At 34.7% G+C, this 72,089-nt stretch overlaps 2 protein-coding genes across 4 annotated transcripts; one reads left to right on the top strand and one right to left on the bottom strand.

The window, feature by feature from the left end:
- Positions 1 to 14,243: 14,243 nt before the first annotated feature.
- LOC115451194 (armadillo segment polarity protein) lies at positions 14,244 to 27,239 on the bottom strand. 2 transcript variants are annotated; one of them, XM_030179545.2, is made up of 16 exons: positions 27,090 to 27,239; positions 26,747 to 26,813; positions 24,733 to 24,857; positions 23,956 to 24,061; positions 23,519 to 23,729; positions 22,554 to 23,136; positions 22,190 to 22,336; positions 21,677 to 21,799; positions 20,418 to 20,588; positions 19,455 to 19,625; positions 18,907 to 19,131; positions 18,519 to 18,633; positions 18,025 to 18,179; positions 17,519 to 17,585; positions 17,060 to 17,092; positions 16,088 to 16,318 (listed from the first exon to the last, which is right to left on the bottom strand). In XM_030179545.2, exons 2-15 carry the CDS (start codon positions 26,781 to 26,783, stop codon positions 17,088 to 17,090), a joined length of 2,241 nt encoding a protein of 746 aa, XP_030035405.1. In that variant the 5' UTR covers positions 26,784 to 26,813; positions 27,090 to 27,239; the 3' UTR covers positions 16,088 to 16,318; positions 17,060 to 17,087. The 2 variants fall into 2 exon arrangements, with proteins under 2 accessions (XP_030035329.1, XP_030035405.1); XM_030179469.2 differs by lacking the exon at positions 17,060 to 17,092 and having other exon boundaries at positions 14,244 to 16,318.
- Positions 27,240 to 28,983: 1,744 nt separating this feature from the next.
- On the top strand, positions 28,984 to 46,989 carry LOC115455923. Of its 2 annotated transcripts, none has more exons than XM_030184735.2 (8): positions 28,984 to 29,412; positions 31,388 to 31,543; positions 31,941 to 32,064; positions 33,861 to 33,964; positions 38,809 to 38,958; positions 41,118 to 41,198; positions 44,305 to 44,463; positions 46,592 to 46,989. In XM_030184735.2, the coding sequence occupies exons 1-8, from the start codon at positions 29,068 to 29,070 to the stop codon at positions 46,937 to 46,939; spliced, it is 1,467 nt and encodes a 488-aa protein (XP_030040595.1). In that variant the 5' UTR covers positions 28,984 to 29,067; the 3' UTR covers positions 46,940 to 46,989. The 2 variants fall into 2 exon arrangements, with proteins under 2 accessions (XP_030040595.1, XP_030040601.1); XM_030184741.2 differs by lacking the exon at positions 28,984 to 29,412 and adding an exon at positions 29,588 to 30,014.
- The last annotated feature ends 25,100 nt before the right edge of the window (positions 46,990 to 72,089 follow it).

The raw sequence follows: 72,089 nt of genomic DNA, 5'->3' as shown, positions 1-72,089 counted from the left end.
AACAGCTTATAATCGGGTACACATTATATACAAAAATGCTTCAAGTTTTTTATCGTACTTATAATCCAAAATTTGTGTTCCGGAATTAATATTAAATATTAATGAGACGACAATTAAAATATAAATTTTGCTGGTGATGAGATATATTTTATATCCGCTTAGATAGCGACCACCGTACACAAGATGTGTAAAACCCATCATAATGGTGCACATAAGTGTGTCGCGTTCTGAGATCAGCCTGTGTATATCCGGTTCCAACTGACTAGCATAATTGTGTCGACTGTCGAGAGATAATCATTTCTCGTCAGTCGACACTATTGGATCCCACTCCACTTACCATGACGTGCAATGGACTCACTTTGCCTTGCACGTCTAAAAAAAACATACCACTTGGTGAATTACATAACATTCAACTATCTAATTAGTAACGAATCAAACGTATCAAAACAATCTAAATAAAACCGAAATAAAAAACTTCAATAATACTCCCAAGAAAAACAAAGCACTCCAACGTAATTTCGTTCCACGGCAGGCGTACAAAACAAGGATATTTTACGCGATAAATCATATTACCACTTATCAAGAAGTAAATACGCACAAAAGGAATCATAATAAATCCGCTCTCGAATAAATGAACTAATCAGAGAGGGCAGAAAGGAGAATTTCCCTCGCCGATAAAAACAACACTTTTCTGTTCGTAAAAAAAATCTCATTTTCGTTTATTGCAGTAAGGCTAATTTGAATTGAGTGCTATGCAGTTATGATTTAAGAGAGTGGATAATTTTAAGTAGCCGGTTGGGATCGACGTATAATAAACAAGGTTTTTTTTTGTTTCGTCTCGAATGTATTGGTTTGTTTGGCTGTTAATACCTATAATATTTGAATTTATATCGATATGTTAATATTACTTGAGTACATTTTTATATCAATTTACAAAATCGAATTATACTCGGAATAAAACCTGATGTCTAAAGATTTTCCGCAACGATACGCTGGGAATGCAATGCGATCTGGCATACTGCTGAAAGGCAGTTTCAGGATGGCTTTCAACTAAAGTGAAGAAAGTAAGCAGGATGGAGTTGGAATATTATTAACAAGTTGAGCCCTATGTAATATTTTGATTGATATTACCTATGACTTCTTCGGTGGTGTAGTTGTGGGTGCAGCTGAAATGTTGAGGTCTTGGGTTCGATCCCCGAGTTGGGCAAACTGTAGGGTTTTCTACTCAATATTAGGCCAGAGTGTAAGGCGTGAGTACGTGTGTGTATTTATTATGTTGTTATCACAGTTATATAAATAATAACCACATTTTAAAAAAATATATTATAGTATACTGAGATTCATCAGCTTTTAATGTTTCTTTTGCTTCAAGTACGATTATGAACAACGAAGAAACATTGCGAATCATCAAAAGACGGCCACACACACCGCGGACAATATCTTAGAGTGAGATACTTGTCACTTGTCCATTTTCAACACAATAGGGATGACATACATTGTATTTATCATAATAGCACTACATTTTATAAGGACAACGTTAAATCGAGGTGTAAAGTGCAAACAGAAGTAGTTGTTTTTAGTTTTGAAACAGATAAAACGACAATTATCACAATTATGGACAATAATTACAATTATCTATTGGAAAGGCTCGTCTTTATTCACACTCATGGCGTTTATCCTCGAAGGGTTAGACAGAGCACAGAGACACTTTTCTGCCGTGTGTATTCTGTCTCATAATATAATAGGGTGCGAATCTATCGCCATACTGGGCATATTTGAAACTCCAGATTAATACTGAGCAAAAAAAACAATATCACTTTGCCCGAATGGGGGGTCAAACCCCAGACTTCAGCACTGCAGTCGTAGCGTAATACCATGAGTAATTAAATACTATCTACTAATAATATAATTACAAAAGTTTACAAAAATGTTTAGAAGATTAGATGCATTGACATATATTATATATAGAGACGAACGACCATATAAACTATTTGTTCAAAATCTGAACTAAAATGGCAACTAAAACGTCACTATTATAACCTATTTGTGCACTTGAACAACAAATAATGTTACTTATTTGACTAATATTTTATTAAAATCTATGTTTAATCTTAGACTCGAGTTCTTATATCATGAGCGCCACTCCGTACACAACCACAAGCTGTCAATATAGATCATACTAAAGTTAGTTTGAATGGATTGCAGTTCAATTCAGTTGAACGCAGTGAATGTTCGGAACGCCAAATCTAGTACGTTGTTACATATATATCGATGGTTAGATGTTTGTTAATAAACACCAAAAGCGTTGAAAGATTTTGGATCGAATTTAGTACCGAGATAAGAGTAACATATGGTACCTTTTTATGCAATAAAACTACACAGTAGGTCCTTTATATTGAAAATGGTTCACACAAACTAAGCTAATTTTATACCTAGTAATTAATACATATAATATAAGTAAACAAGGCGGAAACGAGGCAAGCCCCACGCACCTCAGGGCGACATCTCCGATTCTTGTTCGTGCCTTAATTTATGCGTACTAAGATAAGGCGTAATAAATAGGCAGCAGGAATAACGTTTTAAAATAATCACCCTTAAATTGTTCTTTGAACGGAACAAGAATGATGTAGAGACTCGTACTCTTACAAAAATATTTTTATCAGTCTGTGTTGGCAGCACATTACTTTATATATAAACAAAAGTAGATCGAATTAAATCTATACTATTATATAAAGCTGAAGAGTTTGTTTGTTTGTTTGTTTGTTTGAACGCGCTAATCTCAGGAACTACCGGTCCAAACTGAAAAATTCTTTTTGCGTTGGATAGCCCTATGTTCGTGGAGTGCTATAGGCTATATATCATCACGCTATACCCAATAGGAGCGGAGCAGTAATGCCTAATCTCAGGAACTACCGGTCCGAACTGAAAAATTATTTTTGCGTTGGATAGCCCTTTGTTCGTGGAGTGCTATAGGCTATATATCATCACGCTATACCCAATAGGAGCGGAGCAGTAATGGCTAATCTCAGGAACTACCGGTCCAAACTGAAAAATTCTTTTTGCGTTGGATAGCCTTTTGTTCGTGGAGTGCTATAGGCTATATATCATCACGCTATACCCAATAGGAGCAGAGCAGTAATGGCTAATCTCAGGAACTACCGGTTCGAACTAAAAATTCATTTTGTATTGGATAGCCCTTTGTTCGTGAAGTGCTATAGGCTATATATCATCACGCTATGACTAATAGGAGCAGAGCAGTAATTGATAATCTAAGAAACTAGGATTTTGAACTGAATAATTCTTTTGTGTTGGACAGCCCTTTGTTCCTGGAATGCTATAGGCTATATATATCGTCACGCTATGACCAATAGGAGCGGAGCAGTAATGAAACATGATGCAAAAACGGGGACAATTTATTAGTTTTGAGAGCTTCTGTTGCGTGCGCTGCGTAAACGGTTAAAGTTATGCAACAATAATGTATGACGGGATTGTTCCTCTTAAAAGTTCTACAAAAATATATCATAAAACAAAGTCCCCACTGCATCGGTCTTCCCGAACGTGTTAAACTCAAAAACTACCCAACGTATTAGAATAAAATTTGGTATGGAGACAGTTTGAGACCCTGGGAAGAACATAGGCTCCCGGGAAAATATATAGCGTGACTTTTATAACGGAAAACCTTAGCCCGAAAAACTTTATAACGCGGGCGGAGCCGCGGGCAAAAGCTAGTGTAATATAATAATAATAAAAATACTAGACTTGTATTATATACTGCTCACTGCTGATCACGGTTCTCTTCTACTACTGAGACAGTTTAGGCCTTGGTCCATCACGCTGGCATAGTGCGGTTTGGCAGACTTCACATACCTTGAAAATTCTTATTAAGAATTCTCAAGTGTGTTGGCTTATTTATGATTGTAAAAAGTAGGAAGCTATTGTAACGTTACCTTTTCGGATGATGAACACTTTAGTCCGCTCCGTGACCACGAAGGCTGCAGTCTTCGAAACGTCGGAAGAAAATAATAATATAAATAAAATAAAATAAAATCCGTAAATGTATTTATTTCAATACCTAACATGAGTGTAAACATAAAATATTATTAAACAAACCAACAAGTATAGTCATTAGTCGAACCAAAAAAAAATATTGTAAAACAAAGCAATGAAACAATTAAATCTCCATATATTTTCCTGTGACGATTTTCTCAGTTTTAAGAAAAGAGTGGCTCCCGCCGCAGTCGCCCGAGGCAGTGAGCCGTTCTGTTATGTTTCTCTTGAAAATTATTTATAACTCTGAAATGTTATACAATATAGAAATATAAATGTTACGTAAAAATACAAGTATATTTTATGGAAGTAATATTAAAGGTATTCTGTAAAATAGGCTTTTTAAGTATATATAATAGCTGTTATAAATTTCGAAAAGATCAAGACCTACAAAGGAAAACAGAAATATATTTAGCTCAACGATTCTACGAATTTCGATTGAATTGGGTATAAATTTGCTTGATTTGACTTTCACGTAGCCGCGTACACGAGTAATACGTATACATTTAAATAGACGCTGAAATCACAAACTTTTGCAACTTAACGATGGGCGACGCACACATCAAGAGTCGGAAGAATTCAAAACAACTCGATAAACAAGTGATCTAATTAAATCAAAAACAAACAAACTTTTTGAAAGTTTAAACTAATCAAAGAAAAAGGACATCAATATAGACGCGCGGAATGGGGCAACTTTCTTCAATCTTTCGCAAGCGAGGAATTTAATTAACGGAGTAGGGTGAGCGTGCCCAGGCTGGACACCGGACCGGTTCCTAATTGCGGGCTGTCAGCAACAGCCACGGTCACCCTACTCGCCTCTACAGTACCAATGTCAAAACATTTTACACAAGTTTAAACTGCGCTGTTATTCCAACTTAAATTGACTAATTAAAATATAAATGTTATCACCACATATATTGGATTTACTCGCACGCGATTTTTTTATAATTTACATAACCGTTGAATAAGGCTTACAAAGTTGGATAAAATGAATTCCGAAATACCTTTTACTATTACGCTGCAAAATGTATAGTGTACGGGAACTATTATGAGTCAGCATGTAAAGTATTCGTATATAAGTCCACTCATAAAGCGGCCGAGATAATCACTGGGGGAGCATAAAACCGAAGGATAGCGGGCCGCGGTGGCTTTTAAAAAGTAGTAAAAACTCTCAGACATTAATCCGGTAACAGTTGGCAGGTGAGACCGGATCGATAGCGTTTTCGTCTTATATTAAAATAATTATGAAACTTTTTCGCGCTCGTTCTACACAAATTATTTACTTTTTGGACTTGGATGGGAGATTAGGAATTTAGGCTAATTGTAATGTTTAAAAATTGTATAATAATTTATAACGAACAAAATCTAAGCTAACAATCAGTTGGATATCTTTTTTTTACCAACAATGAAACTAGATTGTATCATAAAATTATTATGTTGGCTTAAAGCTTATGTAGGAAATTTTACGATTTGTACTCGACATGTGGCATATCAACTCGCCAAAACACTGGCTTATGGCTAGTACCATTTATATCTCTACCTAAATTCGTATGCGAAACAGACATGAAGGCATGACAATATTATTTATTGGTTTTAAACTTGGTTTCTCGCGGTTTCGCCAGCGTTTTCCCAGCATACAACTTACCTATATCCTTCCAAGGGTCTCTAACTATCTCCATACCTAATTTTATAGAAATCATTTCAGTACTTTTTGAGTATATCATGTTCAAAGAGACAGACGCTGCGGGGGACTGTTTTAAATATGTAAAGGTGATATCTATCATAGACAGACATTGTAATGAGCAGAATCTTATTCTATCAATTTTGGGCATTACTATTTCTAATTTAATCCAAATTGTATCCGACGCGACTTTTTTATTATTCATCGCCTTATCAGACTGAGCGTTAAACCTCCGTCGTTTAAAATTATCTACAGCCCTAAAAGCAAGGTTTATTAAAGAGTCGTAAACTGCAGGGGTTAGGGATATCTAGACGCGGTGCAATGTTGGTAGAACTTTTATCTGTCAACATTTTTAATTATGATTGATATGTTTTGGAATATCTAGGCTGTGGATTGTTCTGGATTTACAAATAGCAACATTCAATATTTGTCCGGCATTGGGTTCCATAGCGGCTAGACGGTGTTGATAGGCGATTGATTTTAAAAATGTCTGCATTTGCTTAAAAAAGTTAAATATGTTTCGCTGATCTCATATTGGGTTGGGATGAAGTGGATATTCTAACCATTGTTTATTTTATTGAAAGTCCTATTGTTACAGGTAAAGTGACTTCCATATCCCTACTTCTACATACATCTTACAGTTCAAATATCAAACAAGAACGTCATTACATCACTCGATATTCAAAGAAAATATATACCGGCCTGTTTAACCTAAACTGCAAATCTGTACTACAATGATTAAGAATCTATTACACTTAATCATCCCCATGTTGGAGACGACTGGATTAGTGCGAAATACATGATAATCCCAGATAAACACTATATCCGTTTAGCGGGCGAGAAGTCGGTTGCTATATAATTATAATTAGTATAAAACAATACATTAGATGGTGACGCGTTTCAAGTGTAACTAAAAGCACGATAAATGCAATTAACTATTTTTAATAACCGATCTCAATCTCAATCTTTAATCTGATTTCCATAATGAACCAATTAAAATTAGGCATTTGTAACCATGTCAAACAAGACTTCGTTCTGATTGGTCCTTTCTTGAGATAGATTAAAAAAAAGCGATTGGAATTAGCGTTTATTGAAAATGGTATATAATGCTATTAGTACGCATTTTAAATATAATAATTAAGTAGTTACTGAAGAAGTACATTATACATAGTTGAAAAGGAACACTAAATTAATCCCATTTGTCGACGTATAATCTGACGGATAATACTATTCTAAAGATAAGAAGATTAATCTACGAGTAAGGTTTAATTTTCATTTCACAATCTATTAATTCTCTTCCATTTATTGAAATTGCTTTTCACTTGGTTTCTATTCTAATCTCGCGTTTAAGGCGGTGGGTACAATGGCCATCGTAGTTCCCGTCTACAGAAAAACTTGTGTGAAATAATATTTTTTTGTCGACAAACTCTTCGATAAGTTATTCCATTTTCATATTGAACCAAACACTTAATCTTATTTTTATCTAACTTTTTATCTTACTAATATTATAAATACGATAGTTTGTAAAAATGTTTGGATTTTTGTTAGAAGTATCTAAACGCAAAAACAACTGAGCAGATTTGGATGAAAATTGACACACGAATAGACCATTTCCTGGGTTAACACATAACCGACTTTTTATTTGCTGCCGTGCGTAATAATAGCTTATTTTCGATTGATTTTTAAAAAAGATGTCGCTGGTATTGTGCTTATGTCAGTGAAATATTCTCATTACCGACTAATAGCTTCTGATATCTTAATTAAGACAATAAATTATCAACCTTAACGCCTTTTAAATTAAAGTTAATAATACTATTGCGTATACTGACTTGCGGCTAACTTGCAAATAGACGAGTGGTTTATATTAAGCTGAAAAAATGTGTATTCTCCTCCTAAGTTTAGCAGAAACATAATGGTTAAGCACTATCGATTGTCTTTCCCTTAAGCTATGTTTCGAATGAACTTAAAGGATTTCAATTTCCTTTGTAATTAGAACTTTTCTAATATTGCTACAGTTTGTGAGTTCAAGCACCTAGAGGAATTTCTTAACAAGCCTCATAATTAGGCAGTTCGTTGAACTCCAACATAACGTACATATTGTAAGGTAGCATTAAACTTGTAAAACAATGCGTGGATCAATTGGAAACGGTTTGCATGGCCCGGGAATGTCTATAATACGAAGAATCTTGGAAGCGAGGAGATTTTTGTAAGTAAAAAAATCCCACAGATTAAAAATCAACATAAAAGTTCTCATTTTATGTAGGTTTTCATTAAGACAGTTTGTGCTTAATGTGAAATAATCGTTTATTTTAAAGGCTAAACAAACATAGCGTAGCTTTACTAATTACAAAAAGATATTATAGAGTACATAAAAATTTATGATATCTATAATTTATTATATTTTTAGTAAGTATATTTATAGGTCCTTCGTTCAGCTACAATATTAGGAACATATTTGTTGAAGTGTGTTATCAAGATGTTTGCATAAAACATTAAAATCGACTCATAATATATGTATTGTGGCATAAGGAAATCCTGGTTATGTATTCTTACAATATAATTGCTTATAACAATACCTTTTGTTCCGAAGAAAAGAAAATTCCTTACTGTTCAATTGTTTAAAAGAATTGCTAAGAATTCAATCAGCCGTTTTATTGTTGGAATAATGAAAAAAGTTCCAGCGAATCCGGTAAACGCGCAACGGCAATAAACTTGTACTAGTTATGCAATAAAGCAAAATATAGCCTACGACTATCTAATAAATATGATTTTAGATTGGATTAGGTCGTTTTAACTTTAATTAAACAGTTGATTAGTTTAAAAGATATTAAAACAGTTAAAGCTAAGTAACTACCTAAGTAGTCTACTTAGATAGATACTTGAATAGATTGTTAAAATAATAATTTCCTATGTTTACACCAATGTAAGACTTTGAAATGAAATTATTTTATTTTTTATATTTTTTTTTTATATTATGATTTTAAGATAATGTGAGCTCATTCTGCGTAGATCGGACCGTCAACAGCTAAAAACATGTTGTTTAATTGTGAAATGGATGCAGATGTTGTAACTTTTCGGATGAACAATACCTCAGTCCGTGCCATGACCATGAAAACTGTAAAGTCTTCAAAACGTCGGGAGAAAATAATAATATAAAAAAACGCGATGAAATTTGAAAACAGTTTTATTTCAATAGATTGTTATAACTTGTCATTTAGTACTTTTTATAGCGCACACGCATACACACACGCCTTGAAACATCGCCGAAGGGGCAGGCAGAGTCGCAACTAGTGCATCCACTTTTCGCCATGTGTATTCTGTCTCATGATTTCATAAGAGCACAAATACTAGACTCCATGTTCAAAGTGTACAGAAAAACCCAATATCACTATTCCCGATCTGAGATTTGAACCCGACGTCTTAGATTAGAAGTCGTATCGGGCACGCAATACAACTACGCCACCGAAGCACTCTCTCTCTCTCTCTCTCTCTCTCTCTCACTCTATAATAGCAGTTTTCAGTATCAGATAGCTAAACTAGCAAGCGGTAACGTAATAGGAAATAAACACTGCGGCTTATAGACCATCACAATTCTAAAGCAATTGAAGATTGATTTTTGGAAAGGGATTTTGTTTATCTCTGACAATCTAAATATAATAAGTCACGCAAAAAAGCTGTTATAGAACGTCGGATAACAGTAAGACAATGTAGTTTCCCCAGTCGAGTTGGAACATTAATGTTGTAAACAAAATTTACTATAGTTTTTATTTTTTCCAGTTAGTTAATATGTTATTATTAATATGAAACCAAGCGTGTTCGCAAAATGATAAATGTGTTTTTGAATTAAATTCCTTTAGAGATAGAGAACTAATTTTCTTTAAGTTACGCAAACTTGATTATTAAGACCAAAGCAGACAACATTATTTTATTACTTTCTCGAATATTTTCATTCACAAAACATAGAAATTGAAATAAGAATTCGTAGCTACATGTTACTACAAAATATGAGTATTTAAAACAATGCTGGTACTTGATAATTTTCGAGTTGTAAGTCGAAAACTAACAATGAATGTTAGAATATAAATCACATTTCAGTTCACGAACAGTAATTATCGTCAACAGTTCACTCCTAACTAATTACGGGTTATGAGTTGTGTATAGTTGGGTATAAATCCTCCTTTATACAGAGTGATATATTTGTGAACGTAAATATTGATTATTAAGTCAAATTCAAAAGGTCAAGTCCCCATAGGACACGTTATATACTGACTTTCGACCTGTTAATTATATTTAAATTTACGCGTAATATGCTCGCTTTGGAACAAACTTTGCATAAAAAAAATTAAGAAAGAAATCCATACCTTAGTGTAAAACAGTATTAGGCCTGCGCGACGCACATTTTTTTTTAAATATTTACTTATAGACTAGATGAACATCTCCATGGTAACAGTAACTGAAATAAACAAGTCTAAACATAAAATAACGTTAAGCAACAAAAGAGGGAAACAGAACACGAGCTTTTACTTTATTTGAATAAATGAGATGTGTGAATGAAAAGCGACTTACAAAGATACATACCCGAGATTAGGCAAAGGCGTTACTGAGTACTACCACGTGGAATCATAAGTAGGTTTTTACTTTCAAAACGCTCACGTAAAGACGAATACGTTTCGAAGAAAATGTATAAATGACGAAGTTTTAAGTTTTGTGCCGGTCTAATTTAATAAAATAGAGTAATTGAGTTAGCAAATTTTATCTCTTTTAGGTGCGAATTTCTCTTAAAAAGGACTTTAGACTCAATTGCAGTTTTTTTTAGCGACGAGTAATAGTGTACCGAGGTGTATTGCGAATAAAACAAATTTTAACATCATTCTATAAGATTCAAAATTGAAGATCATTCCTGAAATAAAAATCATTATAAAAGCTCCCGATGTCGCAGATATTTGGGAACAACCTGTAGAGTATGGCCGTCTTGTCGATCAAACATCAACCCTAATTACTGTCGATGGTCACATGGGAAAAGACCGAAAACCATTTAGCCGCTATCAAACATGAATGAGTAAATTTCTTGATTGCCGGGTACGTACTGTGATTTGGGGACTTCCATGTGGATTCACCTTTACTGTGTTGTGTCGCTTTGTGCTGGTAGGTTTATCGATATTTTGTTGAGGAAAATCAAGTTAATAACAAATTAATACAAATCGTATTCTGAAACATAACATGTTATTTATCAATGACTGAAAAAATAATGTTTCATCTTCACACATTCATATAAGGTTTAATTTTTGTTACGACGGAATCTTACAAAATAAGATTATTAATTAGTTGCCTCTTTGGTGTAATAACAATTCGCAAGGTATATGAGCGGTGAGTTTTGCTAATACATCTTGCAATGTGCAAGTTTCCGGGACTGAATTCTTTATAGGAGTATGACGTCATACAAGGCGCCGATTGTAAATATGAAGCCAATCCTTTCTGCAACATATACTCGAAAACATGTGTTGTACTGACCTCTTAATGTGAGATAAAGGCAGGAGACGGCAATTACAGAACTACAACTAACAAGTCATCACATTCGCAGTTCTAAGATTACAAGCCAACTATTTACCTATAACCAGCCGATGCGACGTCAAAGTTAGCGCAAGATTAGTGCCGCATGCCTCCGTCTAAGTCCTAATTGTGCATAATAACGGTCGGGACAAAGGTGGGGAACTTGCGTCGCGGTCTGCGGTCCCACCTAGCTTCGCTAACAATTTGCGGCCTTGCAGACTTGTGTCGTCTTTCGCTGTGAGGGCGTTTTGGAATGTGTGGTTTGGGAGGGGAATAGGGTTGTAAATATCGTGGGCATTTGTATTTTTGCTAACTGTCGCGATGATGTAATTTTATTGCGGTATGCTGCAATGGTAATGTAGTCAGGTGCGATGTCATCAGGTAATGTTGGAGCTTTCTGCTTGGTGTCAGCTCGGAGTCTGGAATTTATGCCCTATATAGCGATCGGTGCGCCCCCTTTCAGTTCTTTGGATGGCACAGTAATGACGTAAAGTGGATGCAATTATTGAGAGTCTGCCCACAAAAACCTCTTGTCCTTAAAATGCGTGTAAAAGTGAGTGTGTGGGGAAATATTCTAGGCAGCCATACACATTCGCAGAAAATATAATTAATACAAATGTAATTAATGTAAAAAACAACAATTTTCGATTATGTTTGACAAATTATTTTATATATTTGAATACGATTTTAAATTGGCCAGCTCTCTATAAAAATAGACATACCCAACAAGTGTGTTTTTTCGAAAATTTAAGTATTATTACTAATACTTTTTTTTAAATATGTTTATACATTCTTATGTAAATCATAGCGTTTTTTCATACCTAAACGACGGAATAGTATCCATTACGTACGTAAATAGTGATCTAACTTCTCCAGTAGAATAGTTAGTTAAGATTATTTACCTAGCGAATATATTTTCTAGGTTCAATTTTGTCAGGACCAATAAATCTAATATTGTATAAACCGATAACATCTTTGTTCGTTGCTTGGAGCTGAAAACATTATATTCAAATTCATAACCTCCGAAAGTTAGTAGATACTAAGAATAATATTTCTCTTCAGATAACCCACATAACAAATTACGTACCTAATAGACTAAACTAGCATAAGATAAATGGGTTTATTGAACTCAGTCCCTTGGCTCTAAGCCTGGATACACGGATTAGAAAAAGTCTAGATAATATTATCATTATTACTATACTAATGATTATTAATGAAATGTCGATGGCTCCTAAGTAAACTATCGTATCTGGAAAAAATACGACATTCACATTTTAGGGTTTCGTTATCTAGGTATTGTTTACTACCAAACCAATTTCGTTTAAAACTTAATAAACAAAAAAAAACACTTCATTAACAATTATTTACAAACTTTTTTTTAATGGGTTTTGGTAGGGAGCAGTACCTACATAGCGAAACGTTAAAAAGTGAATATCGCTATTTTTTCAGATACGATAGTTTACGTATTAAGTACTGCCTCGATAGCGTTGTTGTATTGCGTGCGCGTTACATTGCTTTAAGGTTCCGGGTTCGAATCCCGAATTAGGTAATGATTTTTTTTCTTGTTTCATATTCAGCATGGAGTCTAGTTGTGCCCGATATGGCGAAGCTCGCTACCTATCACGTTTAGCGATGGAATACACAGACGGAAAGTGGTTGCTTACCCCTATGAAGGCATGATGTTTGTTTTAGTATTTATTATGGGTATTTTTTAAAGATAAAACAATCAATATTTCTATCGCCAAACAGACTGCTGCCTGGTACTAGTAATACACAATATTCCATGCACACAAGTGTTGTGCCTAATTAATCAAATAATTGCCGCCTTGTCAAGAAACGATTTTTGATTACAATATAAATATTAAGTACACAGTTCTGGAGAAACAGAGAATAATAATAAACACTTAATATTTATTTAAGGTGGTTTATTTTATTTATTTGGGATAAAAAAATACTGTACAATAAATTATATAAAAGTGAAATTACATATTATATATCGGAGATAATTGCACAACTAACTACATTATCTAGTTTGGGCATTTGGAGAGGATGGAAGAGCCGGTAGGGTTCGACCGCACTGAACCTGAATATAAGATATCTGACATTCTCAGTAAAGGACAGGTCAAAAGTACCCGGAACCGGCGAGAATGCATAAAAAGATTGATAAAGTTGGAGGAAGCGCGAGGATGCCAGAATAATGCAAAGTGGCAATCCAGTCTCCGCCTACCCCTATGGGATAGAGGCGTGATATTATGTATATATTTATTTAATAAGACATACACGAACAATTAAGTATACATCTACTCTCTAATGGGCCTGGGGTTCCTGGCAATCGACGGGGCCCTTACACCCCAATAAACCTTTATATAGATGGCTGGTCGTATCGCTTACCATCAGCTGAGTGGTATGTTCGTCTCAGCATTCAATTGCAATAAAAAAATAGTACTTAAATCAATTAATTTTCACTTTCTTTTATTATGCTCCTCCCTCCGTCCTCTCTACACCACCCTAAGGTTGACTGGGAGAGAATGCCCATGGCATTAAGTCCGCCTGTATACCATGTGTAAAGTGTAAAATAAATAAAACAGTTAGATACTAATGTAGGTAAAGGCATACTGCATAAAATCTATTTAAAGCCATTAATTAGCCTTCATGATTATTGAAGGTGGTTTATTCTCGCTATTCGTCGATTCCAGCGAGTTTTATTAAATTTAAGTCTTGGTATTTTTGTTAACAACGAATTCAAAAAGTCTAACGTCAACTAGTGCGACGTAGGGAACTTGTATAAAAAAAAATACAAATAACTTTATTATTAAATTTATACGAAACTTCGAAAAGGTAATTACCCCTCCTACGGTGTTACCCCATTGAACTTTAGTAAATGTTAAGAGTATTAAATACTTCTGTTAAAGAATTATAGTTTATGTTTAGTAGGAAATAAGGTACTTTTGAATAAAAACACAGCTTATTTAAATTTACTTTATTATCCATACACGAATGGACACAAAAGTCGTACCTCAGCAATGTCCTCAATATCGAATCAATACAAAAACATTGGTAAAGTAGATTGAAATATCAAATTGAAAAAAATATATACGAAGTTCCTAGAGGACAATTTACGTAAAATTATTATAAATCCTAACACTAAACGATTACATTATTTTTCTAGAAGATGCATTCTGCTATGTAGATAAGTGCATTCACTACACATGAATATTGAATTAACATAAAACATTATCGCTTATCTGATAAAAACGTTACAAAATTCAGTTAATACAATCACTATTTCATACTAAAATGGTTATACATCAACTGGAAATTAAGTTCAGACAGATTACATACTGTTAATTACATATATTCTTAAGTCAGCTAACACTACGCCAGAATTGAAATCACGCTCTCAGTAACAAATAAACTTATACATACCTAAAATAAACAAGGACACTCCGATGGCTAATTTAAAAATTTCCTCTACCTCGCACTGAGGTTCCGATAAGATAAAATGGCAGTCAAACATTAAAAATAACCTTTAAATACATTCCTCACTCGACCAAACAGTCTTATCCATTATTTAAATAATGATTAAATGTAACAAAAAAAAAATGCGACGTAATTTCCATTTGTAACTTAAACTATAAAACGACTTCAAACGCGTACGAAGGTTAATTTCAATTACATAGAAACTACGATATACGAATTTTAAAGCCTATAAAAAAATCTTATTTAACATAGGTACCCTATACTCCGATTACACGCGTTCTACACGCGAGTAAACACGATATACTCAATGCAGAGCTTCGACACGTTACAAAACCTTTCTAACAAATTTGGAACTTCAAATGAGGCGTGCAACCATCGATACATGGTCAAGGCAAGAAGCTAATGCCCTTATTACATGCGGTTCGTTGTAGCACCAAATTTTGCAATATATCCTCACAAAAATCCCTTTTATGGTAACATCACATATTATATGCGAATTACGTTTCCAAGCTGCTTTTGTTTATCACAGGTGAATGAGAACATTGTGGGTGTCTCATGCCAATAAATCTATCAAAATGGATAATACTTTGCCATATTTGTACCCGTTTGTGTTGTTCACAATGCCATGATTTTTGTAACATACAATTCACTTTGTTATCCGTCTCCGTACTAAATTAAGACTGTGCTTAGCGTAGAACGGAAACATTAAGCCAATTGAAGCCCAAACTTAATTTTTAAATAGTACAATTTAGTTAGGCTTACGTCGCCACCACTCAAAATGACTACACTGGAGGTGTAGTACAATAACTACACGTCTTGCGAGTCATCACTACAAGATAGAACGACAAACAAGATGCTGGCCATCACTACCAAGGACCACTATACAAAATATAAAAAATATTAAGTTATACAAGCTGCATACAATAATGATTCCAATGTGTGTTCACAAAAAGAATAAAATAACGTGACACATTAGTCTTCTATTAGTGGAATCCGCAGCTGCGATTATTCGTACCTACTTTTACGTGAACAAAGCCAACCAAACTAAACGGAGACTTAAAACCAACTTCCACAAGAGGGCGCACGGATGACTTATTCGGGAGAAAATAAGGCGATCTTTATTCACTCCAATCAGACAGTTGCTGTGTTCCATTGCACTGAGATCATTTACGGAAGATTTTAACTAACGACAACAATTGCTAACTTCGGATAAGTAAGAATCAACCAATCAAATAAGTCCGCAAGCAAACTTCATTCTGATTGGTCCATTTTAGCGTTCAATCCGAAATTAGCGATCGTTTACTGAAGTCAATCGTTAGTTACCGCGGCGCGCTGGTTCGTGGTGGTAGCTGGTGGCTGGTAGTTGGTGAATGGTAAGTGGTGCCTACAGGTCGGTGTCGTACCAGGCGGCGACGTTGTTGTTGTCGTGCGGCGGTTCGGGGAAAGCGAGGTCTGCGGATGCTGCGCCGGCGCCGTCCGCGTCGCCGATGTCCATGTCCATGCCGAACCCGGACCCAATCTCCAAGCCTTGCATCGAGTCTATCGGTATTTGGTCATAGCCTGTCGAGTTTGCAATTATTTATTTCATTATCAATCTTTATAAAATGGTTTATCGGTCGATTTGAATAAATGATACCACTTTTAATTTCCGATCCGAAACAAAATAAGTAATTTGTAAGCATGTCAAAAAACCTTTATCCTGGTTGACATATTCTTACAATGGATTGAAAAACCATTGGAATTGTTTATTAAGAACGGCCGTATATCAGTGGCAAGACGTTGTTTTTAGAAATAATGGTGATATGGCAGAAAAATTACTAGACTAATAAAAATCTACCACTCTTAAATCCAAAACAGAAATCTTGACCAACATTCCTAATAATCTGTAGGACATTCCATAAAAATTCTTAGTCTTATTTTGATGAAAAAATAATAATAATATTCACAACTATATAGCAATTAAACAGTATTTCTTTGATTATAGCAATGAATCAAACAAAAACCTGCTATACATTAACAAGCCAGCTGCCAATTTTAATGCGTCGCAGCCATATTAATGTCCATGTTAGCCACAATTTATTTCTTACATCACAAACTTTATCCAGAATATACTAACTGCATGAACCACTCAATTTAAAAAGCTTAAATATCTCACTTAAATATTCACACAATATGTAAAGGTGTGTTACAACTAAATCTATTGTTAGTCACTGTTAATATTATTAATAACCACTAACAAATTAATTATATAAATAAACATATGAAACGCCAATACAACCATAATAAAATAATTCCCATCACCTGTGTTTAGTGATATATAGGTCCCGGGTTAAGCTGCATGTAAAAGAAGAGAGAAATCCATATTTATACAGACATTTAACAAAAATATATAAAATTATAGTGCATTCAGAGTATGTTGTGAGTTGAGAGCTATTTTCTCTTAATAAAGGAAGACATAAAAAATAGTTCACAGGAAAAGTATAAAGTGTGGCAACTTATTTACAAAATTTATTGATAGTGTCAGGATAGGATATATGGAGCGTAAACCTAATTTACATTCAATTTCATGATTTATATAAATATGCCTTACACCCAAGTATGACTTAATTCATATAATCCTACTAAATCGAAATAACCACTAACATATCCATGCTCTAAGGGAATATAGTGCCAATACATCTCGCTAGGTTATGTAGTGTGAATGTGCTACATCTAGCCGGTGTTAGTGGACCAAACTATAAAATCGGTCACATGTCTTACCTTGCTGGTGAAACGACGGTCGTGTGCCGTATAGCCCCTCATATCCCTGCTCTGGGCCGAGCATATCCTAATGAAGTGGGATTTACGGATCAAAATCAAAACACAAAGCAGGGTATATCGTGAAATAAAAATCGCAAAGAAACAAAGCTAAAAATAATATGTTGAAATTTATGTAAATTTTCACAAACAGTGACAGACAGTGCTAATATATTTCGTTATTTTGCATGTGGCACCACTATAGACTGAAAGGGAAGGGCAATCGTGGTCTGCCCTTTTTTGACTGAAAAAATATTTTACAGATATTTGAATGGAATAAAAAGACAACACATTAACATTATGTGCTTTTACAATATATATTTTGATGACAGCATTAAGCTCTAGTGTTGCCACATCGTGAAGAATTCTTACCAAACAGCAATAAAGTTCAAAACATCTCAACTTAATTGAAGCATTAGAACTCATGTTTCAATAACAATTCACATATATAATATTGACGTTCCACGTACCTGTATATCGGATTGAATGGCGAGATCGTTGGACCACATCTGATGGTCGTCGCGGAACAGCGAGTTGGTCAGCTCCATGGACAGCCTCTTCTTGTAGTCTTGCGGCTTATCCTCGGACATGCGGAATAACACCGCCGCTGCGTATGTTGCTACCCCTGATAAATTAACATTTTAATTTTAAGATCGAATTCAAAAACGTCTTTATTTAAATTGTCATAAAATATATTTTAATTATCACGAATGTAACGAAATCTTTTTACAAACTTATTTCTCCAGTTCTTAAATGAGTATTTCGTTACGTACATTTATTTTGAGAAATACTCAAATAGTAGTAATATTATGAGTAGGTTAGTAACAATATTTTTCTTTTTATCTGTGTATTCCATATAAAATCTATTTTTATGTTTCTCACAGTTTAAATATAATTATATTTTATAGATTTATTTTCTTTTACATTTATGGTATAATCTTTAACAGTTTGTATTCAATATTACCTTCATTCCTCGAATGCAACAGTTCAGTGAGTGGAGCAGTGGCTCCTTCAGCCTCTATCATTTCGGCGCCTTCCTTCTCAACCGCCAGCTCACACAGCACACCGGCAGCCACACGCTGTAAATAGTTTGAAAATATTTTTAATTAAATATCATCCTACTCTTATATTTAAGTAAAATATTTGTAAAACTAATATATGCGTATTTTTCTATAGTTATCTAGCCTTTATTTTAATATTTATTTATATTTCTTTATTATTATTTATTTTTTAAAATTGTTATTTTATATGAATTGCTCTTTTTTGCTTTGTGTCTGTGACCACTATACATATATAATTTTTGTAACTTTCTATTATGTCTGTAATTTTGTGAGTAAAATATAAAGAGCAACCTGTATATTCTCAATCTCGTTGAAGAGCAGCTGCACGAAGATGGGTATGACGTTCTGCTGCCGTATGAGCTGCCGGTTGTGCGTCTCGCGCGCGAGGATGTGCAGCGCGCCCACGGCGCCCTCCACGATCTCCTCCATGCGCACGCCGTCCGCGTACGCGCCGCCCGCGCCGCCCGCGCCGCCCGACCCCACCGCGCCCACGCCGCCCGCAGACGACGTGCGTTGCTGCATTGTACATCACATCAACTTGGTTACAACCGACACATACATTATATTTTATTGTATCAGGAAAATTACATCTGAAAAGTATTTAAGTTATTTGAACAACATGACATAATACATGAACAACTGTAAGCAGTCATAATGACTGGATTTACTACGAACAGTATTAAGTATTTAAAAGGACTTTCATCACACACCGTCATTTTGACAGCATACAAATCTAAAATTAGCAAACAGGGGACTTCATTCAACTGTCTCCTTCCACAGTTGACTCACTAAATAGCACAACCACATGAAGTCTGTATTCTGTAAATGAGCATACTCACTCGCTGTGTGTCGTTGAATGCGCGCATGAGCAGGCGCACGAGGTGGTGCACGGCGCCGTGTTCCCGCAGCGGCGCGTAGTTGGCGGGACACAGCGCCAGGTTGCGCACCAGCCCCACCACCGCCTTCACCAGCGGCCAGCGCGATGGTGGCTGCAGCAGCTTCACTATCACCTGCACACAGAAACACCCTCAAACAATGATTTCGAGTATGTGTTTTACTGACGCAGTCCCTATCCGTGAGGTTAAAATGCCTCCTTATCATGATTTTGTCACCCGCATAGCTATGGAAGGAAGTGGACAATTAATATTTCTAACTCCTCCCTATATTTCTATTTGATTAATTTCGTTGCGGGATAATGACATATTAGTTTTCCCTGAGACTCGCCGAGCTTCACTGCTCGGTGTCATATAATGCTTGCCACTGCTGATCCTGGCTTACAGGAGTTGTAGTGGTGGGTGTGAGGGCGGGAAAGTCTCTATCTATAAGAGCTGATGATCTAATGACTAAATTGACGTTAAGAGGACTCGTAACTTCGATATAAAAACGTTGACCGAACCAGTGTAAATACTGAAATACAATCAATTTCAGCTTTGTGTTATTATAATTCAGTTAGTGTTGTACTAGATTTTATATATACCATAGTGAAAAAACTGTGCGAGTTAATTATGACTAACATAGCTCACAATACGAATTTTATCTTTGTCATATACAAAATATGGATGTAGAAAACAAATAATATTGGTGGTGAGATATTTATATCCGCTCACATAACCATCATCAGTCTGTGAATATCCAGTTTCGAACAGACCAACATAATTGTTTCGACCGGCGTGGGATAATTAACCCTCGTCGCACTATCTTGATCCCATTCCACCTATGATTAGGTGCAGTGGCGCCACTTTGTCCTGTCCCTAAAACCAGAATACCATGCTAGACATGTATAGTATGTAATGTGTACCGACCGGCAGCCCGTAGTGCAGCCGCACGGCGTTCTGCGCCATCTCGCTCTCGACGTGGCGCGAGGTGAGGTGGCGCAGCGCGCACACGGCGGGCTCGGTGATCTCCTCGCGGTCGCCGGCCGACACCACGGTGCGCACGAGCGCGTCCACGCCGCCGGCCTGGCACACCACCACCTGCCACACAACACAATTAGGTAATTAATAGGCCTCCACTACCACTGAAAGGAGGCCCGTGCACAACAGTGGGACAGTATATAATACAGGGCTGGATATTATTATTATTATTATAAATTAATAGGTATATTTATTTATTAATCCCAGGATTAAAAGAAATTAGAACGCATTAGGAATGCGATGCTCCGAATGATGATGAATCAAAATATATAAATTACAAACTGACCGGGAAAATAAAAAACTTAAGGCGAACAAAAGAACAATTTTTTTTGTATTGGCAATACTGAAGTTATAACGAAAAGGCAAGCAAGAAATGCGATGCTCCGAAATGCTATTTTATTTGCCTGATTAAGCTGTATCATATCTTTTTCCTACATCATCATAATCAAGTGCATACATTTTTAAAATACCGCTGCAAATGTTACTCACACTACAAAACATTATTTCGACCAAAACAATTAGTATCTTATACAAAAAGATGGCTGAGAATTACCTACCTGGAGTAATTTATGTGCATTGCACCGATCGCATTTAAAAGTTGTCGAATTAAAACCAGCATGAATAAAAAAAAGCCGGCTAGTATTTGTCATTAACCCAATTTATATATGTGTTTATTTATGGCTTGAATAATACTTAAGTATAACAACAATGAAAGCTGAGAGGAGGTACATTTGGTGGTCTTATCACTCAAGGCAATCTTTTACAGAAAACCATTGGATGGAATAAGAGAAAACAACAACGAAAAAGGGCAGTCTCGTACATGTTAGACATACATAAATATACTAGATTTGCCCGCGCCTCCGCCCGCGTGATAAAGTTTTTCCGGGCTAAAGTTTCCCTTTATAAAAGTCACACTTACAAACATTTATTAAAGAACAGAAAATAAGTACCAGACGATTTTCAATGTTGCACAATATTTTTTTTATGTACTGGCCAAATGTCTTTTAACCATTTTTTTTAAAAGCACCTATGTAAACATTACAATTACGACAATTTCGAGACATCGGATTTTGGACACTAATAGCATATCTACCTTTATATTAAAATCATCATTGAGACTAAATTATATAAATGGCAAATACAATAACCTTGTTGCGTTGGTTGTTGCAAGTCAAGTTGGAGAGTATTCCAGCGGCACAGGTGACGATGTTTACGTCAGTGGAGGCGAGTACCTGCACCAAGCTCTGGAGCAGTCCCTCCAGTCCTTCCACCTGAGGATAGTGAACAGAACATGAAACTTAGCACAAATTCCCTGGTCAATGAAAAAGTATAATAATAAATTAAAACAAAGAAGTGTTGAATCTGTGAATGTGAAATAAGTTTTTTTTTTTCTAAACATATTTTTCTTTTTATATTATAATGATTTGCTTGTTATTTTTAAAGGGCATTTAATTGTAATTTCATATAAGAATCTAAGATACATTTTAGCTAAGGAAAAAAACCAATTGTGCAATTCTATAACACATTGTGAAATTTTGTATTTTTAATATTCATTAAATAACAGGCAAAATTATTTATTCCTGGCTAATAGAGTGAAACATATTACACCTTAAAATAATATTTTTTTTATGCACTACTTTATTATGAAACACGTATTTTACCTTAGTAGCAGCATCAGAAAGATTCCTCAACGTCCAGAGGCAGTTCTGCACGAGACGTCCACTCGGGTTGCCGAGGTGCATGGCCAGAGCCTGCATGCCGCCGGCTTCCACGATCGCGGGCTTGTTGCTCGAGCACACGGACAGTACCTTCAAAGAGAAACATATTGAGAAAAGAGCCAAACATGGCCATTGCTTTCATTTCTCTTATATTTCAAGTTATAAAGATCTTAATAAAAATGGGAAATTTATCTGAGTGTAATTAAACATGAGTGAAATAAATAGGCTCCAAAATATAAACAAGTATCTAGCAATGTTATCTTTCTTTATAACCAAAAGTGCGTATTTTTTACAAGTAGGTACTCACTTTCAAAACCCTAGAGGTGGTCCATAGCAACTTCTCGTAATCGTAGGAGCGCATGATGCGGACCAGCTCGATGGGTCCCTGAGATGCCAGGATAATCAGTTTCGATTCCTGGTTACCATACGCCAAAATCTGCAGGCAATCAGTAACAATAGCTAGGAACTTCACATTGTTCCTCTGAAGCAGAGCTACCATTTTCTGCAAGCCTCCAGCAAGACGGACCGCCATTTTGGACCCATCTTGGTGTAACAGAAGGTTGTGAAGAGTGGTGATGGCGTAGAACAGCACCGACTCCACTGGTGAACTCAGAAGCTTCACCAAGGCCGGGATACCGCCACTCTTGAAGATAGCAAGCAAACCTTGGCGATGGTGGGACAAGTTATGCAAGGTTCCAACTGCTCCTTTAGTAGTTTCAAGGTCATTGCTGTTAGAAATCGCGCGGACTAAGGCGGCGACCATCTGAGGGGAGTTCATGATGGCATGGCGCGAAGCCTCCTTCTTGGAGAGCTGGTGGACCATCATGGCAGCTTGGGACACAACTACCTGATCTTCATCATTGAGTAACTTGATCAATTCTGGGATAGCCCTGAAAGTTAAAATCATATAATATTGTTGATGTATAATATTGCTGATCTATGGAACTAAGAAAATACTAATAAAATCGTAATTAGACTTTAAAGTATATGTTTGCGTTCTTACGATAATTAATTAATGTCACGTTACGCGGAAACGAAACGCTTTTAGTCACTCATAACGTATCATTAGAACAGCCGCGACTACTTCAAACCTAACAGAGCTTGACTTTCAAACAGTTTAAAAATGACGAACGACACTGCAGTCCAACCAATAATTATGATCTCACAGTTAATATCCTGTAAAAATTTCTATCCTATCAGTTAAGCAAAAAGATCTACAATCAGTTAGCTTCTTATACCCTATAGCAAAAAAAAAAACAAAAAAAATCTTACCTGGTAGCCAAATCAGCATCATCTTGATAGTTGATCAAATTGACGACAGCATGCTTCAACATCTGCGACGGTTCAGCGAGCCGCTGAACGGCAGTCGGCTGAGCGGGGTCCAGCTGAGTGGACGGGATCTCAATACCCTCCTCCAGGGTCTCTGGGAACATGGCCGCGCGGACACGCTGCGACCGCGTCTGTGACAACTGCTGGTTCATGTCTGTAAATAATGTATTCTTAAAGATATCTGCCACACTGACTAGACAGCCAAATAATAAATATCAAAGTCTGATGTTACATAGCATTACCTTTCACATTGGTAAAATCACAGCTAATGTACAGCGAAAGCCATGATATTTTAAAATAAAAAGAATCTCTCTTGTAGAAAACTAAATAGGATATTTGTTGCAAATGTGTGGGCCCATGAAAATTAAAAATAATCTTACCATCTACTTGCTCCTGAGAGAACCCCTGGGCAAACCCTTGGTCCAGATCAAACATCAGCTGATCTCCTTCCATCTCGTCATCTTCCTTGCCAGTAAGTGATGGCACCTGAACAATAATGTTTGTATTATATTCATGCTGACTATTACACAATTTTCCAAATGGACCACATGATTCCTGACGATGACATATTCCCCCAACTGTAATAAGTTAACTCCTTAGAGTTAGTAATATGAATAGTTTGTTGAAATATGTCTTAAGCTACTGTCCAATCCCATATTTATAGGAATGTATTTGTAAAGTCTTCAAAGTAAAGTTTGATAACCAGAGAAAAAACCTGGCAGTGATGATTTCAGACAACGAAACAATATGGGCAATGGATGCTTTAGGTGTTGAGAAAAAGCCTAGCACAACTACAATCTATTGTGTCTCTAACGTCAGCAAATCTGCATCATAAGGAGTGGTGTAACTAGTGTGATAAAGATGCTAACAATTACTTTGTTGTAAATGTAGAGTGCACAAGTAGAGCTTATTGATAAAGAACCATGACGTAGGTAATGTTAAATTACTATTTTAAAATATCTACATGAATAATAAAATTGTAATTTGCCATGTCTGTATTTATCTATTTTCTAAAAAAAACAACATGAAGAATTAGCAAAAAAAAAACTCATTTTTGTCTGGTTCCTTGGCATATTACAAAATCAATAAAAAAATAAAACAGACGACGAAAAACAATACAGGACGAGCCTTGATATCCATTAAATTTTTTCATTTACCTGAGTAGCAGCTCCGGAGTTGATGCCAGAATCAACCAAGTATGAGTTCTGCTGCCACATGAGGGTCTGTTGCTCCTTACTTGGCGCCATTGGAACATCAGACCCGCCATAGTTGCTATGCGACACTGAAAATGGGAATATTAATATGTATTCACATTCTACTGACTAAAAAAGAGACTAAAGAACTTTCAATCCTGAAATTATTTCTATCAAGGTTGCTTTTTAGCATTTTTATTCCATTTTTTTTTTACATTATTTTTGTTTTTATTTTCACTTGGCTACACATTTTTTTTTACGTAATATATACTTTCTGCTTTTTAATTGACCTTGGCAGAATCGTAAAAAAACTATAGTCATTTACAACACCTTGGAATTTGATATTTATTGAGTTGGTTAAATTTTTTTCTTTTTTTATTTATAGAACCTCAATTATGCTCCCAAAGCGAGGTGTTTACTAGGACTAGTTAAGCGATACTGTATTATCCTCGGCGATAAATAACTGTCTGGTCTATGTTGCGCTTTTATGGCTGAACCTCTGAAGTAATTTGTGTTCAGAATACAGTTGAACAATAAGAAAGGCCATTCTACTTTTATTTTGAAAAGTACATAATGGGAATTTTATCCGAGAAAACACACTATGGTAAATTTAGATGTGCAAGTTCTTGCAGCAATATATTGCGCAAGATCGACATGCATTTCCAGTAGTGGAAATATTGTAATAGGTCTATACATATGTGCAAACTTCTAAATTTTTAGAAGCCATGTTGGGATGATTATAATTTATACATTAAAATTTGCTTGCAAAATTCATCTTCTACAAATTTTCTTGTTATCTTTGCTTCACAAACAGGCAAAAATAAGAAACACAAGTTAATTAATATAGGCAGGAAATAAATTGATTACAAACAAAATTAACCTTCTATTAAACTATGTTACTATCCAAGCAAAATGTTTCAAAATTGATCAATAACTATGTTTATTTGATAAGATTTTGTTGTTATTAAATACATAATTCAATTGGTAAACAAATACAAGGTCTTGAACGCAAAACATGATTGCATCCCATATTTTGAGCTTAAATAATGATTGTTGAGTTATATTACACTATATACTTAACATATAAAAAAAAAACTAAAATTATACATAAAAATGCGAAAGATAGAACATGAAAAAAAAATACTTTTATTTTTTTGACATAAAGCAGCGTTAAATGTGCAACCAGATTAAAAAAAGGTATACAATTTCAACCAATTCATATGTATAACAAGGCTTTCTGTTTAAAATTAAGGATGATAAAAAAAAGCTCCTTAGGTAAGATACTCAAAACGTTCCATATTCATTAGCAAAATTACTTAAATTTGGTTGATTCGCCTTAAAACCCATACATTGATACACTTTTTTAGTGCAACACTGACCGTTTAGAACACACATAAACAAAACATTATAGATGTCGATAAACTTTTATATCAATATTATTATTTGTGTTATCAATTTACAAAATTCACTAATCAAAACCATTTTTTTCTTCACTACATAATATACACTTATATTATTGTACTTTATTTATAAGTGAATATACAATGTTTTTTATGTACTGTAACGAGTAATAAATGAATAAAATTAAATAAGTATAATAAAGACTATAACCAAGAGAAATTAATGTTCCCTTGAAATTAATTATAGAGAGTTTACATAGTATTTAGAAATTAAAGATCTTGTTCATGTCAGAAATAAAAGTTTATTTATTTATTGCAATAAGTTAACACAAACAGCACTACAAAGTTATGCCATCAGGGTCATATACATACCTATTGAAGTATTTAACAATGCAGGTTGTATCAAACAAGTACCCGTTATTTACATAATAAACTTACGAATACCGATATAATTTATCTCAGCTAGCCATTACAGTCAATACCTTTGTCATGAGTCATAACCATTGCAACGAAAAGTAGGATATATCAAAGTATAAAGATATTTGATTGAATAGTTTCAAGAAAAAATATTTACTTACTTGTTCGGCTTTGTGAAGAAGGAATCTGATAGCTCATGTTTCAGAGGATGCGATGAAGCACCCGCGCCTGTGACAAAAAATACCATGAATGTAGTACCTTTAGTCAGTGCATTATCGATCGCTGCCCAAGCGTTAAGAGTAGCTATCATGAGACGCCCATTTCACATAAATATTTCAGTTTGTACTTATTTCGTAAGATCAAAGGGCTTAGGAATCGTGTATAACAAAACGAACAAGTACACCATGGTCTAAATACCAACACCACACCCGACCCCATAAAATGGATTTCGAGTACTTAAAGTTCTAAGTTTTTAATAAACAGTAACACACCCTAGACTCTCACCTTAGCTTGGTAAGCCACACGCAATTCACAGTAACTATTTTATGGCAGTTTTCACAAAAATAAATAAATGCACAAGGAACCCACCCCCGTTACAAAATTGACATGACAATATGGCGGCGGTTCGAAGTAATTCGGTTCGCAATGCTCGTTGTATTGTTGTCCTTTTCACAAAGGTTAAATAATTATATGTCTATCTTGTTCTATCTCCGTTTGTAATACCAACATAAGAAAAAGGGAAAGAATGTGTTATCCACTATACGCAATATGATATTAGGTATCTTGTAAGCAGAAAATATTCGCCTATTTATGACTAACCATGGGCTAATAAAATTAAAAGGTATTCATAACGAATAATAAAATAAACAGAACAAAATTATGTTATAATATAGTACAACATAAAGATACGACTTTTGACTATAACTCAAACCTACTTTCTAAATTCTAGGCCATTATAGATACATAAACATACATCATAATATAGACCTATATTCGATTGATTTCTAGTAAGTACCTGTAACAAAATTCTGCAGAGCAAAATAATGGTAACAGAACATAATAAAAACGGAGTTACATACCTACTTAAGAATAGGTAAGAAGTAGGTACTAAACCTACATATTTTTCAACCTGCCCCTATTCTATACTAACGTAAAATAAGCTTGAAACACTTTTTTCAAACATTTTACAACAAGAATGTACTTAGGTACTTAACATAAATTATTTTAATTAAGTACCTAAGGCTTGTAGGAGATCCAGTCAGGGACAATTTTTTATAGAAAACGTCCCATAAAGAGTCCGATTGTTTGGATTGGATCCCTAGGCCGTCCGGTCCAGATCCCATATGCATTGCAAGTAGACGTAGGACGCCTAGCCCATATAAGGTAAATGTACCATATTACGGTATATTAACACTTCAACGCGTCGCGTTTGAGTTTACATTAAGGCATTTGCTAATTTGAAGCTGATTTTCAGAAAAAGTAGAAAGGCGATAGGATTGAAAACTGTTTTATTCGAAAGACTGTTATTATAAGATGAATTTAGAACATTATTTAACGTTGTAGCCTAAAATTTATATTGTATTGCATGCGCGGTCTGTACCTACGACATCGCTCTGCGTTCTCACGTTCGAATCCCGAGTTCGGCAAAGCCATAGTGTGTTTTCTTTTTTTAATAAGAGCCTTGAGACAGGAGTTTGTACCCGTTATGGCGTTAGCCTCGCCCCCTAACATAATACCATGAGACGAAACACCCAGGTAATTGGAGTAGATGGTTAGAATTTTAGAATTAAGATGCTCGTAAAATTTAGGAACAGTAGTTATAATCTTTGGATTCCTGCAGCAGCAGTACATAGGTAAAACTTAGCAAAATAAATACCTAATAACATAAAAAAATTAATACATATTTTTTGTTAACAATTATTACCGATCAAGGTGTACCGTGAAGTTAGAGGAGTACCTAGGTCTAAGCTTTATAGCGTCGTGGTCCTAATTTCATTCGCTCATTTTGACTTACCTACGTATTTATGTTCGGCCGACCCTCAGTGACCAAGATGTATGTATACAATACTTATGTTTATGTATGATAAACGTGGGTACTTATTTTTTTTATTATTTATTTGGAAAAAAGTTTGTAAGTAGTACATAAGTACACTTACAAATAACATTTTACTAATTATTGATACAATCCAATATAACAAATATTTATGAAGTGTTTGCTTGAACGCTGGTACACAAGGTAAGATTAAACTTGTGTTATATATAAATAAATTAAAGAACCAAGGAGTTCAATCTAATTAGTTACCTACATGGACACCGAAAGAGAATTTATATTAAGGTACCTATCAATTCTAAATAAAGAGTTTTTATTCAAAACGAAAATAATCAACCTCAACCCAAAGAGAATTATAATATATATGGAAACCTCAACCATTGTTTTGCTCGAAATAAATATTTTCTATTACAATAATTTCCATAAAACAAAATGACGACCAGCATCTACAATATATCTACGTACAGCCGTTTCAATTTATCTGAAAGCGAATCGGATATAACAGTGTTCGTGAAGGAATACAAGGAACGCATAAAAAAGCAATTGGCCCGCGAAGAGGAAGGCGGGAAAACTTCATTTGTATCTTTTACCCAGAAAAGGCTCAGTGTAACCGACGCGGCCTGGTTACGCGACAATCGGCATAGATTCTTCAAGGACACAGCGAATGAGACACTGTTTAAGTTGAACTATTTGTCAGAATGTGGATTTATTTGTTGTATGGAGTATTCTCCTGGGGGAGAATATATTGTTGTTGGCCATTCTTCGGGCTTGATCCAGGTAATTGTTTGGGCCTAATGAGCCGTATTTTTATGCTATATTTACCCAGAATTGTGTCGACTTTATCGTCATACCAGTAGAGGTAATAAAATCTGTGCATTGCAATTATACATGAATATATTTTGTTATTAATACAAACTCGAATCGGAGTTGAACCCGAGATCTCCGCACTACCGTTGTACTGAATTACAACTACGCCTTCGAGGCGGTTAATAATGGGAGTATTAATAAATAATTAATTTACTGACTCATTAGTATAAATAAAAAAAATACCCTCTCTTGTGTTCTGTACAAAAATCTAGTTGGTTATGACTATGGGTGACGAAACGGAAATCCTGACCGAATTCGCGGAAAACATAGAATATGCTTACAATAGTGAAGAGATTCGCAAAACATGGTACCCGATGTACTATCGTGGTGTATTGAGAGAACGGAACAAATACGCATGGCTTCAAAATAATCACAATATTTTCTTAAAAGGCACACCGAATAAAACCTTGTATAATAGATGGTATTTCTCAGAATCGGGGTTCATAACTGCGTTGGAGTATTCCCCTAACGGAGCCCATGTTATCGTCGGCCATTCATCTGGCATGATTCAGGTAGATGCGATTTGTATGAATATTAAAGAGGTTCTTGCAATTCTTAGCAATGTTTTGCGTTGTGTTTATTCTCGATGAAATTTCAAATTTGTTAAATATTACTATGCGGAAATTGATAATTAAGTAGGTACAGTAAGCATAACACAATTAGATTGTATCATTAATCATAACTAAAATCAGATTCATACCTAGAAACACACAAGTCCTAATCTAACCTAAAAAATTAACGCAATATACACGAAAACGTATTTATTACATTCTCTCATCCGCAGGCCAACTGACTCAAACTTTTTCTTTGTCTAATTAAATTGTTCGCAATTGTGAAGACGAATTATGTCTGTGTTAAGTCTCTCTGGGGTATATGGAGCAATGGAATCTGCTAATATTCCCCTTACGCGAACATTTCTGCTTCTAAAGCTTGATTGATTCTCTATAACTACGCTATGTATATAATACATGATATTAGGTATCTTCTATCTGGGATATAATTAATATTCGCAGGACAAGCCTGTATGGACATGGGTTAATCATTTTGCGAAACTATGAGAGCTTATAGAATATCTCTACAACCGAATTACTTATCAAGTAGGTAAAATATATAGGTTATCTAGATTTTAATATATTTGAGTTCTTTAATACTAGTTTTGAGTTAGTAAATTTTATAACGAAGGAAGGCGAGAATAAAATAACACAAAAAGTCTGGACGCAAGCACAAGTAATTACTAAGTTAAATTAAGTTACGTAAAGGTCTATAACTCCAAGACCTAATTGTAAGTACCTAGTCATTCGACTCGAAAATTGCTTGATTTTAGCAGGCATTTAGTACAACTTTGCGTCGTTTTTTGAACCTTATTCATCTCTAACTCAATATTTCCGTGAAATATCGTGTCAATTTAAGTTTCTGCTGAAATATATATGAATGCTTTAATGCCTTAATTTGTATATTTATTGTATTCGCGAATGTCGAGTATAAAACGAAGATTGTGCGTTCGATTTCATTTCTAGGATACGCAAATCATAGACTTTTGCTTACATCACCCCACTTCCTGAAATGGTAGGCAAAGTTATCAGGGAACCTACTTTTCGCCTGTGTTCTTTCTAGCAAAGACATGGAATATCACTGTGATCCAATTCGAAATCGAACCCGGGACCTCAAAGCGGTGTCCTGCCGCAATACAACTAGGCCACCGAGGCAGTAATCTGATGGTTCCAGTCCAGGGCAAATCATGTTAGAAAAATCACATAGTGTTGCCCGACCTGGAATTTTAATTTCCTGCTCTACTGCCCACACCAACTAACTGACAACGAAAAAAGATATGAATACTATAAAATCTTGATACTAACAATGTAAAACAACTTAACGTTTATTTCAGATGCGTCACGGAAGTACTGGAACAGTGCTTTGTACGCTTCGCAACATCCAGTTTCCTCCAAAACCAGTATATTCTATCGAATACAGCACGTGTGAAGAAAGAGTTTGCTACGCTTCTTGTATGGATGGTGCTGTGTACAGGATTGAAATACCAAATGTATTTTGTTTTTGTGTTTATTCGTTGGGTTTAAGGTTTTTCCTTTTGCGAAGGTGGGAGTAATTTAATAGGAAAAACTTTATCAACAACAATTTGTTTGTCATCACTTGTGATCGAATTTATAGGTTAAATTGGAGAAATTCGAATTAAGAATAAGATAATTTTTTATAACTCAAAATTTGTAAATTTATTTTCATACTTTGGCTACTTCTTTTTTGATCCAGGATTTTAATACGGGTATATTAAATTTGCTACCATGAAGTTTCATTTATTTTAGCACTGAGTTAACACAGCTCTATCATATTCTGTACGAAGTTCTGCAATATCGTGAGTTATGTAATAATTTTACAATAGAGCAAAGCAAGTTTTATAACATTTGAAACTGTTGAATATACAGATAGACGCGCCATTAGATGACCCGCCGGCGTATTGTATTAAAGCGGACCCGGTGCTGGAGACTCTCAACATGCAGTTCTACGGCAGTCCTGGCATATCCTCGTATTCCACGCCATTTATAACGCGCAAGTATCATAATATAATACTATTAAAGATATTTCGGTGTTTTTAACAAAATCAAGTATGAAGAATTATTTTGATTTGAGTAAAGCTTGGCTGGTGGACCATTGCCCTAAAATAAAATGACCCATTCATTTGTATAACACATATTTAACTCGAAAAGTACGTTTAAATGGGATTTTATTATGAGGAACTTTACGTTGACAGAGTCGCCTACATAAGCTTACTTTTCGGGCAAAATCATAAGTATATTTTGATAAAATTTATTATAAACCACGCTTAGCTTTACGCATAATAGACAGCAAACAACTTAAGCCACTTTTAAAGGTTGAAATTTTATTTGTATATAGGTATATACACATAGTTTGCACTGCAGTACAAGAATTTTTCCACTACGCAGTAATGTGCTCAAGTTGTTTACCGGTTATTATACGTGGGCAGTGCGCTCTCGAAATGCATTGATGTAGAGATCAATCAGTTATAGATCATTTAGTTGCGATTTGAGTTTCATAAATAAATAATTTATCATATCAGCTGCGAAGTAAAAATACCCCTTTTCATACGAAACAAAAAATCGCCTCGCGTTTTGATCCACGTTATAAATATCAATGTAGAGATTGAAATAAGACTACTTTACCGATGTTTTCGCGATAAATTTGTCTAATTTCTATTCCTGGCGTTCCTGAGAAATAAAATTTATATAGAGAAAATATCTGTATTTTTTTTTTAAATTATAATACCAAATATTCGCGTAGACATAAATCATTATCAATGTAGTGCTTATGCTAGTCACTATAACACCATTACGAGCTAAATTCTGGAAAAATCCATGCTACTTTGCCATCAGCATCATCTTAATATATAAAGAATATGTATTTAACTTAGTTTTGTATAGTTATTTATTTTCTCTACAATTTTGAAACAGCCAGAATCTAATTAAGGCCGTCAGACATAGACCTAGAGGACATTTTAATTAGAATAGTAGTTCTAATACAATAAAAATACTAGACAAAGTTAGGGGAATTATAATGTAAAATAAATTATGTTTACGTCTGTCTTGGGAATTTAAATACTATATCGATTGCAAATTGAAATTCCACGTTGGTTACGTGTTATGTATATAGGGCAGTTTCCGTAAATGCCGTTTGTTTAGTAATGTACTCATATTTTTGCTTAGTAGTATTCTTATTTTATCTGCCTTTCGCATCCTAAAAGTATCTACTTTTGTAATGTAGATAAGTATACCATAATAAATAGTACTACGATTATTATGTACATTAAAAGACACTTTTGAATGTATGGTATATAATATATTAAGAGGATCTCATGCTAAATCCCACAATATTAACAAAATTGTTTGATAACTAGATGTTGTTCGCGACTTCGCTCATGTTAAAAGTCTTTTTCGTTCCAACAGTGCCTAAACCATTTGTAGCGATTCATAGCGTCGTATATTCAAAATAAAATGTATTAAGAATCCATTTACTTTGCACGGAAGCAATTAGTATAATAAAAAGCTTATGTCAAGAACATGGTCCACGTATTACCAAATTACATCCAAATCTGTTCAGATGTTTCTGTATTTACTTCTAACAAACATCCAGACAAACAATCATCCAAATATTTTCTCAAACTTTCACATTTAAAAAAAAGTGAGATAATATTTAAAAAGTAACCTAGTTCGCAAGAGTCAAGAAAATCGATTGTAAGTTTATAAGAGCGTTACGTGTCGGTAACACAATTTTTGTAACAATAAACTCGTTCTGAAACTATTTAGGAAAGTTTTTATTTTACATCGCAGAGCGGTCGCCGGCGTTATCTCTGGGATTGTCCTATGATCAAACCAAGATGATAGTTGGATACGGCGACGCTTCCATAAAAGTTTACGATATGGAGACTCAAGAGGTCTGTGTTTTGAAATATCTATTGATTTATGACGTCATAACGTTGTGCTTCCTTTGTCATTTAGTATTTTAGGTTCAATGCTTCTTGCATGTATTTGCATTTATTGTTAGAAATTTGGATTTAATGATTTTGAAGTGTTGTAGAATGTAGATCATAAATACCAGTGGCGATGAGTGAAATTTCCCTAAAAGGAACACGATACAAATTAGAAATATGCATAAATGCGGTCTGGAAATGTTTTAATGATTATAAGATTTTATATAAATTACGAAAGGGTAACCGGTAGGAACCATGTTATATTGACACTCCGCCACTAATAAATACATAGCACAATAAAACTAAACAAATATTCATAAACTAACCAAATGTGTATGAGTTTTTTCAAGGTTCTTAAACTGGTGAGAGTTGACGGATTTAGAACTTACGTCTAATATCCATCATACTATTGCTAAATATGCTATTTTTTATTACATAATTTGTCATTCATTCTCCTTTATAAACGCATAGACAGATATACAAACTACAGGTATACTACTTGCCTATCTGTCGCCCTTTAGAGTTAGTAATAAGTATATCTATAAACTGACTGAAAACCATCAAACGGAATAGGTGATAAAACGTACATAGTAACTTTCTAAAAAGATATATGAGTGCATAATTAGATGTTGAATATGCATGCCGCAATAAAAATAGAAACTACATGTAGTAAAGTGATTTAAACAAGGATCACGAAATTTATGCTCATTGGATACTTTATTCCTTTTTAGACACGTTTGTTTATGTGCCAATAAAATTTATCTTAATGTGAAGGTACTTTGAGTTGGTAATTGTCTGAGTCGATGGTTTTTTTAAGGGACGAATAATGTTAAGTAAATAAACAATTTTATGAGTGTAGTGTGGTTTGGAATGTCTGTTGATTAACTATAACACACACACACACACACACACACATCACGCCGTTATCCTCGAAAGGGTAGGTAGCGGTGCAGCCGGGGCACCCACTTTTCGCCAAGTGTGTTCCGTTTCATGATGTGATATATTTTTTTTATTATTTTGTAGTTTAGTGCGAATACCGGGGCTGCGTGACTGTATTGACTAAAAGTTTGATGTTACTGTTTCGACGAATTCTCTTAGAATAGTAGTTAGGTCTTGCTAAATAAAAAATATTTTATCGATATAATATATTTATCGATATACATTTTTTCCGAAACTTACAATTTTTAGTTTTACATCTACGGTTTGAGTATTGTAAATTTTTATTCGAAAAAAAATGCATTTGATTATGTAACGTATTGTGAAAATTGCCTTACAGTGTATAATAAAGGACTACAACAAACGATGCATTTTATCGACTTTAATAATTCCATATCAATTTCATTGTATGTTATACATTGCCTCGTAGAACTACGCAACAACTGGTTATACCCTCAGGCAAACTCATATTAAATTATCGCTCGCTTGACTTTATTAACAGGTCAAGCTTTCCGCTAACTCGAGAAATACGCTTTGAACTAACTCATCATCCCTAAGGATAGCAAAGGTCAAGTGTCAATATACATTGTGATTTACGTATTCCTGCAAGAATTTATAAAAAAAACTTCATACATATTTAGCGAAAAGATTAAACACTAGAAATTTAATATTGTTACTATTTGGCAAATTGTTTAGTCCTATAGATGCAATTTTATAACTTGTATACGTGAATGCCTAAATCGGCCTTTGAAGACAATCTCTCTCTCCAGTTGGTCCCTCACTATTGACGATCGTGACTCTCAATAATTTTCATTGTGATATTTCTCCACCGGCTTCGGTCTTTTGCCTGATGAAATGCTGTCTTGATGGAAACATTCAACGCACTTGAATTCTGGTCTATCTTTTGGGGTTTCGTCTTCTTGGTCTCTTCCCTTCCAACTTTCCAACCATAAGCTGCTTTTCCAGGTTTTCTGGTTCACATCTGGCGATATGTCCAAAGTACTTTAAGGTTCTGTCTAAACAGGTCGCAGAAACAAAACAACTGTAATATACATCAAAATTGATATCTAGTTTTAGTAAACAAGCTAAGGCCAATCACCTCGGTTGGATCATTTTCAACATCAAATGACCTAGACGATAGCGAATTAAACCATCCCAGACGCCTAATAGCCGTATTACCTTACATATCGTATATAATCCGCAGAAACGTTAACAATCGGCTTTGTAACAGCGAGATTCAAAGTTAAATGTAAATAATTTGAAACCGCATACGACTTATAGGTGTGCGTGGAACGTTCCAAACCTCTAATAAAATGTTACGGCCTAATCTCGGTTTATTGCTGTAATAAATTTAACATTGCTGCATCGGTTTTATGGGATGCCTGTAGTCCTTGATCCTTTCAATGTGGGTTTTTGGTCAAGGCTCCAGATTTCACGAGCTGTGGAACGATTGTATGAATTTGCTTGCGGTTTCATTTGCATTTATTTATTTGATTGATGTAAAATGTAGATTGTTTAGCTTTGCAAGTAAATATTCAAATCGTTAGCGATAACATAAATGTGGGCTTATCGTTTGAAAGGTTTGATTAATCGTGGGTGTAGAATTAACATTGGTATTTTCATTCCACATAAGAGAGCAATCTTGTTGCCATTGGAAAATAAAATGTTTATTCCATATAGAATTATAGTCGTTTTAATGATAAATCTGAATCTTAATCTTTAATCCGATTTCGAGAATAAAACAAACATAATAACTCATTTGTAAGTATGTCAAAATAAACTTTGACCTCATTGGTTCATATTTAAGATAGAAAAAAAAAAAAAACGATTGCGGCGTTTGTTGAAAATGGCGGATAGGCAAGTTGGCGGTTTTATGACTAATAATTCTACCCTAAATTATCATACAAAGATACATTAACCACTAAATATGATGTAGCTTGTTATTGAATTGGTTCAAAAATAAAGACGCAATTCAAATATCCTTTAACATTCTTTCATAAATATGTATTGAATTGTATTACTTTCATAACGTTTTCACCATTACGAATTATTTGGAAGCGGATACCAATATGTATTGACAGGTTGCGTTAGGCCCATCATGTCATTTGTTATCTTGTCAAGTATGAGTTGACAGGAACGCTGGGGGCGTATTGAAATGGGTGATGAGGAAAACACCAACGTGGTGCCGATGATACCATATTTAAATAAGAAACAGCTACATCTTTATGCAAAAATATTGTATGTATATAAACTAATATATAAAGTTGGAAAGTTGCTTTCTTTGAATGTGATAATCGAAGGAACTATGGAACTGATTTTGTTTCTTTTTTACCAATAAGAAGTAACATTACTCTTGAGTGCTGTAGGCTGCTTTTTATCTCGGATAAACTTTGTCACGCGGGCGAAGTCGCAGGCAAAAGCTAGTCTTTTATAATCTTAGCATGTGTTTTTACCTGATATAGTTACCTTTAACACATTAACACTACATATCAATGAAAACGAACGCTAAGGTTGATGCTATACGACTTAAACTCGCAAAAAAGCCATCCTGTGAACCATTCACTTCTAACTATATATGAGCCAAAATATGTCAATTATAAAAATCTGAGACAAAACAGAAAACTCCGTATCACGTGTTTAATATATGAAATTGACGTTAAGATTGGCAGGTAAACATCGCGGTCCCGTTTCATGCTGATGAATGTTGTAGACGGAATATTTATGGTGGAGTGAAGTGGCAATCTCTTACTCTGTCTAGGCAAGTACTCTCAGTAACATACTAAAGGATATTTATATGCCTATATGGGTAATTCCGAATTAGCATGGGGAATAGAATTAGGATGTAAACGTATTGTGGATTTGTTTTCTTGTTTAAACTATTATGTTTAATAGAATTTTCAAAATCGGTTCAGTAGTTCCATAGATTGGCTCCTATAAGAAAAAATCACAAACCTTTTCCTCTTTATAAGATTTGTAATGATTAATGGCTTACGTTTTTGATAATTTTAGCATTCTTACTAATTAGAACTGGAATTAATGCGTAGATAGTGAAATTTATTTAACTAAGGAAAAGTTACATTATCTTAGAATGCTATTTATTACAATAAGGCCTTATACGCAAAGCCGCGAGCTGAAGCTAGTAGGATAACAATTTATTCAATCATATAACATACATCAATTTTATAAATAAGCATACGCCTTTAATTCCGAATATTGAAAGAAGATGCATCAATCCTTAAATTCCTTACGAAGCGTATTTCAGGCACATAAAGATAAGGACCCTCTTGTCTCACCGTCACAAATTTTAGGTAGATAAATTACTCTTTATTGAAAGTTACACAAGTAAAAGAAAAAAAAATCCCCTTAGGTACATACCTATCGACGCTTGGAATGCAATCATGTCTAAGCGACAAATATTGAGTCATGTATATTTGGAATTGGCAGACTTTTCTGCGTCATTTGATCTAGGTTTTGTATTACTAGGACAATTTTTATATTTTAGGATTTTATTTTTATAAAGTAAATAGTTTATTTGTTTCGAATTTTATTATAAAAATCAAAACTTTGAATCGCCTTACTCAAAAGCTTACGGATTGTCGCTTAGATATTATTGCCTTTCAAGCGTCGTTATTAACTGTAGCTAATGTAACAAGTCTTATCGCTAAGAGTGATCTCATCCAGCCAACTATATGTATAGGATAAAATTATTTCATTAAATATTACTACCGATAAATTACGAATCCATTTAGCTAATTCTTCTCAGCTGTAATTATGCACAAAATAACAAACAACATGTGACATCATAATAACAAAGCTTCATTTACAGATATTAAAAACACATTCAAATAAAAGCTATTTCTTGTTTTTTGCAGGCGTGTTTAACGTACAAAGTGCACAAACTTCGTCTACAGTTTATACCGAAAAAGTTACAGCGAATGCACTCTGGGCAAGTGTGCGCGCTCCGGTGTCACAAACAGAGGCCTTATATGTTCGCGAGCGGCGCTTGGGACAATACTTTAAGGGTGAGTATCGGATAATTTAAGGGTTAGTTATTAATTTTGCATGGAGGTTTGTGATAAAAAGTTTCTAAACAAAATGGTTGATACGTACGAATTGAGGATTGAAATTAATTGTGTTTACAAATTTATCAAGTAGAGTAAATGTAATATACTTAACTAAAAAAAAGTAATTGGTGTGACAAGGTAATTAAGGTAAATTATTATATCAAAACACTGCCGATGAACAATCATGATGCCGGCAAACTTAGTTCTACGTATAACAAATAAATTCAACATGAAAAGTTATAAAATTAGTTGCAATATCAGTTTTTACGTTGTAACATATTTTCACGCGAAAACAAAGGCAGTAAAGCCACTTTACCGTGATACGATGAAAACAAGACAGATAAACTTAAGTATATGAATCTCTAATGGGGTGATGGTTGTCTAGCTAATTTTCGTTCCTAACCACACAGCATCTATCAGTCCTTTGCGATCTATTTCAATCATTACGAATTAATTTAGTGTTACACAATTTCTCATCATCCAACAATTTTAATTTAAAATCTCCAAAGAGTTCGCTATAAATATTTGCCACTTTAGTGCTTTGCGGTGTAAGGCAGCTCATATTCTTTTCAGAAATAAACTTTTTAATTTAAAAAGCTAGAATATACAGTGGCATTTTGCTCCGCCCACCTTCGCCAGAGGTAATGTTTTAAAAAACTAAAACAGAACATTTGACAAAACACAGAGCTCTATGTAGTTTAGTCGCCGTCACGCCTATTAACTGAGAATTACTTGTGCATGCTTCGTTTACACAGGGTAGTGTCGTGGGATGGTCGACTTGTGGTTAAAATTATAAAAGAGAAATAGTCTTTTAATTTCAGTAATGTTTTGTAAGCCGTTTTTGTCTCATCAATAACTAAGGGAACTTGATAAGAAAAGGCTTACAATGGCGAGTGAAAAGTTCTCATTTGACTATTTATAATGTATACGAATATGCTTTTCACTATTGAATCTATTATGTTAAAGACAACATTGTATTTTAAAAAGTAATATTCCAAAAAGACTTAAACTTTTACAAAACACATACGTATTAAGAGAATACTAAAAACCTTTATGATAATTGCGGCGAACGACATTATGAAAAGTACAATCACATTCCCAACTCCCGAGAACTCGACGACGCAAACTACATCTCACTGCAGAATTCCATTCCGCTAATACAAAATGTAACTGAGCAGTGCTGTAACAGTGTTATGTGGCCACAAATAACAGTCGTCGACCTATAAATGTCTACATATCCGCTGACAGTGCGAGTACGTGTGGCGAGTAACTAAACTCACTACTTGTAAACACGGTTTGAATAAAACATCGCGGACAACGACCGCGAACAGACACAAAGCATCTCTGTCGAGATTAAAATATTTCGCTCAGCGGTTAAACTGCTCAAATTATTTATTAAGCGCTCCTTTTTACAACGTACCCACAAAGAATACTATCTCGTGTGTAATGGATATTATGAGGTAGCGCGCATTCCCGCATAGTTCTGATGACTGTTCAGTTTGAAGTGCGGGATGCAAAGAGATACTTGTGCTTTAATATTCAAATTACGAATGCCACTTGTTCGTCACAGCTAGTATTAATGTAGAAGTTATAATACGTACCTTTGTATTATATAAAAGAGAAATGCTAGTAAATGAAAACCGCTATGAGACGTCGTGTTCAAGTTAGAGAGATTAGTAATGTACATAGAACTGAGATGAAATATGTAATTAGCTACGTAGTTTTGTCTATGTGAACTAGTGGGTAGATTACTATAAAGCAAGAAAATTCAATCCACCAATATTTGTTCTGCGGTTGTGTCGAACAGAAGTCCTTTGTAATTTTTTATAACTACGCATAAAGACTTTTATCTTAAATATTGTGTTGGGTTCGTATTTCTTAATTAGGTGTCGCTCGCGTCAATAGCATTTCTCGTAACCAAGATTTCTAACTGTAGTGATTCATAGCACCTGTACGAAGTCAGCATCATCAATTTAAAAATCAGATGAACTATAATCTGTTATTTCCCATCGAATCAAATAATCGGGATAAAAAGGGACATTCGTGTGCCAAATTTCAAACACGTTCAGATATTACAGCGTTTACTTTAAAAATCTGATTTTAAAAATCTATTCCAGATTTGGGATACGAGATGCCAAGTCGGTTGTGTGATGACTTTCGAAGGGGTCAACATTTGCAGCGATAGCATTGACCTTAATGTGAGTTATTTGTTAGTTTTAACACTATCATAAATGTCGTTCTTGAACCTTTATTTTAAATATTGAAGAACGTTTCTCACAAGAAAACTGTCACAATTTACATAACGTTAAGATAGAAGTAAAACAATCAGACATCAATACAAAACATTTTAAGTGTTACCCAATAGCTCCTGTTTCACGGTCTCTGAGTAAACGCGTTATTATCGAATAAAATAAAGGGAGGACCTATTACAAATACAAAAGTCAAGCTCCGAATTAAATGGTAAAGAAAAGAATGTATTCAGCATTAACTATCTTATACGTTAACTGCCTCATAACATTTACCAGAACATTGTAAAATAGGGCCTAAAAATATAATATTTAACTTGAATTACTTCTACTACACAATGGATCGATGACTTGAAAATGGCAGCAGATAGTGGATGGATGTGGGTTGCTCAAGACCGGGATGGTTGGCGGTCCTTTGGAGAGGCCTACGTTCAGCAGTGGACGGCGACAGGTTGAATGAAACAAGTCTACATCCTAAAACCCTTACATCAATACGCTCTTGAAACTGGCGCCAACAGATCGATATTCTTCTGGTCTACACCAGATGAATAGCGATGGAAAATTGAAATAGTTAAAAAAACCATGTTGCGCTTTACACAACATTTATAATTTAACATGCCAAGGTCGTATGGCAAGCCATATACAGCAGTTTTTAATTAAAACTCCTGCCTTTGTCGTAGTAGAACTTAGTGTTTCATCTACAACTAAGTCGTGCCTCGTACCTCGTTGCAAAGTTTGATGTTCGTCCATAGTTTGTTCTTTGCCTTTGAAGAATATTATTATTGTGCGGGCACTAAGTGTTTTTAGTTTGAAATATTATAACTCTGTTGGTCTATGCCTTTGTGGTTGGTTAGAATTTTGTGAGATCTATATAAGTACATTGATGATAGCAGTAAATAAAAATCCCGTTTTTATAGCATAATCTGGCAAATAATTAAATGGTTTACATGATGTTTTTGTTATGACTTGATTGTTTTGACTTTCACTCGCAAATCTCGTTCTTCACGTGAAACGTATCATCGAGCTGTAACTAGAAATTTTTGAGTATATTCCCTAGTATGAATTTCACTTATGTTGATTGAAATCACGCTGAAAAGTATAAACAAATAAGTTTACAGCCGCTCAGCGTATCTATGACGTCTATAGCAAGTACCCAAAGTTGCTTTTTATTTTTGTACAATTTTCAACGATGTTAGAACTACATTCCTTAAATTCTTCATTAAATTTATCTCTATATCTTTAATTTTAATTATTATTTACCAAAGATCGGCAACACATATTAGATTTTCTCGGTTTTCTGCGAAATGCCATCTCTTGTCGGTCGTCGTCTTCAGTCAATTGTTGATTACATTAGTCTTAATTTACATTATAATACAAGACACAAATACATAAATTCGTATTGTTAAGTAAATATTGACTAAAACCGCCGAAGCCTTTGTAATTTTCATGCATGCGGTTTGCATAACGTACTAGTAAATTCATTAAATAGATCAAATAAAGCTTCGAAATCAATTACAATGTTAATATCATATTTGTTTTAGTGTATATCGTTGTTTGGTTCTACATAATTACATAAGTTACAGATAAATTAATTATAATAGTCTCCTTAGTCTACAAAAGATAAAGTAAACAAACACGCAATGCCTTCATCTCCGAAGGGGTAGACAGAGGTGCAACCAGAGAGCCCCCATTTATGTTCGCTCCCTTATTTCGATTTGGCGAGCCTATTGCCAATAACGGCCAATTCTGGATTCAGCTTATACTTAATATGAGCTATAGCCCGAGGTTTCTTAGATTTATAGATCAGGCAACGTTTAGTGACGGTTTTTTACCACGATTATCTCGGGATTGACGATAGACAGGTGACTGAACGTAAAAACAACGTAGAAACTAAGCTAAAGCGTTTCCGCAATTCGCTTAGGAAAATGTGTTGCGCTAGATTGGAGGGAAAAACGGACGGATAAATGAGAGCATAGTTGAATTAAAACGTTGCTTTTGAGTAAAAACTTCATTGAAAATTGACATGATATTTGTAACAAGAAATTATTTGCAACAATTTTTAAACTTGAATCGTTTGTATGATGTTATCCTCTCGATTTAATATCGATTTCAAGATATTATCGAGTTTCTGATTGAGTTGAAATTTAGAATGAAAATAATTGATCTCTTTGGTAATGGAAGATAATTTAGACACAAAATCTTTGTAAATGGGTTTATAATTGCCAAATTTTATCACTGCATAATTTCTACATCTATTGGTAAGAATGATTCTTATTTTGTTGTACCTAAAGTTTAATATTGTTAAACGAACTGAGACATATGACAACACAGTCGATTTTCAAAAATATCTTTAAATCCAACCCTAGTCTGTCATCTCTACAACAAATTGTAATTTTATACAATAAAACAACAGTTTATCCCTAACTAAACCGAACTTCATAACCAGTTAACACAATTTAAAAATCTCTTCACCCATTTCCTGTCTATTGTTCACAACTCAAAATGAAATCGATAATCCTTTTAAAAATATAAACTAAGAGAAATACGCGCAAACTTTAGCAATAGCTATTAGCTTCTAGCGTATAAAGCTTCGAAACGAACTTTCCAGTTCAGCAATTTCATTTCAATCCATTCAACATCGGACGCGGATTAAAATCGTGTTTCTATTTTTGACGTTTGATAGACGAGGCTTGATATAAGGTTTGGCAAAGCCCATACTATAGTGCACAGCTGAGGTGGAATTTTGAATTTACATGAAAAGCGACCTACGACAAAGGACAAAGGAGTCAATTTTGCTAATTTAACATGCATGATAGTTTGTTATAATAAGTCATGTGGTGTGCATGTGTCAGGATTTTGATATGAATAAAAAAGGAGAAACAATTTAAACAGGAAATAAATTAAGCTTTTAGTAACGTATTATAGCATGGAAACTAATTGCAATTCTTCAACACTTTTGTAAACTGTACGTCATGCAATGATGCATCCAAAGATCTAGCGGAATAAAAACATCGATTTTTTATTCAGTTGGATAAAAAAAACATTATTATTTTACTAGAGAGACCACTGCATCGCTGGTAGTTGGAAACCCACAGAAGGGCTGACTATGTGGGATTTGGTGGCGCGGAAGAAATTGAACGTCATACGAGTGCAAAACCGACGTCCCGACGTCGACGGGGAATATATATACGCGTGTAGATATTGGAGATCTGATGACGTAAGTGTCTTCCTTTAGACATCTATATAAAGCAGTGTTATTTTAATAATTGACCATACCTAATTCAAAAGTTTAGTAATTATAATATTTACCAGAATTTATGTAACATCAATATTGATACCATACTAAAATCAGTTTGAATGGATTGCAGTTCAATTCAGTTGAACACAGTGAATGTTCGGAACGCCAAATCTAGTACGTAGTACATATATATCGATGCAAAAGGTTAAACATCCATAAAGTATTTAATACAATTAGTCCACTGATCTGTATGGTAATTGTTTAACCAAGAGAAGCATTTCGTTAACGCAACTGCATTCTATTATCACTCCACCGAAGTGCCACGAGCCAGTCGTCTCGAAACAATTGCACGTTTGCTCGCTCGCCGCAGATTGAACTGGTATATAATTTTAACGATACCCTGTCGTGTACAGTTGCAAAATTCGCATATTTGGTTAGAAAACACAATTACCGCAAAGTAAACCTCTATTATTAGAGAGCAATGTTCCGTGGCTGTCAGGGACAAATGTGTTTGCTGCTACGAGTGTGTAACTCGGTTTGACGATTTTGTACTAATTTGCGGTATTAGAATGTTTTTTTTAATACGGTTGGGTGGACCGAGATCGTTATTTTGTTTTAAAAAATGAATCTTATATTTTATTACTTAGAGTTAATTTAAAGTAATTGTTTATATAGTTTTTAGGGTCTCTCGATTTCTTATCTCTTGCTCCTGGTTCTATCTGATATACATCTAATATAAAGCCTCTGCCATTAAGGTAGATACTAGTTTTCTATAACAAAAATAGTTTCAAATCAAATCGCTTCAGTAGTTGTCCTCTACAAACAAACTTACAACTTTTCCCTGATTGCCTCTAATATAAGTGTTTTTAAATAGATACTAAAGTGAGTTTAATGACCGTGGTAGCTCTTCGGAGTATTCAGAATTTGTATGTTTGTTTTTCTCAAATACGACTAAACAGAAAGGTCACAGGTAATTTTCATATTTCGGGTCATGTTGCAATGTTTGAAATGTTTTGGGGTCTTTTATTTATTTTATCTTTAACTAGCTTTTACATGCGGCTTCGACCGCATGAATTTTTTTTTTCGGGATAAATATTGTCCTGGCATAGAAAGTAGGTCGGGAGTCATATGTCTTCTTATTAGTGAAAAAATTTTAAATCGATTTAGCAGTTCTTGAGATTGGCGCGTTTAAACAAACTATCTCCTTAACTTTATAATAATATTTGTATAATATCGTAAAGTTGTAAAATATGCGAAATTAAATTTAAAAAAGTAACGCTCAAATAAAGATATTCAATAACTAATAACGAAATCATAAAATTACACCATTTGTTATAATTGCGAACCACCTTAATTGGGCTGGTGTATGCAACTGCAAAAACTTGGGAAAATCGATACAACACCTACCTCTGTTATTCGTGAAAAACTAAGGTATTATCAAGTAACATTTTAGTCAGAGGCAAATCTTATATCCAATTATATATTTCTTTATTAAACTTTATATACAAAAAGGTATAAAGACGGACTTGATGCCGGAGACATTTTTTATCAATTAACCTTTAAGTGGTGCAGAGAATAAAGAAGGTAGATATTTACCGACACATCTTAGTGACAAATCTACATCGTCAAAGTAACGACAAGCCATTTCCACTATTGTAGAAATCAAATCACAATCCCTCAATTCTCTCAGATGAATGCTTTGAAGTACATAACATGTGCGGATTCACCGTATGTCATTAAGGACGAATATTAACTGAATTATTTATGACGTTCATTTTTCCATATATTTTCGCGCTAATGTAAATGCGCGGTGGGGTTCATTAGGAGTCACATTAACGCTTGATTAACACACAGAGAATCCCGGTGTGTACCTATTTGTGACGGTTTTTCTAGTTGTGACCTACTTTCAATAGTCCAGTGTGATGATGTAAATTACAGTAATACTCTGCAGTTTATATCTCTTTTACTTGTAATATGTAACGATATTTTTTTAGGCTCATTGTGTTACAAAAATTCTAAAGTTCTAAACTATGTAAAGTTTAATTTTCTACTTAATGAAGTCCTTCGTTTGCTCGGTAAACATAATTGTCACAACATTTGCTTTCAGTACAATCGTAAAGGTAAATACGGTATAATTGGAGGCAGCGGGACCAACTGCGTCGAGGTTATCAATCTCCATAACAGGTACATATCGTGCTCTTACCCTGCTCCGGGCACGGTCCTAGCTATCACTAGCCACCAACATCGCATAGCATTCGGTGGTACTGCACCCACCTTCACAATTGTATCCTTCTTCGATCCAAAACATGAGAAGGAAAAGTACGAAAAAGAAGTAGAGCCAGAATTTGATTACACGAAACCTGAAGTAACTCTATATGAAGACGAATACAGCGGCTTAGTGTACTCAACAGAACAAGTCGGTGAGATAGAAGCATCAACAAAGACGTCGAAATAAATCTGACTGTAATATTCCAGCGTTAATAAAGTCTATTTATGATAATGTAATTGCTGTTTTAATGAGTTAAACTCATTAATGTTTTGAAACAAAACAAAGGTACTATAATGTATAACGACAAAATGTAAATTATTATGTTCTCTCGAATTACATCGTCACGCGAACGGCCCATCAGTGAAAACAGTAATCCGTTTCAATTTTACTGTAGAGACGTCAGGGCTCATTTCACATCTACGCCCCCGCCGGTTAGGCACATCGTTTCATTGCAATAATAATTTGCAAAGCTTGTTTCAACCAAATTGGACCTCAACTGCAATAACAATAAAAGCCGTACAAATAAACGTGTCGAAATTTAACAACGGTCAAATTGAAATCCAGAAAAACAATTGTACAAGTTTTCGAAACGAGAAGGGAAAAAATTCACCCGGGCAACATTGAAAAATTAGAGTCGGCATTGCGAATTCAGCCGAGACTACAATGGCGAACAAGTTGCAATAGAATTTAAATAAAGAAGCGTTCCCTAACAGCGCGAACTCGTGTGCGGGGCGTTGGTGAACTTTCAACTTTTACCCGCTTATGTAGCGCGAGTATCTCCCACCTCGCGCCCCTCTCCCCGCGCCGCCCCCGCACCCACACCGCCGCCCCGCGCCAGGGGCGGCGGGAAGGTCCCCCGTTCCGTACTTGGACCGAATATTTACAGCGCAACCTAAATATAGCGTGCCGCTGCTCAGCTGGCACGGTCGGTGGAGAGTAGGAGGGTAAACAGACCCCCTCCGCCCGTTCAGTAGCTCCCACCGCGTAAAGGCCATTCGGCCGCCGGCTTCAGAGGTAAGCGGACATCTCGCGCATGAAGCGAGGTCGGCCCGCGACCATGACCGTTGGAAACGGCGAAGGTAGACGCTCGCGCCACCAATAAACTCACTTCAAGGCCGTCACATAAAACAAGACATGCCACAGGCTTCTTTGAGCTGCTTCCTTAATACGTACCGTATTATTGTGGTAATGACGTTTGTAGCTAGTACGTTTGTTTGGGTATTTGCTTATAAAATATTTAAACAGCCCCCACGAATACTTGGGGAACATGCGTACGTAATTTGCATGGGTAATTTACGCTTGTGAGGCGCTCATCAGTACTGCGGGTGGGTGTACATATTAATATTGGGGGATGTTAAGATAAAAGTAAACATATTGCTTCCACGAGAATGGAATCTGATGACATAATACAAGGCTTAAGTAGGTTATGCAAAGAAGAAAAATAAACGCAAAAACATACTATTTCATTTATTAAACATACTTATGGATTTTACATATAATAGCAATTAGGCAATTTGTCTTAAATAATTTATGACACCATACTTCTCAGGACAACAAATATTTTTTATTTCGTAATAAAATAAATGTGGTTCAGTCGATAAATTTCCCCATTACAGAATTCACGAACACTATTTATCTTTCACTTAAACGCAATGGCCATTGATTGATGTTATAAACAAAAAAAAAAGCAATCTAAATAAATTTAATTCTCAAAGAAACTTATTTACACAAATAAAATTAAATAATATTGTTTATAATCGACAAATAGTATTTATAAACTGATCGAGGTTGCGCGAATGCTGTTGCATTTTTAACAATGCCAACACAGCGCGTTAGCTAAGCTCACCAATATAAATTATTCAATTCAATCTGGCGTAAATACTAAACGAGATTAAAGTCTGACAAAACATCTGACGGCTTGTTTGTGAAGTAAATACGTTGTGAAGGCGTTGATTTATTATTTACGCACATTTGTTTTTAATTTACAATCGTTTTGAGCTCTTGTTAGTGAAATGCCGCGAGTTGAGTGATTAAAATTGTATTTTATGATTTACATCCTGAAGTTTAAATGTTTTTTGTATTTAGAATGCAATAAAAACATATAGTCTACCAGTTACATATTAATTTAATTAATTTAATAAGTAAGTGTTTCGTATTGAATATTTATATTTTACATAATGTGAAGATTCAATTAATTTACATTGTAAAGGGCTCAATCCGTCTAATTGAATCCTTGTAAAACTTCTGTTAGTTCAATATTTATAAACTTTTTAAAAGGAAACGATGTTAAACCTCTTAGAAACTTTAGTCTACATTCTACTAAGATTTTTATGTAACACTACCGGTGCTGGGATCATTTTAAGAGCATCTTAAGTGTGATAAAATCTATGGTTAAAGTAAACTTTAAGTAGAGTTTCAGGTGGATTTGCACGCTATTAATTTCACTAAGGAAACTAGGTTTTGCGGAGACATAATACCCATAAACCTTTGTTAGTTGCTTTATGAGATAAAGATATAAAGGAGAAATTTAGTATATCCTTGCATTTTTAGGAATATTACACTGTGCCTAGTACTGTGTAAATGACATACCTGCATAATTATATCGACTGACGAGAATCACCATTAGTCGGAGTCTAACTGGACTCTACTCCACTTACCATCAGGTGCAGTGGAGTCGAGTCTAACTGGACTCTACTCCACTTACCATCAGGTGCAGTGGAGTCGAGTCTAACTGGACTCTACTCCACTTACCATCAGGTGCAGTGGAGTCGAGTCTAACTGGACTCTACTCCACTTACCATCAGGTGCAGTGGAGTCGAGTCTAACTGGACTCTACTCCACTTACCATCAGGTGCAGTGGAGTCGAGTCTAACTGGACTCTACTCCACTTACCATCAGGTACAGTGGAGTCACTTTGCCGGGCCTATATGTTTTGATAACTAATTCATAGGGAACTTGATATTTATTTATCCAACTCTACGTAATGGTTTAATTATTTTGTCGTAATCTCATAGATGAAAGGAGTTTTATATTAATAGTTAGAATTCGATAGGCAGGTTTTTTTACATTGTTTTGAATGACAAAGAGTTTGCCATTCCCCTGATGGTAAGTGATACGACCGCCCATAAACAGTAGAAACACCAACACCTTGAATTACAAAGTATTGTTTTGTATTTCACTGCGTTCGCCACCCTGGGATATGAGATGTTAAGTCTTATTACGTCCAGTAGTTACACTGGCTAGAATATCCTTCAAACTGGGATATTATACCAGGGGACCAGCACAGTGACTGCACACTGCTGGTCGGCGGCAGAAAAAGACATTGCGGCGGTACCTACAAAGGCGGACTCTCACATATGAGAGATCTATCATTTTTCAACAATTCGGCAGATCTAACATATTTCGGCAGTATCATGGGATGCGCGTTGCCCGAAACCACTATTTTTTTTATTGTATCTTGTTATAAAAGTTCGTGTTCATCCCAGTATATTGTGCCAATATTTTTTTTCTTTCTTTCTTCTATTTACCACCAGTAACTACCAGATATTGCAATTTCACCTCATGACGATAACCTAATACCTCCATATATCTTTTCAATTTTATTTGATCTTATTGCCTATGGTAAATTATAAAAACCACAAACAACAGGATAAATCCAAAGTAACTTTACGAGTCTAAAATATGTTGATATTGAAACAGGTTGTTAGAAAGTATTCAATAAGTATTTTTAGTATCGAAAGTTGACCGCAAATCGGTTTTGGGGACCCACTCCGAATAATTTATCGATCTTTGTTTTCGCGTGTTTCGTATAAAGCCATTAGTTATTTCGTATTACTTTTTGTTTACCAAAAGTCTTTTTCGTAATGGGGCCATATATAAGAGCTTTTTCCTAATTCCGTACTAGCTTTATTGGTATTACAGTTGGTTTCTGGATTTAGCATGAATTAAATTAGTTATTTTTGGTACAGGTTTAATGTGAGATGTTCTACGGTCTTCAGTAAACTTACCTTGATGGTCCCGAAATAATATCTCAAATGAAATTATTAAATATAGTTACATAATTATTTATTACGTTACAACCATGTCTTTATAAAAGCAGAAGGTTTTGGAAAATATTTGCAAAGTATATATATTTTTTGTTATTTAAGTTTGGTATTTAATACAATAACACAAAGAGCGTAAATAATTATCAGCCGAACAGCTTTATTTACGACTTCGTATTGTTCGCCAAATAATAAAGATTTATTACACGTTTCTCTGATTGAACTAACTACTTCAATTTCCCCACTCAACTTAATCAAATACTCGTATTGTACCGTAAATAGGAAAAATAAATTGTAAACCCACCCTAGAAACTCAATACGCGTTGACGTCATAGCGCGGAACAAATCCAGGTTGGGAATTAAAAAGCGTCGAGCTAACTTTGCGGATTTGAAGATTCGGGCGTAGCGCGGCGTAGCGGGGCGCGCGCGGCGTAGCGGGGTGTAGCACGGGCGTCGTAGCTGCATCGATCCGCGGGCCGTGACCTTGACCCGACCGCGTTCCCGGATGTGCCAGCACTCGCCTAGTTGCGCCATTGTCGCTTTATTCAGCTTCTGCTGGCTTTTATTAGCCCGGCTTTTATTTCGCTTACCTCGTATAAGCTTAACGAAAATGTAGGTGTGTCTAGACGATTCTGTTCATCTCATAAATACGTATCGGGAATCAAGGTTACAAATTGAGGCTGGTGAGAGTTTCTTACCCGTATTTATATTTAAAATGTATTGACAATTCTGGAGCGTTTTATGAAGATTGCTTTTTGTAAGTTTTTGTTAATATTATGTAGCATTGTTGTAAAGAATATTAATTTTAATGCCTAATAACTACGTTGTTCATTTTAAGTTGTAGAAAAAAAAATGAAACTCTATGATAATAATTATCCTTGATGGGATATTTTGAAGAAAAATTCGTGTCATATTTTATTTCCAGTCTATTTGAGGAGACGGCCGGTTTGATGAATAATTTATGAAGTCGAATATAAATTTTAAATTATAGACGAGTCGTTAGATATTATATTTTTGGTTACCTATTTATATTCCAATAAATAATTATCGATCGTGCTTAAATGTGTCAGCTGAGCGTTTACTTTTAAACGCTTTTATAATACTCGATTCAGTCTAGGTTTTATTATATCAGTATACAAGTAACTGGGAGTATACATAGTGTATTATACAGTGTACTATATAGTATATACTTACAAAAAACTAAGTGAGGACTCCTGCAGGCCGCGGGAATAATAACAAGCACGACGAGTTCCCACAAACAGACGAAGTATCACTCGACAATGTCAACCATAAAATCTAATGTAAAACAGTTTTTGGTATTTCACTGGACTGCGCTTTTCGACCACTATCCATCATTATAACTATGCGTAGATTTGACCATAATTTGTACTCATTACAAATTATAATGTTGTTTAAAGTATAGCGACAGTATACATTGCATAACTGGTGGTTTTGCTGGTGGTCGGATATATTTTATATCCGCCCGCCATAGTGGCCCTCGTAAGTGTGTCGCGTTCCGGGATCAGCCTGTGTATATCCGGTTCTAACAGGCTGCTATAATTATATCCATTGCCCAGAGGTATGTATCCCTTGTCAGTCAAAATTCTATTGGACCCACTACACTTACCATCAGGTACATTGGTGTCACTTTGCTGGCACGTATATAAATGAAAAAAAAAAAAAAAACAGCTGGTACTACAATAATACTTGATTTGAGAAAACTATCAAAGGTATTTTATTTACTCTATATTTTGATATTCGCGGTTAAAAGGTATTTATATAGTTGAAATGTCAACGTAGAGTCGTTAAGCCTATTACGCCGGTCACGCGAGGCTCTCGTGTGGTCTTGGCTATGAAAAGAGTTTCAACGAGCCTCAGAGGACTTTAAATTGGTCGTTCGTACAAATTTATCTCATTAATAGCTATATTATATAAAACTTAATAATTGCCGATTCTTAATTTAAAATACGTAGTAAATTAAATCGTGGTAAATAAAAAATACTTAGAAATAATGGATAAACTGAGTAAACTGAGATTAGAAGTAATTTATTAAGGCATGTCCTGAAATATTTAAGTCTTTAAGCCTTTACGTTTTTGTAAAAGACTGGTTAATCACTCGGCTTTGGGCTTTAAATAAATTTTAACGTTTGCATGTATTTTTAACTTTTCTTTGTTATTAAAATTGCGTGACTAATTGGTAGTTAAAAGTTTACAGCAGTGTGAAATGGATTCTGTATAGAACTTTCATATACTAGTTAAGTATAGTACGACGCAAGCCTCGCAGTGTTCCTAAAATGAAATTAAAAGTGATAGTCCGATTCCAGTGATCTATCATCCGTGTAATATGAATAATGAAGTTACTATATTAGATTTCCAGGATGGACTATCCAAGTGCATCTTTTGGCTTTTAAAATCAGTAGAGTTGCTTAGCATTGATTATCTCTCATAGAACATCAAATCATATACCTAATACACCCAGGAGTAATATAGATTCCCAGTAATGAAAAAAAAAAACAAAATCGTTTTAGTAGTTTCTGAGATTAGCGTGTTCTACCAAACCCCTAACCTTGATATATTAGTATGGATGTGACCAAAGTACTACGAACTGTATGTACAGAAAATGCCCTTCTAATCAGAGACATATGCACTAATTAAACCTCTATAGTCTACCTTATGTATATACCAATAAAACACACTTTTAGTCCGACAAAAATCACTAGACTCTTCTCTTTAACCAACACCTGTTTACAGTCACGCACAACGAAATACAACCATAACAACCCCATTATACGTCCCAGTGGCCGTGTTTGTTACAATCAACGGCACCGCGTGGACCCGTCTAAACAAAATTATGTAAATAGATGCAATCTGGTCGCCGGGTCCTGCGGCCGAGCATAACAATATATGCTAATCAAAATATTTGCGCATGATTTAAGTGGCAAACTGCAGCGTTTAGGCCGCTGTGTGCTTCTTTGTTTGTGATGTATGAAGAATGGAGATGTATTTGAAGATTTCTATTAAATTATCGATCGTTTTTAAGAAATATTATATCAGTTGAGTATTAGCATTTTTAGGCAAGTATATACCGGCCTCTTTATCATGTATATAAATATACATGATAAAGAGCTCATCATAGTACCAAGTTCGATTCGAGATCAACTGGTATAGACTATACATTCAATATAAAAAAAAATAAACCACGTAGGCGAGCAAAGTTGTACTTATAATACGTCAAAACAAGTTATAAGAATAGTTATTATTACTTAACTACATTTAAATCAATTATATAACCGAACATATTAAGTTTGGGATAGAATTATAAAACAGTACTAGGTAAACCAAAGAAGCCAGCTCGGGCAGGCAGGTAAGGGAAAATAAAAAAATAACGCGTCGCGATCCCCTCCAGTGAAGAGTAAAGTATATTTTCATATTTATCACTTCCTTCAAAAGACGTAGTCATTAGTAAAGATTATATGTTAACCGTATAATATTATCAATCAGTGACGAAAGAAAAAAAAATCCAAAAAGGAACCTGACACAATGCGGTCTGCAAATCGTTCTAATGATAATAACATTCTACATTTATTTATTTATATATGTTACATTTATAGACATTACCATTACAGGTGTTACCCCAATGCATAATCTACATAATAATGCATAATAAATACATAATCTACATAAACTCTATAAGGGAAATTATTCTATAATGGGAAGTCGGCAGGAGTCGGGTTATATGGACCCTTTGCCACTGCAATCCACAGCAATTTACTTTACCGTGTCAGAATTAAAATAGTAAGCAAAAATGTCGCATAATATACTGGTTATCCGCTAAGCTTTATCACTGGGAAGTCCGCTGCAACAGCTAGTATTAAAACAAGTGTGGCTGTCCGCCAGATTATTTCATTCTGAATTCAAAATTGCAATATAAAGTGGAAGACCAAGGTTACACCACTATCTGGATGCGAACATAATAACTTTATGTAGGAATGCAATATACAGCAAACAAGGATTTTGGGAATTACTGTTAGTCTAAGTTTTTGCATGTTTATTTTCATTGTATAAGAGCTATATACAGATAATATTATTCGTATGATTATGTAAATATGTCATCGGCTGTAAAGTATTCTTTTTATTTCCTAACGTGCGGCTGACACCGATTAGTATCACGATTCATAATGATCGTGATAAATAAAAATATAATCCCTAGTAATGATCATCTTTGGTACATCTATGTGTACATCTATGTATGCTGGTGGTAGGATATATTATATATCCGCCCGGTTAGCGACCACCGTACACAAGGTGTTAAAGCCCGACGTAGTGGATCACGTAAATGTGTCGCGTCCCGGGACCAGCCTGTGTATATCCGGTTCCAACAGGCCGGCATAATTGTGGCGACTGCCGAGATGTAATTATATTTCGTCAGTCGACAATCTATCGGCCTCATTCCACTTACCATCAGGTGCGGTGACTTTGTCTTGTTCGTATAAACAATATGTATAGGTATAAATTGTAGTCAATATACATAAATAAATAACATTAGGTATTTTTGAGCCCGTTACAGCAGTTTACATTACGTCATAGAATGTTAAAAACTAGCTGAAAATAAAATCTAAACCTCACTCTATATTTATTTATCAAAAATAAATAGTGCGAAGGTAAATAGTACACACTAACACAGTTTTACGAAGCGAGCTCTACTTGTGTAAACATGTTGTGTAAATATGTGCTACATTTCTCCATACATCTATACTGTATATAAAATTCAAATATTACATACAACACTCAGAAGCCTATCCAACACTATTTCTGTTTTAACTGAGCAAACATACGTAAATAAACAGTTACAAAGAAAAAGGTCTAGACGGTTAAAAAGTGTTAGTTTGGCAACAAATAGAACATTGGATAATTTATGTAATCGCTTCGGCTATATTGATTTCACATAAAGGACTTGCCAATGACGTGAGCTTGGTTTATAATAGCTAGCTTAAATTTCAACGCCCACAAAACCTTTTCAAATTTTGCTTGTCTGCTCCGGTTGATGGGAAAATTTTATGACGTAAGCATTGTTTAGACTGTTGCTGTTATTTTTTAGTGATCGCTCTGTACTTTGATATTTGCATATTGTGGGAATAGAGCTTTATTTTCATCGTACGCGAAAGGTACGACTTTATGGTAAGTATAGTGTTGTCAAACCAGAAACGATGCGCGAGACGATCGCGAGAATTATGTTGACTTGTTTTTAGAGTGGCATTTAAGCTACATAACTAACTACGATAATGAACTTTAAGAACCTAGATAGCAAGCTATCATGACATAACTCGTGTTGCAGCAAACATTTTCAGTACATATACGATGTATAACATAAGGGTCCCGGTAATTAAAGTATTTAAATGATTATAATGTATAACGCTATACGCTGGTGGAGAGGGCGATGAGTTAATTATGAAATGAACGGTCACTGGTTCGATTCCCGCGTTGAGACAAATCTTTGTGCGATCCATAAATATTTGTTCCAACTCTAGTTATTATTCAAAATCCCACGTAGGTACTATCACCCAAAGGCCCACGATAAGGCTTATATTATATTATAAGGTGACACCTACGCATGCGCCTATTAGAGGCATTTATGTTTAAAAATACTACAATAAATCTAATACCACTAAATCTTACTAAATATAGTAACAGTAATATGGTAACACACAACAACTTTACAGAAAATCTTAAATCTTCCTGTCAGTAGCGAAAGGTGAAATTTTTCGAAAGGGAATCCGACGGAACATATAGGTACGAATATGCATAAATGCGGTCTGCAAATCATTCTGGTGATAATTAGATTCTACATAAAGAGAAGTCGGCAGGAGTCGGGTTATATGGACCCTTCACCACTGCGTTCTCTATCACGTGATATTTTTCTATCTAGACATTGCATTTAATTTGTTTTCGAGATTATCAACAACGTTTACACATAAAACAATCAAGGTCGTCTAGATTCTAAACTCTTACACTTGGTTCGAAATATTTTTACGTCAAACATGAGAGATAAATACTTAATTTTAACAAGTTTACAGTATTAAAATGATACATATTTGAGATGGCTTTATATCAAAAGTTTTTTAAGTGCACGCTAAGAGGCCATTTACTCGTTTATTAAGATTATTATCTAAACGACTGCATGCAAAATGGTATTCGTAGGGTCAGATTACTGTTTATGTAGTTAAGAGAAAACAATTTAAAATACGATTAAGTGTTTAAATTTTTAATTTAATATGTGAGTTATTGTTGTATGAATCCAGATTTGGTGCCCGATAATGCGGTGGGCTTGCTCGAAGACATGTGGCGAAAAGTGTATCCCTTGGTTGCAATACTCGAGGATGAAGTCGTAATGTGTTGAGTTATTGCTTATTCAATTCGAAAAATATAAGTAACCCAAGTTGACCGGGATACAAATTTGGGCCCCATATGTTAATAGACTCGCTCCCATCACATCATGAGGGGAATGAAATGAGGCTTCATCGGTTGCCTGTTTAACCCTTCGGAGATAAAGTATGTGCTTATTCTCTCTAAAAAACTAAACTTTAAGCAACTTTAGTATAAAGTAATGATATTTAATGGGCTTATTGTACTTTTTGAATGAAGCTTTTAATGAAACACAAGCTTTTTGTTTCGCTTAATGATCCAGAAACGCTAAACGATGAAGCACAGTTTCAAAACTTACAATATTATTAAATGAACAAATAAAATATAGGTACATAGCAAAATATTTCATTTCATTCAGTTTTTTTATTTTCTTTTTCATTGGTTTTTCCATATCGAAAGCACACACAAACAGAGCACCAGTTGCATTTCATCTAGCATATCCTCAAACGAATTCGTATGACCAGATGTATTGGATTCGGCTTTATGACTCAAATTCCTTTGTAAACATTCATAAAAAATTGAAAACTGGACGGAAAAGGCCTGCGGTGTTATCGCAAACCGCATTTTGCCCATGCTGCATTGACCACGGAAATGGCCCAACCTTTTCCAGTTGACCACGACTTAATGTATTTTAAATGAACTTATCAATTATTACAAGGATGCTGCATGTGGTTATAAAAGGATTTTTATGAATATTCTATTAGCACGCTGATTGGGTCAAAATAAATGTAGTAGAATAATTGTATATTAACGAGTTTTTATGAAGTCATGGGAACAAAAATAGTTGGTTACGGCAAACTTTGAAACTTAAATTCACGATTCATTAATCAAAACATAAGGCTGAGACTAATCTCAGTCCTACGTAACCTTCAATGAAGGTCAACACACGTTGAAAAACAAAGAGGTTTAGTTTGACAACACCCAATTTATTTCGGGATATTTTAAGCCACCACGAGCCCTTTTTCCAGGTACTGAGCACTCCCTTTTTCAATTTGCTAAACAAGTTATATTTGCGAGCCAATGGGTACGCTGCGTAAATCCTGCTCTCATTCTGAGCACGCGCCGCCAACTTTGAATCCTATTGTTGATTAATAGAATTATTTGTATACGCATTAGTATAAGGCATTTATTAAACTGTGTAAACGTAAATAGACGGTTATTTAAATTATATAGCTTGGTAAAAAGAAATTGATGCGGCTTGGAACTGTGTGAAGAAAAAACTATTTTTGTAAAACGTGTAAAGATCCGAATAATAATTAATTATAAGGGCTCTTTGTAATAATAAAATACATACATATATACATAGTATCACGCCTTTATCCCATACGGGGTAGGTAGAGGCTATGGATTGCCATTTTGCATGATTCTGGCATACTTCTCGGGTTTCCTCCACCTTCATCATAAAATTACGGCTTAAATATTCGTATGAATGTTTTATTCCCTTTTCTAATTAATTATATTTTTTATATAACTTAGTTTAAAAGTATTACTCGTCCGCCAGCATTTGTTATGAAATATGTCATGGACCCAGCATTCCTTGAGCAACACAACTATGTGCCTATAGCCTTCAGGGATATTTGCAAGCACAACATAGAAGCCAAACGAATGTCCTTCGGTAAACTATGTAATTTGTTGATATAAAAATTCAAACTTAAAATCAAACTGAAATGCTCACGCAAACTATTTTGCATGCTTGAAATTTCACACGCGTCATGTCAAGCGTGCGCGGAATTTGTGACGTGTGCACAGCGAGGATTTTAGTAAACATAAAAATTGATGAATTATTTTATGCATAGGAGTTAAACATAGATCTTTAACGTTTAGGAAATAATTTTTGTTTTATATATAACGGATTGATTCCAAATAAGTGTCCTATTTGTGATACTTTTTAGAATTAATCCAACAATAATTTCAATCAGTTGATTTGTTGATGGATAAATTCAGTCTACCTAAAGCTATTTGAGTTTTATTGATTTGTTTAAAATTAAAGACGTACAATGTTTAAATCGAACTAATACCGGCAAAGTGGAAACTTTTCCGCGAAATAACGGACATGTTGACAAATTTTGTGTACATCAAGGCTTCTGCTGAGGGACGTTTGGGCTCGGGCCAAGTGTGTTTATTTAGTGGAACAGTTCGTGTGTGTAATATACATCTCCGGTCCATGTATTTACATGATAATTTTCTCAATTTCACCCTACCAAAAATATTCCCTACCCACTACGCTCGCCCTGTTTTACGTACCGAAAATAGTTTCTAGATGCCCGCCGAAGTTCCTAAAAACTAGTTTTTAGGTGCCTTATATTTTTCCGTCACATTTTACACCAAGATAAAATAACCGTCTACGAATAATAAATTTCAGACTAAACAGCCGTTTATAATTTTCGCAACGTTTTTACGTAAAAGAGATTTAAGGCGGCGGCTGCTCCGCTTGGGATTTCATTAAAAAATCTAGGTCTAAAAATTGTAGTGTGATACTGGAAGCCTGAAAGCGATTGCTCGCGATCGTTCTGTTTGTGTTTATCTATTTCGGACATGTTACGAAACGGCGATTTATTTTTGTTGTAATGCGAAATGTAATGGAATACATTTGTTACCTTTATTTAGTGTTTCAATACCTTTGTTTCCAAGTTTTTTGTACCTTTGTACCAAACGTAATGGTATCTACGTCTGTCTCTTCAACTGTATTCTCAAATTAATTTGAATAAATGTATTCTATAAATTGTTAGTACAGATACAACGAATAAGTATTAAAGTCAAAAGGTAATTTCAATTGATTCTCCATCGGCCACGGTGCCGCCCTTATAATTATATTTCCCTCTGAATCGCGGCCGCGAACTCGCAATCGATTTGCCTATACAGACATATTTGGAGCATCGCCAAGTGTTATTGCATCGGATCCGGGGTGGAATCGTATGCCATGCCGATTGGAGACACGTTATGTAAACTATGTACGGAAGTACCATAAACATTCCAGCTAGTATACTTTGTTTGCTTTCCAGGGATTTGTTTGTGTTGGGATTGTGATACGTGTTTATTTACAAAAGTTTAATCGTGTATCCTAGAAGGGGTAGGTAGAGAGACAAACGGTGTATCTTCGGTTCGTCAAGCTAATTTCTATACTATGGTATGGCCACAACAAGGTCAAATCCAGAGTTTATAAATATTTGAAATCAACACGTTTCTGATTCCAATTTTTTTATGTTTTAATGGACTTTATCCATATGTATAAACGAGTACTTATTCTTTTCTTATTATAAGAGGAATCCTTAATACAAATAAAATAGGACTTCTATCGATGCAATATATTACGGCTATTGTATCCATGGTCAATTGAACAATGAAAATAAAATGCGAAGACATGCCTCAAACAATTACTTACGCTGTCATAACATCAATATCGTGAACCATAAAAAGCATTTGTCATAAAAAGAGGAATAAGTTTTCGGCGATAATAACTTTGATATTCGGCCATAACCCCAGGCCGAGTGCGAGTACTTGATTAAATTCTGTGTAAGCAATTTTTAAGATTAATCTCGATTTCGCGTTTATTAAGAGGTCTTAAGAATAGAACTTTAACAATAGGGAATGAAGTGCGGTTTTTGATTGACATCATTCATCACTTCTAAGATTATAACGCTTGGTATCTTTATTAGGGTTATAGATATTTAACAATAAATAATAATAATAATATCAGCCCAGTATTATATACTATCCCACTGATGGGCACGGGCCTCCTCTACTACTGAGAGGAATTAGGCCTTAGTCCACCGCGTTGGCCAATTGCAGATTGGTAGACTTCACTCACCCTCGAAAATCCCTATGGAGAATTTCTCAGGTATGCAGGTTCCTCACGATGGTTTCCTTCACCGTTATTATATTATTTATATTAGATATTTAACAATGCAATTGTGAAATTAACATGATTATTCTAAAGTTCAATTTTGGTTCAATGCGACTGTGTATATGGCTCGAGTCGCAATGCGCTAGTGAATGTGCTAAATGAGATTTTACAAAGCGAACAAACGTACTACGGATGCCGAATCTGTTGCAGAATTTCATTCGATTGCATACTGTTTAGGATACCTATATACAAACTACACTGTAAAAGCTTGAGCACACAGCTGTTGAAAGCTTGGGCGGTGGTGGACTGTGTCGTTGTAAATGGTGGCTAACACTTCACTGGCAACATTGGTGTATGAGAAAAGTATTTTTTACTAATTTGAATAGCCAACAATTGTTTACACCAATACAATTTTCAAACGGAAACAATCAATATGACTTATATCTATGTAAGTGAAATAATTTCTTACAGGCTAGTTTCGCATGCACAAAATAGGTAACACATTAAAATAAAATAAAGTATCATTGATTTTGTACAAAATATTATGATTTTTTTTTTGACTACAATGGTCACGTTGCTGCTATGTACTTGCATATCTATGTGTGATCTAACCATTATAGTGATACGAGGAGATTCATTTCAGCTATGCGTTAGTCCATTTTTTGGTCGTCACATTGTCACAATTTTACCATTAGCTGGATTCATATTTTCTAGAAACAAATATTTTGGTACACACGAGAATTTCATTCGACGATCAAGTTCGACGATAAATGATTTTTATAACGATTAAAATTGAGTGCTAAAATTTAAAATTCTGTTTTACAATTCTAAACCATAAAGCTAAGTAATATTGAAACTAAATGTCCTCAGGAATATTCATTACGTCCAATAAAATTATAGTATTATATATAAAGTAAGACATAGATCATACGGGTAAGATGGTGGTCGTGAGTACGATATTCAACTTAAAAGCCCGCAGCTGCCTCATCTCAGATTTTCAAAGGATTTGTTTAATCCATTTACTGATGCTAGATATTAGGCAAAATTTTACGAAGGAACCTATATTATTGTTTATAGGAATTGCGAAGGTTTATAAGGAGAGCGATTACGTTGCACAAGAAGTAAAATTTGGCATGGTAGCCTACGTAACTACGTCGCGTTGCCGGACGAACCTTTGAATATTTGGCTTTAAACAACTCGGCATAATTATGGCGTCTAACAAAGTCTAATTACCCCTAGTTGGTCGACAATCTACATCATGATGTCCGGTATTAAAGAAGACACAAAGTCTAAAACATTACATTACATATTAAGAAAGGCCAGTAGTTAACAGAAGAACTGTCTCGCCCGAGGCAATAATTGGGCGCCCGGTCTTCGCACCGAAAGCATGCCGATGCCTGGGGGGACATTTGTCGAGGGCTGACGCATACAGTGCAGTGCGCATAACTCGTTGTTGTAAAACACATTAAGACCTAAAAGGGCCCGTAAGCATTTCCCCTCTATTTCTCCTGAGCCCATCATAAGAAGTTCCCATCTTCTTCTACTCTCCATCGAGCCTCTGTTATCGCAAAGCTGGGGGATTCCAGTATTCCTTTCACGGGTATCCTTTGATGATGGGACACGTACAAAACAAAACAATAGAATAGTATATGAAGAGAAACAGATAAGTGCGTTTATTTGAAGATCATATAATTCATATAATGTTTTAACCGATGATAATCATTAGTTTAAACAATTATATTATCGTTCAAAGTAAGACCTAAACTATTGTTACCAAGATCACACCGTCGGTATGTTACGTGTACTATTGTTTTCGTTTTCAAAATTCATTTAATAACTTCGTAAATTTCCAAGAATGTCTTGGAGATTATTAATTTATATATAACTTAAAATAACAAGAATTGGTATTATAACGGTATTAAAGTTTAATATCTTGTTTCTTCGAATTTAGACGTGTAGAAGTTAAAGAAGGTTACTTGGATGTTAAATTTGAGCAACATTTTTAAAGGTGGTTGTTACTAAGATATTTTATAGAGACTATAAGGTCGCTTGTTCCATCTACTCTTATTAATCTACAGTCAGTATATTCCACTCTAATATTGAATCTGCAGAATATTTTCAAACACTGCCTGACTGCCTCGGTGGCGTAGTTGTATTGCATGTCCGGTACAATAGCGCTCTGAGGTCCTGGGTTCGAATCCCGGGTCGGGCAAAGTGATATTTTGGTTTTTCTGCTCAGTATCAGCCCGGAGTCTGGAATTTGTGCCCGATAATATGGCGATAGGCTCGCCCCCTATCACATCATGGGACGGAACATACTTGGCGAAAAGTGGGTGCCTTAGTTGCGCCTCTGCATACCCCTTCGGGGATAAATGCGTGATGTTATGTATGTATTTTCAAACACGCTGTAGAAAAGATTTGCGTTGGTTTTTACCCGCCACAACTGCCTGCCATTATCTGCTACTAGAAAATACAATAGTAACCCCTACTAACTAAATTAAATTACATTTATAAGTCAAAGCATTTAAAGATTTATCTTTACATATAATATATAATATAAATTGTAATAGGACGATGTTTGTCCATTATAGGTATTGAAGAAAATCTATTACGGGGAGCCAACAGAAGCCAAAACAACAGTTTTTAAACTGTCTGACTGTATGTTTGTACACACTTTACGAATAAGCTAATGCAAAGAATTGAATACAGTTTTCTCCGATGTATTAAAAGAGTTCTAACTTAAAATATAGGCTCCATTTTATCTTGGAAATATATAAAGCGGGAATTTTATCCCGGAATAAATCTTTACGCGGGCGGAGTCACGAGCATACTCACTAGTCATTTTACATATTATTATTATTTTTAACATGTACATTTAAATCAAATCTAACTAAAGCGTAGAATGAAAACAGCGCATTTTACAAACTTACAAGTTTAATCACTAATCCGCGCTCAACCAGCGAGGCTGTGATGGGAAAAGCCTCCTTACTTCCATTTAAAAGCTTTAACATTGTACATAGTTTTGCTAGATAAGAAATATTTATTTTAAATTGTAATTGTGTTCTGACTAGAAAACAGAGATTTAGATCTCGCTGGTTGTTTCTCAACATAAAACGTATAAAACCTACTTTACGATTATATATTATCTTTTAAATCTAAAAAAAATTATGTAATGACAAAAATTCATAAAAATAGCGCATATGGAAACCGCTGTAACCAGAGTTTTTTTTAATAACTTACCAGATTCCTTGATTGATATGAAATGTACTGCAAGAATAGTTTCTAAACCGACTTGAAAAGGTTAGAGACTGCCAGAATTCATAATATTTTAAATCATCAAATACCATATTATAATAAAGCAAAAAAAAAAAAGTTGTATACAGATAACATTTCTAGGTTTAAAGTGAATAATTTATTATAAAAGTCGATGCCAGTTCCTTGTCTAATGAAGATAAAATGGGTCTACAAGCCTTCGGACTTTTGTGTTATAGCGTTCATTTATAATAATTTTACATTTATCATTGATAAAATATTGTCAATATCTAAAGGTCATCTTTTATAGAAGTTGTTTTGACGAAGTATTATTTATCTTTGTGTTAGTTAAGACCAATTTGTTAGTATAAAACTACTTCCACGTAGATAAGACCGCTGGATCAGAAAGACGTGTTGGGAAACAAAATTCATACTTGTGAATGAATTTTGTTTATCAGAATAATGTGCCATATGTAGTCAGCTGTTTCAAGGTTTCAATAAAGCTACCGATACAAAAGGGCTATCAGTGTGATCGCGAGGGTTATTGGCATCCAGCCAGAATCCGGAACCTATATGAAGTCGTTATACAATATAAAGGAACACTACGTGGTCATTTAGTTGAGCGCTGAATGTGCAACTACGTTTAAAGTAAAACTTTTTGCTGTAAAGTTTGTAGTCTAGGAAAGGAAGCATTAAAGACATTCAATGTTACAAAAAGTAATTCGGATAAAACACTTATCTATAACTATATTTTACTCGCCGCCTGCTATCTATAAAGTTTTTCCGGGATAAAAGTTCCGCTATATTTTTACCCGGAATAAAAAGTAGCCTATATGCTATTTCAGACTATAATTTGTATCTATGCCAAATGTCAGATCCGTTTAGCCATTCCGCCGTGATTGTGTAACAAACATCCCAACTTTCACATTTACAACATTAGTAAAAATTTGATTTAAAATAAAACTTTGTAAAAAATTATCTGACACACGTAGTAAATTCAATCAAGGTTAATGTTTGAATTTTGAACACACTGCTAACTACACTTTTAATTGTACAAATAAAACAATTAACGATCCCAATGTTTCTTAAAACATCACGTAACGTATACTTTAAATTAAAGCAACAATTTTCGTTATTTGAAACGTTTCAACAGAAGCTTTAACATTTACAATTGTATTTCGAACCACACGTTAATTAATTCCGCGTAACGTACATTTCGTGCGAGTCAATTTAAATCTCTAAATGGAGTCATTACACAAAAGATATTCTACTATTATATTAATTAATAACAAAGCCCTAAACCAACATTTACCTGTGACCGTCCTTATATTGAATCTGAGTGTTTATATTTAATCATGCACTGGAGAAGACTTGTGTTTGATTCTGCCAAATATACCTAAACTCTAGTTTTTATCTTGCCGTATTTTTCTATCTGACACGGGAGAATGACTGCATTGAACTCGTTGATTAGTAGTACATAATGTGGACGATGGATAATCACACTGATGAGTGTGTTCGCTTCGAGTCTTTTAAGCTTGTCTTACTGGATGTACAACTCAGCCCAGAACTCGATTAATCGGAGCGAGTTACTATAGCGATTATTTATTTAAGAATCGTGGTAGCTTTTTATTTTTTCAAATATATGTAATAATCCCTCCCAGTTACAAATATTTGTGCGAAAACTTTAGAGCCAGTTTCATTTTACACACCACACTTCGTCCAAAATGCCTCTGTAATCCTTAATTTATATACATTACTAATTTTAAAGGCTTCCAAGAGCTATTATGTTAACACATGTGTACTCAACACCAACAGGAAAGACATTTCGCTGCGAAACGTACATTCTACACTGTTGCTAAGTTGATTATTTTATTCAAAACAATGGTACTTGAAGACCTCCTTTTTACTTAATTAAAACTTTAACTTCAGCAACAATGCTACATGCATGTGAAACCGTTTCCTGTTCCGCTAAGTCATTGCAAGAATAAGGCCGTATGTTTGGCATTGTGCCAAAGATTTACTTCGTATAACACTGTGAGGCCCGTTGTGCTGTTGGGCCGACTGTTTTTCTTCAACTTATTTTTTTAAGTTAATTTGACAGAGCAGATGGTTGGTATGCGGTGGGGTTGAGGAGTCTTTTCCTTTTATCTAAAATAAACGCGACTTTCAACTATGACTTCAATGGGAATTGATTTTCCTATACGCGGATTTATGTACCTACTTTTGTTTTGTTACATTTATTTCACTTGCGCAACAGATATATGATATTCCCTAAACTAATTAGGGCCTAAATTTACATAAAATTAAATAATTATCTCAGTTTCTTATGTACATATGTTTTATAAATGACATGATGTTTTGCTAACCCAAAACAAATGATCCATTTGCCCGCATCCTTCGTCTACTACAAAAACAATTAATTCGTGCTCATTAGCACCTACTCTTACACTGAAAAATAATTCCATGTTAATTGGAACAATAACGTGTTTATATACGAAATTGGAAATAAAGGTCACTTATGTAACATACATGTATGTAAAATGTAATCTACCTTGAGGCTAACAAGCATTTTGTTTACAATATAATATTATCAGCCCTGTGTTATATATTCTCCCACTACTGAACACGGACCTCCTCCACTACTGAGAGGGATTAGGCCTTAGTCCACCACGCTGGCCAAGTGCGGACTGGAAGACTTCACATACCCTCAAAATTCCTATAGAGAACTTCTAAGCTATGCAGGTTTTCTCACGATGTTTTCATCACCGTTAAAGCAAGCGATAATTCACGAAGAAGACACACATAACTATACAAAAGACAGGTGCGTGCCCTTCGGTTTGAACCTGCGAACATTCATTTCGCTAGTCCGTTCCACTCCCAACTAGGCTATAGCCACTTATATATTGATCTACTATTTATATGTAGGTCTTCCGTCCATAGATCTTCCGTCACATTTTATTGAGTGCTTATTTATTTTATATTCAAACCTTTAGTACGTAGTAAACTGCTATCCTGTTTTCGGTGTCTTGGTGTTAATATAAGTCAATGCCTAATTACAGGCTTCATCTTAAGTTCCTAACCTAAAGTAGGTTAGGATAAGGATTACCACTTACAAATAGCGGAATGCCTGTGTACGTTGTCTACTCACTAAAATTCTTGCCTATAGTACAAAGCTATGGGTTATAAGTAAAAATTAAAAGACAAGAATGATGATAAGTATTAATGAAATATATTTTTTTATATAGAATGATAGTTTCGCAGGATATAATTTTTAAAAAATGCCTGTCCAGGCCAAAGCCTGCCGCATATTTGTTCAAACCGAAAATGCCTACAAAATGCGGCAAACATCTGTCGTCCGGTAACCATAGTTGGGATCTGCCAATCAAAATTATCTCGGACACGGGTTAACATCGAATTAAAATTTTGGTTTTATATTTTAGTTAAAAGTAATATGTTGAAAATAAAAATACGATTTTATAACTAGCAGTTCTGTGAAGACTTTTTACTGAGATAAAATTGTCAGTTTAAACTGAATGTATCGTCTACCAACTGCGGATGCAACTCGGAACCTCGAGTTGGTTGTCTTTTTACTTCGCACTATCTTGCATTTAATTTAGTCTTGTGGGAATGTTTTTAGTGTGAGTTTGTGTTTTAGTATTATGAGATGTTAAGGAATAAATATACAATATTATGTATGAAATTTGAGTTCGGGAATATCTTCGTTATATGTGTCGTCTCACACAAAACATGCCAACATATTTATTGCCTGTATTTTACTATTTTTCCTTATTTTTGTTATGTTTTTGTAAGTGACCTCACTGGACCTGATGCTAAGTGGAGTGAGGTCCAATAAAATTTCGATTGACGAGAGATGTTTATTCCTCGACATGACATAATTATGCCGGCCTGTTGAAGCCGGATATACACAGAATGGACCCGGAACGCGACTTACGTGGGCTACTATGGTTGGTTTTAACGGTATGTGGTCGCCATCTGGGCTGATATAAAATATATCCTACCACCAGCAAACTAAATTAACTACTTATTTTAATGAATTTGTTATTAGTAAAGACAAACACTTAAGGGCTAAAGAGAAGCAAATAAAATAGGACTGACAAAAAACTTACTTATATTTTTATTAGAATAAGTAATTTCCAGTATGAAAATGTAAATCTATATGATAATCTGATAATCTGATATATCTGAACCCAGAAAACAGAGCACACCTATATTCCGAATCATGAAAAATGAATGAAATAGCATGTTAGGCGTCGAAATATAAAATAAATCAGTATATATGTCGAAAATTTCAACTTCCAAACTGAAAGGTCGGAGATTGTAATAAAAGGCTTCAATGCGGGAATTGACGAAAATATGATTCGAGCCAAGAAATTCACTTATTACCACTTTATTGAATTTCCTGACATTCCACCTTGCAGAGAAACTTCTAGGATAAAATCTTTTCCTGCCTGATAACGATATTATTGGGATAAAAAAGGTTTTTGAAGAAAATTGACTTAACACGAAAGCGTCCAAAGTAATATATCTTCACTTCGCATAATGTTCAGGCTGCGGTTTTTGTGGGTTTGCCAAATTTGTATTTTATATTAAATCGCCGCTGGTCGGCCGTAACGGCGGTTAGTAAAAATTAATAAGTATAAGAACAAAGGCGTTGATAATTAAAATCTCCGCCTATCCACAGCCGCCATTTTCAAAGTTTAATTGACCTTATAAAAATATCTTTTGTTTGAGAAAAATTACCGCACCGCTTACCAAGTAGATCCACTTTCTGAAATCCAAAAAAGAGAAAGCTTTCATTACGCACTTTGAGTTTGTTCATTGTTTCAAAGGTATTATTTTTCCAATTATTTACGTGAAGATGTTGAAAGTAATTCCTTCCGTATTCGGGTTTTATTTTCGTGCGATGTTTTCGCAAATGGATTCTGTGACGTCATTTAAAACTTATTGCGAAAAATATGTGAAACGAAGCACTTGATACTAACACTATTGGTCGATATTAGCGTAACTTCTCTTGCCGACCGACTGTCCCAAGATAATCCGATATTTATCACTTAATGTGCTCCATTAATAGCAAACTGTGTTATAATTACGTGATTTTCCTCCAGGGCGATAACCTCGTTACGTCTCACATCTACTGGACGCGAAAGTAGGTTATCTACTTACATTTGTCCGTTTAATTTTATATTCCTACCACGTCCGATATGTGTAATGAAGATATAACATAATGGCACCGTTGAGGCTGAAATTTAGATAAATTTAAATTACCTTAGAAAATAAATTATAAAAATATGTATTTTACGATGCTATTTTACAATTAAACATACTTTTGAAAAAGGAATCAATCCATATCAAGTAAGTTTGACGAGGTTGCGGTTTGGTTGTGCAAAGCATGTTTAATTTTATAGCTGACAATGTGTTCTGTAGACTGTAGTTTTATGACAAAATAAATACTTACAATAAAACTCAATACCTGTATTATAATTTTAGACTTAAATCATAACACGATTTATTACAATACAGCATCAGTAGATATAAAATGAAGAATACGAGTTACCACAGCCCAGGTTTACTGAGGGCAAAGGCAAGCGTGTCGCGGACGCCAGATAACATACAGAGTAATGTTTTATTCTGTTTATTTTCATTCTTTGATGATACAGGCACGGTTTTAATGAATATATAAAGTCCTTACGTATTTAATTTTTAATTAAGATTACTCGTATTTTTTGCTGTTGAGTGAAAAGTTTTCTACTATGTTTTATAAAATGGTAAGATGTGATTTTTATTACTCTTCATTAGTCGATTCGTAAGGAACTTTCCTTCATTATAATATGTTGAGTGCAATATAAAATGTAATCAAGACAACAGTACTCTGATTCGAACTATTTTTTTTAAAACATCCTAATTAAGGTCATACATAAGTTCATACATAAAAGTATAGTAAAAATGTACCCATACTCTTATTACATAGGTACATCGATTAACTCTCTTACAAAAAGGAGGGCAGAGAAATTAATTACCATAATGGGAATTAGCTTATTCCCGGCGCAACAAGAAGTGGGTAGGAATAACTGGGTCGAGATTACAGAGTACAAAGACACTTTCCTATGTTCTCGATTGCGGAACAAAAGGCAAGATAAATTAATCGCTGTGAGTGAAGTTCTAGCGTTTTTCTTCAATGGCGTCCACCTGGCGCCTGACGTTTATACAATGTCATTTTATTTGTGACTCTAAAGATAATGCGGACCGTTGTCGATAAGGGATGGGAGACAAAAAGGCCACACTTCAAAAGAAATGGGTCTTACTTAGTAACCTAGTTTGCGGAATGAAATCGTTAAAGTTGGAATTTTTAGCGAAAAACTCGTCTCAAGTTTTACGACGTGAAATTTTTTAGGTCTAAATGATTGCTATCCTTGAGCCCCGTATATACAATATACTTCTTAATTTACTACTGCCTGCTCGTTAACTACCAAATGAAAATGGAAGTTATTAGCAAATTGTTTTCGGCGAACTGACACAGTCCATAATTATACTACCATTAAGAAACTCTAGCTGTTATAAGTTACGTTGTCCGTAACAAACAAGTAAAGAATCATCTCTAACCTCGTAACTAGGGGAAGTTGGAAGCTATGATTTTCAGCTGCTGGACTGTGATTTATTTGTTTACTCCCACAAAACGTTTCGTAATTTAAGAAGTGGGACGGCTTGGGCGATGAGAGCAAACTCTTAAAGGACATCCAATTAAAAGCGAGAGACGCGAATTAATGAGTTCTTACAGTTTATGCGAAACTCCATTTTTCGGCAAATGTCTGGACTTACTGATAAAGTGTGCACATATATTTAATACGTTTTATTCGCTGCGTCAGAAAATTAACAATGTTTGTTGCATCAGATATTTGATTGTAATTAAAAGGCTAAAAACAATAAACTACACGAAATTGTTTTCGAAAGAAAATTTGGAAGCGACAGCCTAGAGGGTTTGTTCGATCAGCTTTTGTTTAGTCGCGGTAAATTTACTTAAGGCGATACCTCAAGGTCCATTTTCATACATTTTGTTTCGGCTTTAATCTGGGTAACTAAACAAGTATTGGCAAGTATATGTATTTAATATGACGAAATTTTAAAGGCCGAAATATCCATGATTATTAATTATTTTTACGTTTTTCTTTCAACTGCGAGAACTAATCACTAACTAGACGTGAATTTAAATTCTTTACTTGCCAATACTTGTTTAGTTACCCAGATTAAAGCCGAAACAAAATGTATGAAAATGGACCTTGAGGTATCGCCTTAAGATTATAGTGAAAGGATTATTATTATTCTGTATTGTAGGCTCCGCCCATGATCTTTATCAGTTAAGCCTAAAGATATACTAAATTATGAGCTTTACGACGGCATAAATAAATGTAAGGGTTGGACAGCAGAATAAATAATACAATAAGGAAAAATATGTTCATGAATTACGGTCCTATCAGACGGTAAAGATAATGTTTTGATGTCCAAAAGTTAAATAAAAATACGCTCTCGGAATGTAAATTGTTGTGAATACATGATACTGATGACTATCATTGCGTCTTTTGTAAACAGTGGTTGCTTGCAATTTTGTATGAAAACTTAATATATCTGAAATGCTTTATGTATTTTGCATACTTGCTTTTGGAGAAAAAATAGTATTATAATACCGTAGTATTGTCATGATAACTATTACGAAAATATTAAATTTAATATCCAAATACTCGGTACATCATAATAACCT

This window comes from Manduca sexta, chromosome 17 (assembly GCF_014839805.1).
Source record: "Manduca sexta isolate Smith_Timp_Sample1 chromosome 17, JHU_Msex_v1.0, whole genome shotgun sequence".
NCBI classification, from domain to species: domain Eukaryota; kingdom Metazoa; phylum Arthropoda; class Insecta; order Lepidoptera; family Sphingidae; genus Manduca; species Manduca sexta.
Note: the sequence above shows the minus strand (reverse complement) of the source record. Positions and strands in the feature narration are given on the sequence as shown.

Bases quoted from the DNA above. Each gene is read 5' to 3' on its own strand.
- LOC115455923 (XM_030184735.2), top strand. From the start codon at position 29,068: ATGACGACCAGCATCTACAATATATCTACGTACAGCCGTTTCAATTTA. The intron at 31,544-31,940 runs GTATTTTGTTTT...TTGAATATACAG, and splicing joins ACAGGATTGAAATACCAAAT to ATAGACGCGCCATTAGATGA. The intron at 32,065-33,860 runs GCAAGTATCATA...TTTACATCGCAG, and splicing joins TTCCACGCCATTTATAACGC to AGCGGTCGCCGGCGTTATCT.
- LOC115451194 (XM_030179469.2), bottom strand. From the start codon at position 26,783: ATGAGCTATCAGATTCCTTCTTCACAAAGCCGAACAA. The intron at 18,634-18,906 runs GTTGCTCTTTAT...AACTATTTACAG, and splicing joins ACGAGATTGAGAATATACAG to CGTGTGGCTGCCGGTGTGCT. The intron at 18,180-18,518 runs GTAATATTGAAT...TTAATTTATCAG, and splicing joins GTTGCATTCGAGGAATGAAG to GGGTAGCAACATACGCAGCG.